A 72,089-nucleotide genomic window follows, 5' to 3' on the forward strand; every position below is an offset into this window, starting at 1 on the left:
TTCCGTCGCCGCCGCTCACCGTGGCGAGACCTAAACTGACCCCGCTCCACCGCACTTACTGCTCAGACGGGTTCGCCATCGCCCTCTCTCTCTCCCCGGCGCAGTCCCGATCACCCAGAACCCCGGAGCACCAAGATGCGCTGCGTGCCGGCGAAGCGCCGCCGCGGGGAGCGCGTCTCCGGCGACCCGTTGAACCGAGCCGGAGTGAGCCGCCTGCGGTCGTGAGTCGTGAGCCGAGCCGAGCTCGATTAGATCCGAGCCCGCCTCATCCTGACCTTTGATTTCTGATCCGGTGGCCCAGATGCATCCCACGCGCGAGTCAAAATGGAGGCGTACCGGTCAGCGGTGGTCTTTTTGCTAAAGAGACCCCGGTCTTCCCTGGAATCAACCCGCCGTCCAGCCTTAGTTAAAAAATATTTACAGAAGGGTCCTTTTATTTCCGTTTCACCCCCTGAGCTTCCTGGATTTTGAACCCGCAGTCCTTATCTTGAGTTTTTGTCGTGCTAACCCCTAGATCTACCCTTTAATTGCGTTTAGGTCCCTGGTTTTCGTCCAGAACCCCTGGAAGTTCTGTTTTTCTTACAAATAAGCCCCTGGATCTTGTTTTAAGCGTAGTTTTCGCGTTTTAGCTCCGTTTTAGGTGTTCTTTATATCCACGCGATCGTTGTAACGCGTAGATTAGTTCTAGGCTAGTTTTGTGTGCTGTTTTATTGTATTGGTGTACTGTTTTCTTATATTTTGCTATTGTTTGCATGTGTGTGCATGTGTGGCCCATGTATTGCTGTTACGATCGTGAATAGACGCGGAGCCTTTGGATCAGTACCAGGAGCAGCCGTCTTCCGAGCAGTTCGAGCAGCAGCTAGGAGAGTACGAGGAAGGCAAGTATAACATGAACCTCCCATCACTTTTTTAAATACAATTTCATACTGCATTTTAATACTGTACGCCTATAAGGACTTTCCTAGCCACTTATTTACCCTTTATATATATCCTATGGGTTGCATTTTTGTTAGTTCTGCTAGGTTGCTGCGCTATAACAAATCTTGGTCCTTTTTAATTAATTTGATTAATGGTCTTATGCAACTTAATTCTGGAGCTGACCCTCTGTGCTGTGTGCTTGAGTGGTTTGTGCGTCCTTAAAAGCTGTTTTTGTTAGAAACATGGTTTAGGGGGCCAGCACGGTGCTTAGTGCTTGGTTGGCCACTCTCCCTAAGGACCGGTTCATAGAGCGACAACCTGGGACAACCGCGCAACCACAAGACTGGAATGGGACGGTCTTGACTTACTAATTAGGTCATGTTGGTTCTGGAGTAACTTACCTGCGTGGGCAAGAGGGGTGGTAAGCTTCAATGGTCCCTGCTCCTCCGGCTTGGTCTGTGCTGTGTGTCTTGTACCCCCGGAGGTGGGCCCTATCGTCGCTGATCCAGAATACTTAGCGGTTACACCTTACCAACGTGATCCTTTGTAACGGTCTCGTAGTGTGCTTGCTAGCCATCTCACCTAAGGAAGTGTGATGAACAACTAGCGTAGCCCACGACTTGTGGGTAAAGTTGTGCAACCTCTCGAGAATGTAAAACTGATATATCAGCTGTGCTCACAGTCATGAGCGGCCCAGATCCTCCTTTTGATTAGTGGGGTTATCAACCTTTGACGAGGGCGATTCCCCGGGTGGTTGGTTTGGGTGGATCTCAGTAGTTCTTAATTAATATTGATTAATTTATTATGCAATTGGGTTTATGGTAATTCATTCACTTGTAGTAATTAGCTTTAATAAAATTTGCCAAGATTAAAAGCTAATGCAGTTGAGTCAGCTAACCTTAGAGCCTCATGCTCGTGTTATACTTGTTGAGTACTAGTTTGTACTCACACTTGCCACTCTACTCTTCTGTTCTATTTCGGATATCTTCGACTGCTGCTCAGTGCCCGGCAACGTGGAGGACTACGTCAGTGGCTTCGACGACTTCTAGGCGTTTGTCTCCCAGTCGACGTCCCTGTGGCGCCCAGCTCTTCATGTATTCATTTTACGCTTCCGCATTTCTTGAACCGATTCTTGATTCGGTTGTAATGAAATAATTCATTTATGATTCATTTATGATTTATATTAATGTTATTCGTGACATGTGTTGTGATATCTTGATGATCTGTTGTATATATGCGTGACTTGATCCTGGCGCATATATGATTGCTCGATTTATGTTCTTGTAAATCGGGTGTGACATCACCGCATTGAGAGGACGGTAATCGACACACAGCCTTAAGCTATTGTCTTTCTTTTTCACAAATAAGGCCGGACAACCCCAGGGTGATGCACTAGGACGAATGAAACCCTTGTCTAAGAGATCTTGGAGTTGGGTTTTTAACTCAGCCAACTCATTAGGAGGCATACGATATGGTCTCTTAGAGATAGGGGCTGTACCAGGTTGGAGTTCTATGATGAACTCGATATCCCTGTCCGGAGGCATTCCAGGTAAGTCATCTGGAAAAACATCTGGATATTCACAGACGACTGGAATATCTTCTAGCTTGACCCCAGATACGGCATAGATGTAAGAGTTGAACGACTTCGATGGTGGGAGATAGAGAAGAGTAGGTTCGTTCTCTAATGAACCTATCTCCACCATGCGGGAAGGGATATCTATGGATATATGGTATTGGGTCATCCAATTCATTCCTAAAAGAACATCCGTTCCTTTTAGGTCTAACAATAATAAATCTGCCCTCATCAGATGGTTGCCCATTTGAATTGGTACGCCTCTACAGACGTGATTGGCAGAGATATTACCACCAGGAGTCGTTATCATATATATCCCATTAACAGGACAAATTTCCAAGCCTATTTTAGTCCCACAATCCATACTGATAAAACTATGGGTGGCACCAGTATCAAAAAGAACAATAACGGGATGATAGTTGATAGAAAATGTACCCGTCATTATCGGTGCCCCTTCAGGGAGTTCGGAGAGTGTAGTGAGATTCACCCTCCCTTGTCGGACCTGCACCACTTGTCTCTTACCCTTGCCCTTGTAGTTTGGATCAGATGTTTGCCCTTGGAATGATTTCCTAGGTTGAGGGCAATCCTTAATGAAGTGGGACGGGCTTCCGCAATTGAAACAACGATTATTGTTGTTTCCTGGAGTAGCTGGCGGAAAGCTCGGCCGCAGACCTTGTTGGGGTTGTTGCTGATTTTGTGGCAGTGGTGGTCGGTTGAATTGTGCTCGTTGGGGAGGTCGAGCTACCCATCTGCCAGGTAAATTGCCTCGAGGCGGAGCTCGAGGGGCATTACTCGGGACCAACCGGTACCTTAGCGACTGTGAGGTTGCAGGCCCTGTGGGTGCTTTTCGTTTCTTTTCCGCTCTATGGGCGGCGATGCAATCTTCCTGAGTAATGGCCATGTTGACCAACTCATTGAAATCGTTGGCCTTCACTAAATTCAACCATTCTTTGAGCTTGGTGTTTAGGCCTCAACGGAAGCGATCACATTTGCGGGCATCAGTGTCCGCATGTGATCTCGCATACTGGCACAAGTGATTAAAAACTTGCGCATACTGGGTGACAGTGCGGGTACCCTGAGTCAAATTCAAAAATTCATTGAGCTTCCGCTCAATGAGTCCTGCTGGTATATGATGTGCTCGAAAGGCAGTCCGAAACTCATCCCAAATGACCACGTGTCCGGCGGGTTGCATTGCATGAAACTGATCCCACCAAAGACGTGCATGGCCTCGGAGTTGCTGGGCTGCGAAGAGCACCTTGTTCTCCTCTGAACATGGAGCTGACAGTAAAGCGAACTTAGACTCGATAGTCCGCAACCAGGCATCTGCGTCCAGAGGCTCATCGGCCTTATGGAATAAAGGAGGTTGGGTGCTGAGGAAGTCCTGTTAAGTGGCCGATAGAGGTTCTCCTCGGCCTCGAGGTTGCTGCTGGAAATGGCCCATCTGAGCTTGTACAAGTTGATTTAGAAGCTCGGTTTGCCGGGCCATAACCTCGGCCAGGTTTGGAGGTGGCGGTGGTGGTTGCTGAGAACTACCAGGTTGTCCTGCCCGGAATCCTTCCGGGGTTCCACGAGTAGCTCCAACCATCTGAAATGAAGGAGACATCCATTGTTAACTATAATCTTGCTCCAACTTCAGATAATATGCAATTATCAAACAGACTTGTAACGCATATGTCCCATTCAATCCACTTGTAACAGATGCAACGATATTGAATAGGATAACCAAAACTCAGGATTTGGATTGCTACATAGATATTAATATCCTTACATCTTACATCAACACACTCAAACTGTTACAAACTCTTACCTAAAAGTACATGCCACACATACCACAAGTGGCTTTATAACTAGGTAAACTACACACCACCTAAGTTACATCCAGAACAACGAGGAGAGCGACAGGCTAAAAGTCATCAAGATTTTCCCATTGACGATACTCTTCCAGAAGAAGAGTGGTTAGATTGGGGATTTTGGGGCAGGATCACCGTGTTCGGAGTCAAGACCCGATTCTCCTTCTATTTCTTCTGGCTCTTCTTCTTCTTCTTCCTCACTCTCACTTTCGTCCGACATTACAGGTGGTGCGGGTTGCTCATGGAGGTCGTTGATATGGTTGACAGCATCATCAAGCTCAATGGTGAGATCTTGAACCTGATCCTGGAGAAACTCAATAATGGTATTGCGCTGGGCAATAACTATCTCCCTCTCCTGGATTTGGTTCTCTTGGTTATTGATAATCATATCGCGCTGGGCCAACAGGTCAACTTGGGCATTTGTGACAGTGTGAAGCTCATTTAGCTCATTAAGCTGCTGAATAATAGTTCCATGGTGAGCTTGAGCTAAGTTAGACAACTGATTTATGCTCCGATGTTGCAGCAGCTGATATTGATGCTGCACGTTCATGAATCGGATTAGAGCTTGCAGTGTCTCATGAGACAGATCTCCCAATAGATGACTGTAATAAGAGATCCTGAAGGTCCACTCGGAGTCACGAGGATCTGTGGCTGGGAATAAACCAATCGGATAAGCAGCCACTTCTTCAGGGTGCTTGTCACAGAAAATGTGAATAGCTTCAAGTGCTGCAGACTCAAAGGTATCCACAAGGCGGTGGCCAGCCGTGCAAATTGTGACAGGTTGCCACAAGTAACGAGAAGGATGCTGCGGAATGGTCATCTTCACCCTACACCGAGGAACGCCTGCTTCAACAAACTCATATCCATCATAGAGTGGGGGTGCATCATAGCCAAAAATCTGAAGTGACTCCCACAAAAGACGGGGAAAGCCCTCCCAATGCAAGGCGTTGGTATGAGCGTGTCCTTCACGATCCCAATGAATATTTGGGTTCTCAGCCATCTGAAGCAAGATTTCGGATGGTAAGATACAGAGGTACAGCAACACAGAACAGGAGCCCAAAGGATTGAGGACACAATTGCATTGAATGGCTGAAATGCAATTATTTTACAGAAGACTCACAAGATAACTTTACTTGAGATAACCGATTCTGGTAACAGCAAAGGCTGGAAAACAGATGGAAAACTAAGATTTCACATAAGATACCCAACCTAAGGCTATCCTTAATACTTCATTAGCCCATTCCAAACAACATATCCTTTATATATGAAAATTCCTTTTGTTAACAAATGATGCATGCACGCACTACTCGTCCTCACAACCAAAACAACTGCCGAATATGTTAGGATTTACGTAGTTAGTTTCGGTGGCATAACCATACGGCACTCCCTATATATAACTAATCGATAAACCCTACGCATCCTAATAGCGTAAGCGTGGTCAGTGTACCTGCAGAAGAATACACAGATATATATATATATATCTCATGAACCTTTCATGGCAGCACGACATGAAAGCGTCCCCAAACATTACTGTTCACTATAGAAACAGCATCTGTACAATTACCGCCGTACAGACAACGTTAGCATACGTTATCGAAACAACGTATTCACGGGGGATACCGCAAAATACGGGGGTATGAACAGCGATCGCCATACCCTGCGCCGAACCATATACTCCCAATATAATCAACCTAAGTTGGTATATTGGCAGCATCTCAAGTAGGCCACTGCTTGAGAAACAGCGTTCGGTTCGCATCACCGACGGGAAGGCCAAGCTCCCTCAGTTGGCTGAGGATCCTTACCTTCTTACCTCCGTTCGTAGATGTCGTTACAGGAAGTAAGGTTGAATTGTGCAGGAATTTAAGTTTTGACGGAAAGTAGTGCTGCAAGTCAGAACTATCTATACATATATAGATACTATTAGCCACCTGATACTTTCCCATATAAACCCCTAGGGCTTTACGTTCTAATCACCAACCTTAACGGATCCAACGTACTTTATAAATTCATTTGTTGGCAAACTTTTATCCAGAAAACACTTTTTAAGAGCTATTCTAGATGTAAAGATAAACCTACAGCTCTGATACCAGCTGTGGCAGAACCGCTCGAATTATTCCGGCTCAAGTGCGCTATTGATCGCCGTACAACTGCAATCAGCTTAACGCACTTCAAACGGAACAATCCTTTGGTCTGTCGGGTCTCCGCCCGATTCAACCACGGTTCAGCAGGATCGAAGCAGGTTTACCTCGCACGAAGGCGAGTTTACATCACAGAATAGCTGATCAACTTTTAATTTACAGCCATACATACATTATTACAAACCGAGTTCAAAGATAAGTAAATTTTATACAAACCATGTTCAAACCGACAAGCATAACAGCTTGTCTAAACTCACAGCGGAAGAAAAAGTTTTACGCGACTACACACGTCGCGAAGGCAAACGCCAAGCTTAGCCCAGGGCTTGGTGTCACTCCGGAGGGTCAGTGCCGGCCGGGGACAGGTCCCACTCCACGGACCAGCCAAAAGGAACAGACGTTGGCCACACAAAGTTGTCCGTGGGATTCTCGTAGGTTGTACCTAGAAACAGATATTGGCAAGGCTGAGTATTCTAATACTTAGCAAGGCTTACCCGGGGCTGGGTATACTTAGCCCATAACTAGACTCATGAAGGCATTGTAAAGGCTCTGGGTTTATTTTCAGCTGAAAAGTAACAAAGAGTATGAACTATTTTCAAGTTTTAGCTTTCATTTTCTAGTTGAGTATTTATTCTAGATTAGCACCTACACTAAGCAAGCAAGGTAGTGATTATCATTCATCAAGATTATCCATCATTAGTTCCACTTTTTACTCAATGTGGTAAAAGGGATAAGCAATCTCAATCCTCGTGAGAGGCGGACGATTCGAATCGAATTTTAACCTTGCAAGGTAAACCTAACTCACACGCTTGGAATACCAACAGGGCGTTCCGAAGCAACCGTTTACCTTTCTTTCCGACTCGTGGACAGGCCACCACAAGCGACTTGCAGGACCGTACGCACACCCAATGTGTACAGGACATACGTCTGTAGCGCGACTACAAAACCCGTATTCCTGTCTGCCTTGCAGAACGTACTCCCACAGGTCGGTGCGTGTGAACATAACATAAAGATCGAGTGGTGGGAGGTATGTCCACTTACCGGGCCGATTGGTTACTAGGCTTACCGCTTTACCATATTTCGCGGCATGTGGCTAGTACTGTTCAAACGCTTAGCCACCACTACCACACATATCGACCTTAAAGCTTTTATCAACACAGACAGGGTAAACTTCCAGGCCATGATACAGCACATGACCCTGTCCATCATCCTTATAGTGGTTGCAGGAATGTAAACATGCAACTCCTATATCGCGCGAGTGACAGGAAATCACTCGACTTCTACCGGTCCAATTAGCGGAGCATCTATCCGATAAGGACTCGGGAGCATTACATTGGGTTCCTAGAATTCATGCATCTAGGGTTTCATTTCAACTCCTAGACTTAATGCAAGATATAATATAAATAAGCATAGATTGCAGTGTAAATAAAGTAATGGGATATGTCCGGGGCTTGCCTTCTGGAGTGGGGGTGGGGGCAGGAGAGTCAGAGGTTTCCGAACTCGGGTTCGGAGCTTCAGTTAGTCCTTCGACGACTTGCGCTGGATCTTCTGGAAAGCCTTGGTCTTGTCCTAAGACCAGTTCGTAATCCCAGTCGTCGAGTGTCGTTGATTCTATATGAGATGCAATAAATTAAATGAGATGAAATTTAAATTTAAAATTTCCCATTTCAAATATCATAATTCATCCAATTAGCACACAAACATGCATAAAATAAAGAGGTTTTAGATTTAAAACACTATTTATGAAGATATGGTAGAATTTATTGCAATAAGAATTAAAACATTTAAATTAAATTTGAAATGAACCAAAATTGGAATTAAAAACTTTTAAACAAAAGATTATAGAAATTTAATTATAAAATATCATATTAGAGACTAACAATAGTGTTAATTTAGAAGAGGTTATATAATAGGTTTATTTAATATTTCAAATTTGAAAGTTCAAATAAAAGAAGTTAAATTTAAATCAAGTTTAAGTTTGCAACTTAACACAAAGTTAACTAGAGTTCATAGAACATTCATACTACACTTTAAGAAAAACAAAAGAACATGAAATAACAAGGTTGAGTGTATTTTAACCCCTTAACTTTGGATTCGAAACACAGGTAGAAATATTTTATTTCAAACTAAACTCTATTAACAAAAGTCATAGAGTTTGAAATTTAGTTTCTAACAAAACTAGTTTTGCTATTTTTGGATTTTTCTGTGAATTGTTACGGATTTTACAAGACAGGAAAAGCTCTCACATGAAATAACAGGTATCCTTTACAAACTAGTCCTTACATTTAGCAGAATACCCCCTGGAAGAAAAACAATCAAAGCAATCAAGTCCAGGGGCTATGGCCGGCGGGGAGGAGGCACATGTCCGGCCAAATTCCGGCCGGGGATGTCGCCGGCGGTGAGGGGAAAAGGGAGGGGGAGCATGAGGAGATCCTGCGCTACCTGTGGGTAGTCTCGGGGAGGCTTGGGATGGCCGGAGGCGAGCTGCCCACGGAGGGCCGGACCGGCGGCCGGAGGCGCACGGCGGCGGGGTGATTCCGGCGAGCGAAGGAAGGAAGCGGCTGGGCTGGAGAGCTGCGGTGGAGCACGGGGAAGCTACTGGTATGGTCGATTTGGGAAAGTACTGAGCGGAGGGACGAGTCCCACAGTGACCGGAGCGGGCGGCGCTAATGGGGCGGCGGCGAGGTCTGTTCACGCGCGCGGGGAGGGTCCGGGACGTCTTTTTATAGGCAAATGGAGTGGCAAAAGGGGGCACGGCAAGCGGAGCTCGGGTTCGGGGATGCTAGCGGGGAGGATGAACCTCGGAGGCGCGGCGGCGGCAGGGAACACCGGCGTGCAATGCTGGCAGCCGGGGGAGAGTGTGGCGCTCGGGTGGGGCGCCAGCAGGGGGGTGGAGCGGTGGACGAGCAGAGGGGCGACGCGTGGACCAGGGGGCACAGGAGATGACCGGCGGTGGTCTGATTCAAAGCTCTGCGCCGGCGGCAGGATGAGCTAGAAGCAGAGCAGGGGAACAGAGGTGCCAGGAGGAAGAAAGGGGGAGGGATGCAGTTGAGGACTGATTTGCAAAATCAGAGAAAGGCAGGGACCTTACTGTAAAGGGCTTGCAACTTTTAAACCAATGCTCAAATGAAGATGGTCCAAAAAGCAAAAGTGCATGGTTTTTCAAACTCTACAACTTCTCTTTAAGGTTCATCTGCATTTGAGCAATAGTTTTGGAAATTAAATAGACTTAGTAAAATCTTCACATTTTATGTAAATCCATGGGTAAAATTACTTTTGCACATTTACCCAAGGGTAAATTCACATATTTTTGCTATTTAACCACAGATATCACTTTTTGCAAAATAACCCTCATGTTTTTAAACTTTTCCCTCTACTTCTATCTATTTTGCATAAAAGGACCTCTAGTTAAATTTAATTACATAAACATCATTTTTTTCCACAACATTGCACATATTAAACACACATTTTGTCATACTTTGGACATAAAAACATATCAAAAATCTAAGGTATGACCAAACTAATTACCTGAGTGTCACAGTTCGGCAAAATGGTAAAATGTGACGACTTCATCAACATTTTCCATAGGAAAAGGTTTGCGGAATGAGGGGCGCCAATTGACAAGATTCTTGTCTTGGAGCAACCTGTTAGAAACAAGTCTATTGAGTTCATTGAGGGAGCACTTACTGTGTGTCCACTCCCCGGTTGGCGGCTGCGCCTCCTTCTTCTTCCCATCCTTCTTCGATTTCTTGGGCGCCATCTCTGGATCCGCTCACCACGAGTTGCTCGGGGGCTGCGGGGAGAGGGGCGGGGAAATTTGGGAGGGTTAGGGTTCTTCAAGAGGATGAAGGCGGATCGCTATTCTGTTTTGGGGATTTGGCAAGCTCTTGGCGGATTGCAGATTGGAAGCACGGATTTTACCCCCAAGTTACCACGGGGTTAAATAACCGGTGGCTGGATTCAGATTTACTGTTCCAAAGGGGAACGAATCGTCAAAGGGAATATTCGGAAGCCGAGGGGTCGTTTGGTGGATTTTTGGATACATTATTCGATTAATCATTTTTTCTGGGTCTATTGTCCCGAAAAAAGGGGTTTTTCGAATTCTAGAAATCTAATTTCCATCATTTGTACCATCGCTCCAATTGTTTAACTTGGGCATATTTTTTCACTGCATGCCACGGCTTTTGGATCCTTATTTCCAAATTTGAGAGATTTGGATTCAAGGCTCGGGGGCTGCGGGATACGTGGCGTCGACTACTTATTTTTCAAATTTATTTGAAAAGTAAAGAGGATTTCAGATTAATGCGACCCTCAGTCTGATTCTCCGATTCAACCTAAGACTCGGGGGCTACTCCATATGGAGTGCGATTTTTCAATAGCACACCATATCAAGGATATAATTCGGGGCATGAGCACCTCATAGCTTCGATGCAGCCAAGTGAGTACTCGAATAAGGACTTCAAGACGGAGCTTCAGAAGAAGTCGAAGACTACTTCGAAAAGCACTCGATAAGCCTGCAGTACTCAGCTACGAAGAGCTCGAGGGCTTGTCAGACCCAGGGCCACAGGACTGTGTACACAACGTAGTTTAAAAAGGTTTAAGAGATTAAGTCCGTCTTATCTCTTATTTATCTCGTTTATCTCTTATTTATCCGGTTTAAATAGAAAATAAAGCTAACCGATACAGAAGGAATCTACTCGAGATAAGTTCTGGTACGATTCCTTGGCTAGCATCAGTTAGGATTCATGTAACCCTGACCTCCCGGATATATAAGGGAGGACAGGGACCCTCTCAAAAGAAGATCATCAGATCATTCCACATCCAAGGCAATACAAACCACCACACAGGACGTAGGGTATTACGCACCTTGCGGCCCGAACCTGTCTAAGTTTTATGTTCCTTGCACCTTCGAGTTTCTGATCTCGGCGTCTCCTCACTTAAAACTTACCACCTTAGGTATACCCCTTGGTGGGCAGCCGGTAAAACACCGACAGTTGCAACTCCCTAAATTCTAGAGTTGTAGCCAAACTACTTTATTCTAAAATGTGCACGCACGCAAACTACACTTAAGGTGCCCACCTCCTCCTCATGGGTTAGCGAGTGTGCCCCATCTTAATAGACGATAATCGCAACTAAAACTACTTGTCAATTAAAGCTAGCGCAACCACTTAGTTACAACCTCATTCATGTTAGGCACCAATTGCAACATTTTGCATTGTGCAGTTGCAATTGGTAGTACAAATCAGTTATAATTGGTATATATATCAGTTTCAATTGCAGTTGCAAGCATGGCTTACTACCCACTCTTTTTCATTGAGCGGATACAACCAAATTAGATGTTACAACTTATTTTATTTCATGATTGCAACCCTAATTACTAGTAGATAAACGGGTAAATTCCTTCCATAGCACTCCCTTAAATTCCAATCCCGTCGAAGCCACCGAAAAAGTCGATTCCTGTTGGTGCCATCGGCGCTAAAATCAGCTGCCGTCGGTGCCATCGCCATTCCTTTTCCCTGTTAGCGCGGGATGATGCTGACCGCACTGGACAGCACAAGCGGCCGTGTGACGATGCCGGCGGCCGTAGGACGACGCGGGTGTCCGTAGGCTGACGCGGGACGGTGTTCGCAGCCCGTGTGATGACACTGGCGGCGGGACCAGACAACGCGACGCATGGCAGGGCCGTGCTCATTGCGCGTAGGGCCGAGGCGCGAGCTTGCGGCTTGCCGGGACAAGGCGGCGCGCGGCTGAGCGGCCAGGGTATGCGCCATAGTCACCGGGAATGTGGAACGCCCCCGCGTTCCATGTTCCGGGAACGTCATTCCGGGGACAAGAATGGGGAATATTTTTGTTCCCGCAGTGTAAAAATCCGTCCCAAGTACCATTCCCCATTTCCCGTCGTTCCTCGATCCGTCATTACGAGAACTTCGGTGACTATGTACGCGCAAGATGGAGGAGGGAGCTTTGCTGAGTGGAAGATAACGGCGCCGGAGCTCCTGCGATGCGCGCGGCAGCGCTCAGCGGTGACAGAGCAGCGCTGCCGTAGTGGGTCTCCGTTGTTCGTCAGCGAGAAGAAGCTTCAGTAGTTACCCCTCCTCTTCTCTCTCTCCCCTCAATTTGCTCCCCACCGCCGCCGCACCTGTCTCTCTTCCCATTTCTCCTTGCCGCCGCCACCCTTCTGCTGTGCTTCTTCCCCACCGAAGCAACCTACAGCAGCTCAAGCTCTGTTCTTGTCCGTACTCCTCTCTCCACCGATGGAAGCACAGCTGCAGATCAATTCCTTCCCATGCAAGAAGCTGTTGGAATATTTGGGCTAGGCTAATTTATTTAATAATGAATTGAGAATTAAAAAACCCACGAGTTAATGCCAGGGAATTATGATATGTGAGTAATGATTTTTCTGTTGGAAAGTAATTGCTATTAAATGGTGTTGATTGTAGGGAATAATGGTACAAATTGATGGCCATTAGCGCAACCTGGGATCTGGGATATAGACACCTATATAAGGAGGCAGGCCCTTTCATTCAAAAACTCTCTCACACAATCAAGATAATCCTGCTAAGGAGATCTCTCACTTAGACGAGAATGTTACGGAGGTCTGCTCACGCAAGCTTCTATGCGCGTAGAGAGTTACATTGAGAATGAATGTGCAACAGCAGCAGAAGAACAATACATCTTTTTTGCTCCAACCCGACTAGTACGACTACTTCCTACTACAATGCATCTTTTTCGACTACTTCGTCTACAACACGACTACTTTGGCTACTTCCTCTGCTACATCAAGAAGGATGCTCGTGGGACTGCACTGCGTATATCTTCCTACAACAACTAAGTTCGACTACTTCAAGCAAGACCAACCAAGTAGTATGTCTACTCCAGTTGGTGATGGCGCATCCAACTGGAATTTGTCATGATTAAAATGCTGATTCTCGGAATTAAAATATATCGTAAGACGTCTATATTTCTAACAATCCAAAATGCTTATTATGTTGATAGGTTTTCGGTAGCTAATTTTGCTACGATAATCAGACCAAATGTATTTGATGGTTTCAACTACAAATGTATTTGATGGTTTCAACTACAAATGTGTGACATTCAGGTACTTAGGATTAAAACATACTAGATGCTAGTAGAAAGTATGTATGTTTGATCTCTTGTATGTGTGCTAAGACTTGAATGCAAAGGGAAAAGGGTAGTTGTGTAATTCTGGAAAATTTAGGTCCTTTAGTGTTAAATGGGTGAGAATGGGAGGTAAAATCAAAACATATGAAGGTTGTTTTGCCAAAAGTCAAGAACTTACTTTTAAACCGTAAATAGAGGTGAAACTACCCAAAGGATGCAAGTGTAGTGTAGATTTTAAATAGGATTTCTTCAAAGTTCAAAACTTTACCAAGTTTTAAGTTAAATTCAAATCCTTAGCTCTTTTGTAAATGAACCTTAAAGTAAAGTTGTAGATCTTACTAAACCCTACACTTTTGCTTTTGGGCACATTTCCATTTGAGCTATGGTTTGAAAGTTAACTAGGCTTTACAATGGAGTCCCTGCACTTTTGGGAAATTGCAACTAAGTCTCCTTCGTCTACCTCCAGCTCCCTCCTTTCTCTGTTTTCTCTGCGCCCGACCCCCGCCGCCTTCGACTGGCCATGTGCCGCGCACCTGCTGCCCCGCGCCACTCTCCTCTGTGCCAAGTGCCGCCCCAGCACCCGCGCCACCGCTCTCCACCCCGCGCTGGCCCTCTCCTCGCTGCTCCACGTCGCGCCGCACCTGCCTGAGCCGCCACGCGCACCGCCGGCTTGCCAGCAGCTGCTCCCACGCACCCATGGCTTCTTCTGGACCTTGAGCACGTCCTGGAGCTCCCCACAGACTCACTCTTGTGCTCACACACGTGCATTTCCACTGTCTTTCGCTTTCCCAAGCTCTCCACCTCACCGGAGCCTCGCCGCAGCCTCGGCTCGTCGTCGACAGCCGCCTCCGCTGCCTCCCATCCCCGATTCAGTGCTCCAGCAGCACCACCGTGACCCACTGAAGCTCACAAGCCCGCCCAATTTTATTCTCCTGCACCAGATCACCCGGACCACAGCGCCGGTGAGCTCGAGCTTCCGCCGCCGCTCGGCCTCGCCGTCGACCTGTCAATCCACCGCCTCTTAGCCCAGGCCAAGCACCCCACCAGCACCACATCATCGCGTAGAAGCTGTCTAGCCTCTTCTCTACCGCTCTCCTGCCATCCAGCCACCGGAACACCGACGCTGCCCCTCGGAGCTCCGCCGCCCGTCTCTGTTCGCCGTCGACCCGCCACCTCGGCCCTTCTCTTCCCCAACACCGGCCATCCCCGTGACCGCCGTGAGCTCCTAAACCTTTTCCCCCACTTGTCCCTTGCCGCCGGTGAGCCCCCTCACCGGAATTTGATCGGCACCGATCGGTTTTCCTGTGTAGCCCGGCCAAGGATCCAATTGCAAGGATTTGAATCTTTCCAGGGGCCTTTCTATAGGAAATCAATACCCCCTCTCTATTTCAAATCAGCCAAATTGTAAAATCCATAGGAAGTACTCCAGAAGTTTAGCTCTACAACTTTTGTTAGTGGAGTTCAGTTTGAAATCAAATATTATTAGAGTTATTTTAAAGTTTAACAAAAGGACATCTTGTGTGTAACTTTTGCATGTTGACTTTATTTCCTGTGAATTTTGGTGAGTAGCTTGTTTAGAGTATAAGTGATCTTGTGTGAAAAATTCACCTATAGTACTAAACCCTAGTTTGAATTAATTTAATCTTATGCAAATCAAGCTAGAAATAGTTTAAATTTATTCAAGCATGTTACTAAGGTTTTCATGCTTAGATATTTTTATCATGTGATGTTCTGTAATTAATTAGTTCATAATAAATATTTCAAGAATTTATGGCACTGTTTTGCCTAATATTTGAATTTAAACTTGACATTTGAGCTAAATTCAAATGCTTTAGTGTTTGTTTTCAGAAAATTATGAAAAATCCATAGTAGACTCCTATGTTAGAAACAAGTTTACCCAAAACAATTAAAGACCATAACCTTTATAAATTTCAAAATAAAAATCAATCTTGTTAATCTCATTCAATTAATTCCATGGGTTAGGATAATTGAATTGAGATACAATAGTAGGTTTGAATGCAAATTTCTTGTTTTGTGATGTGTGTTTATCAAATTGTTGGATTACATCTTTATTGTGAAATAAAACTCTTAACTCATGAACTATCTAAGTCAAATTATTGCATATCATGTAGAGTCAGCGACACTTGACGACGGAGACTACGAGCTAGTCCCGGAAACCGAGCAAAGGATTTATGAAGATCCTGCAAACGTCGCCGAGGTTTTAACTGAAGCCCCAAACCAAAGTTCAGATGACCTTGACATCCCTGACCCCAGCCCCGCTCAAGAAGGCAAGCCCCGATGCATAACCCAGTAATTTAAATTATTACACTTATATAGTTTTCTAATTATATATCTATATTATGCATTAAGTCTAGGAGTTGAAATGGATCCCTAGATGCATGAATCCTAGGAACCTTTGTATTGTGTCTGAGTCCATATCGAATAGATGCTTTGCTAATAGGACCGGCAGAAGTCGGGTGATTTCCTGTCACTCGCGCAATATAGAAGTTGAATGTTTACAATTCTGCAATCACAATAAGGATGACGAACGGGGTCATGTACAGTATCATGACCTAGAAGGTTACCCCATCTGTATTGATAAAAATTGCTAAGGTCGCAGTGTGTGGTAGTGGTGGTTAAGCGTTTGAAAGTACTAGCCACATGCCGCGAAATATGGTAAGCGGTAAGCCTAGTAACCAATCGGCCCGAGGAGTGGACATACCTCCCACCACTCGTAATTTGGTTTTTCACACGCACCGACGTGCGGAAGTACATTCCGTACAGCGAACAGGAGTATAATCATGTAGTCGCGCTACAGACGTACGTCCTGCACATTAGATGTGCGTATGGTCCTACAGTCGCTTGTGGTGGCCCTGATCCACGAGTCGGAATGAAAGGCAAATGGTTGCTTCGGAATGATCATTGAATATTCCAAGCGTGTGAGTTAGGTTTACCCTTGCAAGGTTTTGAAATTCAATTCAGAATCGTCCGTTTCTCGCGGAGATTGAGACTGCTTATTCCTTCTGCCACATAGAGTAAGAAGAGTAACTATTATTGGAATAATCTTGATGGATGCTAATCTCTATCTTGTTTATCTAGTATAGGTGCTTACCTAGAATGGTTAATGAAACTAGAATTTGAAAGCTAAAATATGAAAGTTAGATCATACTCTTTGTTGCTTTTCAGCAAAAGAAAACCAGAGCCTCTCAAATCCTCCATGGTCTAGTTATGGGCTAAGTATATCCGATTCCGGTTAAGTCTTGCTGAGTATTAGTATACTCAGTCTTGCTAGTCTACTTTTTAGGTATGACCTCTGAGAACCCCACGGATGATCCAGCATGGCCAATCTCTATTCCGTTTGGCTGGTCCGTGGAGTGGGATCCGTCCCCGGCTGGCAGTGATCCTCCGGAATGACACCAGGTTTCGGGCTGAACATGGTGTCAACCTTCGCGACGTGGTAGTCGCGTGTTAATTTCTTCCGCCGTGACTCTACCCAAGCTTGCATAGCTTGTGGTTTTTAAACAATGTTTGTATAAGTATACTTAAGTTTGAAATAGTTTGTAATAATGTTTAATATTCTGTGAGCTAAAGGTTGGTGAGCTGTTGTGCAATTGTAAACTCGCCTTCGTGCGAGGTAAACCTATTTCGATCCTGTTGAACCGTGGTTGTATCGGGCGGTGATCCGATAGACCAATGGGTTGTTTCGTTTGAAGTGCGTTGAGTTAGGATCACCTGTATAGCGATGACTTGCGCGCTTGAGCCGGAATAATTCAGGCGGTTCTGCCACAAAATGTTGGCGTGAGAAGCTTATATTGTGGATGAAGGAGATGAACTTGATGCATGTACAAAGGGGAAACCTGAACAGTTCACTCCAGAGGAAGGGAGTGCATTTGATGCTTCCAATAACCTTTTCCGAGGCTGCATCATAAGTATTCTTGTTGAAAACCTTGTGGATGCATATATCCGGCTCGTGAATGGCAAGAAAATGTGGGATGTTGTTGAGGCTCAATATGGAGTTGCTAATGCCAGCAGCGAGTTGTACATCATGGAACAGTTCCTTGACTACAGGATGGTTGAAGATTGTTCTATGGTAGAACAAGCCCATGAGATACATATGCTGGCAAAAGATCTCAGGAATTATAGCAGAGAGTCTCCGTGTGTGTTACCCGACAAATTTGTGGCCGGAGGTATTATCTCTAAGTTGCCACTTTCTTGGAGGGATTTTGCTACTTCGTTGAAACACAAGAGACAGGAGTTCGCCATTGTCACACCCGATTTTAGAAAGAAACCAGATGCATCTCATATGTACGGCAGGATCAAGTTCATACACACATGATAGACGTCATAAGTGAAAAATATCAAAGACAATGTTCGAAAAGTAAACAAGATAGAATAAATAACATTATTGCACTCTGAATAAAATAGACACAAAGGTCTTAAGCATTTCACTGATATCCTAAATGAGATTTGCAATGAAGCTTTTTCCACGGACGATTGACTGGTGAATGCACGTCTAGAATTCTTCGAAGTCGCGGTAGTGTTCAACTTTCACGGTTTCTTCTGAACAGTAGTTAGGCAAGGGTGAGTACTCTTATGATTGGTACTGTAATAACCTATTACTAATTGGGCCTTTTGTGCTTTGAGGAAAAAAAAAAGGCCCACCTAAAGCCCAGGATGTGGAGGAGAAAAGGGGAAACAGAAAAAAAACAAACAACCCTGACCAGCTATCGTGACTCCTCCCCAATCTTTTTCCCTTCCCGATTGCTTCCTCTTGGGCGCCGCCAGGGAGTCCTCCCTTCCCTACGCTGCCTCTCACTTTTCTTCTGATGATCTGAACGCTAGCTGTTGGAGATCCCCAATTCTCTGGTGACCAGCGTGTACAAGTAAGGTTTTCCCTTGATTTTGAATGAATCTTGTAGCTGTCGCTGCTACTGCTCTTGCCATCTATTTAGTTCGGGCTGGGGTAACCAAGGAATCCGTGAGAAGGAGAGAGATAGAGGTCCTCCATCCATTTAGGCACTGTATAATTTTGGTTATGTTGTTTACTGGCGGGATTACGTTGGATTAGGGATTGAAGTTGCCGCTGCCTGTTGTACTAATTCATGCTGTAGCATTAATCTATTGCCGGGGCCTTGTACGTGCAGATTCGTGAAGTGTGTCAATGGAATAAATTGTAGATCTTGTTACAAGCTTTCTATAGAGTAGTCATTTGCAATTTTTCGTTGAGATTGGAGGGAATTATGGCCTCCTGAAGTCTGGTGTATGGTTCTGTCAGTTTTTGATTTTTCAGTTGCAGTGCTTGATTTTCGGCGTCGTTATGAAGTGCCTTAGAGGCCGGATCAGCCCTGGCTTCTATAGAGTGTTTTCTAGTATGTTAGATTATCTTTCCAAGGATGGTTTATTTGCGCAGTTTGGATGAGTGGTTTAAGAGTTATAGGCTTCCGAAGTCAGGTGTCTCATCCTGTCAAATTACAGTTTCAGACGTATTTCAGTGCCACTTTCAGTTTTGCAATGCAAATTAAAATATGCTGCAGGCATAATCAAGCCCTATTTCTATGGAGTGTGATGTAGTGGGATAGTTTTTCTTTCCCCAGGTAGCTTAATCACCCAATTTGGATAATTGGTCTGAGAGTTATGATTTTTCCAAAACAGCAATGTTGCTGTCATGAACAGATTGACTCTGCAACTTTGTAGCGAGGATTAGACATAGAAGATGGTGGAATTTGGATTCGGTCTGAATACAAAAGTTGTAGCTTGTGAACTGTAGATGCTCATAGAGTCCTCATTACTGTTGTAGCTATTACAAAATTAAAGATACAAAAAGACAACTGCAGCTGCTGTTTTAGGGTTCCCTAGGGATTAATAGCCGGCTGTCGGAATGGACCGTAGGGACGATGCGCTGTTTACTTGTGCTTGATATTTGAAGTGTTTGTAATGAATTGTATTCTCCGAACAGGTGGTAGTGCTCCGGATCGGACTTGAGTCCCTCTTGCTTGCTTCGTCGGTTAAGGCAAGTGGATTTGTAGCTGTGGTTGGCTACGTTTTGCCTTGCTATTTTTATCATCCAAAGTTAATATTTGAAGTTCATATAATTCTATACATATTCTCAATCGTATTTATAATTCATCTATCTTGAGAAGTGAACCATGAAGACTTATAATTGAGTATGTTTTATGTGGAAAACCACATATTTGAAGTTGAAAGTATATTAATGTTGCAGCATTACATAAGCATCGCATTATGCATTTGCATTGAAGTATGTCGTGATCTTATGGTCCGACTTGTACCGGTACAGCATCTTCAGATGCAGCTTCATACCTTGTTGGGTATGCGGACAGAAGGAAGTGCATGGCATTCAATATGCATCCATATTATTGAAGTTGAATTGAAGTTTATCGTCTTGATTTTATATGTTGAATGCAAATCATTGCTAAGTAAACCTGTTTTTTTTTAAATAGCTTGTCGAAACAGTCCACTTGTGGAGATGTTTCATCTCACCCCTTGTATATTCACTCTTTTCAGGTGTTTGATGCTTATTCTTGTGGGAAGGGAGAGTAGCAGCACGTCTACACTTCATCTTTTAGAAATCCATTTATAGCAAATAGTTAGTGTAATAATCAGTTTGGTTAAGAACAACTTAAAGTTGTGGTCGCTGCCGGTTCCATTCTTTTAGATATTCATTTTCATTCAGGGGTGCTATCCATGCTAGCTTGTTCCTTATATTGATCTATTTGTGTTTGCTTCCGCGATAGCTCTAGTTTCAAAGGAGATGCTGCCAATTTTTCATCTCCTTTTAGTTGTCGCTTGTGTAGTTTAGTAGCACTTCGGGGTGTTACAGGTACTCAACAAGTGGGGGAAGAATGCAAGGCCAGCAAGAGAGGCTAAAAGGCTTATAGCGGTTAGCGTTTTTAGTTGGTAAATTTTTATTAGCAAGCACCTATTAACTAGATGTAAGTTTATACCAACCCACTTAAGCATAACGGAAACAACATTATTTCAAAGCCAAAGAACCACAATTTAATACATTCTGTTAAGTTAAATTATGTGAGGGTCTAAGCCGCTCTTAACCGTGAGCACGACTGATATATCAGTTTTAGACACTCTGTAGAGATTGTACACTTTCACCACAAATCGTGTTCCCCTGAGTTGCCCAGGTTTGCAAATCCCTTAAACACTTTCGAGGTGAGTGGTTTCACCACAAATCGTGTTCCCCTGAGTTGCCCAGGTTTGCAAATCCCTTAAACACTTCCGAGGTGAGTAGCGAGGGGTTTACTATGAAGCCTTTACAAAGACATATAGAAAACTAGATAGCCTGCTAGAGTTTCAGTAGTGGCATGAACCATAACCCTTCCTAATGGTCAGCACCTTAGTAAAGACTGCTACCCCAAGAGGACCGGGCTATACCCCAATCACCGACCCCTTCCTTGCCCTTTCGGTAAGACTACCCGTTAACTACACGTCTAATTAACCAGCTAAGGTCAGAGCCATGTGACAATGTGGTTGTACGGTTTTCTTGGATGGTTCTGCATGTTCCCTTTCAACAAAGTGATCTTGCCAATTATCCAATTATAACAACAAATAAAGCCATGTTTAATATTTCAAAGATTATAACATAACCATCCCAAGATAAAGCATCTAAGCATTTCTATCCAACAAAAAGGATTAAACTCGGTGTTCAAAGCTTGGGTGAAAAGACTAGGTAAATCCTCAATAGGTATCCCATCAAGTTTATGCAATTTAGATATAAAGCAAAGTGTATTATCATGCTATTATTGGGATAAAATAGAACATGTAGGGGGAGAAGTCCACTTGCCTTCCTCGTCAAACTGCTGGTTCTCTTCCTCGTACTGCTAGAAGGTCCCATCGGCAGCGCAAGGAGATCAGGACAAGGTCAGGTGGCGGTGTTGGCTTACCGGCGAGCTCTAAAGGAGGCGGCTTGGGGCAATGGTGAGGTGGAGCAGGTGAGACGATGCCGCACAGGACGCACGGCAACAACAGTGTCATCGTACGGGGTGCTGGCTCAATGAAGCACCTTGGCAACAACATCCTGGCGGCAACCCCTCCTTGGCTCAACGTTGTTCACGAGTGGCTTGGTGGTGTCGTTGGCTTCGGCGGTGGCGACGACGTCCTCTTCTTTGTGCTCCTCCACCTCAGCCTTTCCTCTTCTCCTTCTCCTCCTCTCGGGTTCAGCGTCGGCGGCGGATTGGGGAAAAGCCCATGGGGTAGCTAGGATTTCGCAATGACGGGGGCTAAGGGGTTCTATAGGGGTGCCCTAGGGCTGGGTTAGGGCACGAACACCGAGGATTGGCCGGCAGGGCTTGGCGCATGCACAGGGCTACGTGGCTACATCCTACAGCTCGGTGGCTAGGGTTTTGGGGCACGGAGCGGTCAAGGCGAGCCACGGGGTGGTCACGGCTGACACGTGCAGAGGGTGATGTGGTCGTTGTGCCCCTTTGTCGCGATGCAGGGGCGGAGCGGCGTGGGTGCGGTGCGGAGTAGAGGCGAGGTGTGGGCGGCATCAGGGGGTAGAAGGGAAATCTAACAAGCGGGTTCCACTTGTCAGTGACCCTGTGCAAAGAAAGAGTGGGCCGGAGGTGTGTGCGGCGCAGAGCAGAGGCACTGGTTGGGCTGGCACGTGAGGCTAGACCGGTGCAGGCTATGCTCGCGCGGGTGCGCGGGTCGCTAGCAGGCCGAGCTTGGACTGTGGCCACTCGGCTAGCTGGGCTGGCTTGGGTTGGTTTGGGTAGAGGTTAGGTTGGTTTCTGGGCTGGGTTAGGGTAAGGTAGCGGGTTAGGGTTAGAGTTACTTAGCTTTTGAATTTAAATTGAAGGGCCCACTTCAATTTAAATTCCACAAAATTTAAACCAATAAAATCCAAACAAAATCAATCCAAGTAAACAAGCTCAATTAAATCCAATTAAACCAAATAACTCACACTAACATAATAATACCTTACTTCATAATTGGAGTTATTTACTAGGAGTTTAGCGTGGAAAAGAATTTATTCTTACGTTGGCACTATCTACAAGCACATTGCATGAAAATTTTTTGAAATCCATAATTTTCAACATATAACATTCCGTACGGAAATACGGGATGCTACAACGGCGGTTGTTGCGGCTACTTTGGGGAGCCAGCGGGCGCTGTCTTCGCCATGGTGAGTTCCGCAAGAAGCAATCGTTCCTAGCCTGCAGGAAGGAGGGGAAGGGGCGCCCACGCCAAAGGTGCATGTCGATGTCCTTGAAGTGATCGTTGAGGCCGCGGATCACGTTGAGGACGAGTGTTTTCGCTGAGCTCGCAAAGGGAGTCAGTCATGTTCTTGAAGCGGCGGCAGTAGTCAGTGATGGAGAGATTCCCTTGGGTGAAGCTGCGGAACTTGGCATCGAGGAAGAGAACCCTCATTTCTCGATTGTCGAGAAACTGAGACTCAATGGCGAGCCAGCAAACTCTGGCGGTGGCGTCGCGCTCCATGACGGTGTCGGCGGGGTCAAAGGACAGGGTGTCCATGAGCCATGAGCGCACAACGCAGTTCATACGGATCCAGTCCTGAGACTCGGATGTGGCCGTGTTCGTGAGAACATGACCTTGCAGCGAGTACTTGCCAAGGACCAGGAGGAAGGACTCGCACCAGTGGCTGTAGAATGTGGAGGTGACGTCGAGGACAAGCGGCTCAAGAGCACGGTCGTTCTGCACGAGCGGTCGCGTTCCAGGGCGGCGCACACGCGCGCATCGGCCGCGTCGCGCCCCCTGGCTGCGTCCACGGCCGTGCATTTAGCATCCACGGCGCAGAGAAGGACAGCGTCCCAGGTGGCCTGAGCCTCCTGGATGTGTTGTTCCTCGGCGAGGCGGGCTTCTTAGGAGCGCTGAGCAGTGGCGGGGTCGAGAGGAGCCGGGTCGACGAGGGTGGCGCCAGTGGCGGCCGATCTAGGAGGGGCGGACGTGGATCCGCCATTGGTGCGGCTGCATGCTGCAAGTCACGCGTGCACCAGGAAGAGGCGGCACGCTGCAAGTTGCGTGCGCACAAGGAAGAGGCGGCGCGCAAGGAGTAGTGCTGGGACGACGGCGCTCTAGGGTTGCGGAAGCTGAATCAGGGTTTAACCTGGACTCGTGATACCATGAAAGCAATGGAGATTGCGTGGAATATTGGATTGATTGATTGAGAGATAGATGTACAATTATATAGGGGTAAGAAGCTCGGGGTTTATAGAAACAGAACCCAACACGATCTCCTCCTATCTCTAACCACGTCAAGCTAGGGCCGGCCGGCTATACAAGCCAGGGCGCGGGCCCACACATACACGCATATACATCTGTCTAACATTTTTAAGTTGTAATAACTCCACACCTCTGATTAATTATGTAAAAAGATGTGTAACGTCTGTTGTGCCATTATGCAAGAGATCGTGACTACATGGTTGATGAGACAGATGATGAGTGGAATATTCAGGAATCACCCGACGGACTGACGGATTTATAATTTTTCAAGAGTGTTGGCCTGATTATCCAAATAAGCGACGATCGAGCGCTCTTGATCTGGTTTAAATTAGACGATTCTGCCACAAGGACTTCCCCACAATTTGTCCGAGCAATCTTGCAACCAACTCCAGTACCCTCCCTATTTTGTTCTTTTTTTCAGAAACACAGGCAAAGGTTTCAAAAAATGATATGCTTGGGAAATATCGAAACAGGGTCTTAAGAGATTTTTTTAAAAACGTGATGCATTTCAAGTTTTCCCAAAGAGTCCAAAAGGTTGCCACAACTCCTACTGTCCTACCAGGCTACCACTACCAGCATTTTGGTTGCCCAATGAAAATTCTTAATCCAGTCATCAAAAAGCTGTGAGGAAGGTATCGGTTTCCGAGGCAATCCAAAAAGCAACAGAAATCACATTCCAAACGAATCTTACCTATGGATAATGAAAATAAAAATGGTCTAGTGACTCCTTGTCATCACAAGTGACATGTATCATCACATTTCCACCTTCTGGACAAAATTATCTTTGGTTAAAATGCAGTTTCTATGAAAAAATAACATAAGAACACCTATCACACCCTAAAATATTTAATTTTAGAACGTGAATGTCTTTTAGAATGTGTTCATCCATCTTTAGGGTTTTCCGAGAATTTTACAGATTTTTCTAGCAATTATTCTCATTTATCCTAGAGCTAGATCCTTTTTTTAGAAGGCTCTAAAATCTTTTTCATGAGTCCAAAATATTTTATTTGGATTCCTTGTGTCCCTAATTGCCTCCCGAATTTTCCTTGGAATTTTTGGGATTCTTCTGGATATATTTTTCGTGATTTAAAATCTAGATTTATTTTGAGCTTGAAAATATGTTCTAGAAAGTCAATTCCTTTTCTTTTCATCTCGAGCTAGATTCAACTCGTTTTGGGTCTATTCTGCCCTAAATCCTAGAATCGTGCCGCGTGCAAGCTTGAGCTCGACCACTGCCATAATCTTATCGTCTGTTGCGTTTTGTCGGTAAAAAGTAAATCAAAATCTTCTCCTTGAGGTACCGAAGCGAACACCTATATTTTCATCTTTTGCCTTTCCTTTCCAAAACTTAATAGCTCATCAAAGCTACCTGACCGACACTCACCATCGATCGCCTTCCTTCACCAAGTTGGAGTTATCTAGAAGCTTTCCCACTCCCTTTCTTTCTTTCTTTCTTTCTTTCTTTATCTCCTCGTAGTCGGACCGAGTCATTTCTTTGTTGTCCGTCCTTTTAATTCCGTCCTCTCCGACTTTGTAAGATGCCCCATTGAGTTTCTTGTTCTCTAATCTGTCCTTGATCAAATCACGCTCGAAAAGGAGCCATAGCTCGATTTCGACGTTTTCCGACGATGCTCCGGTGTCGTAAATGCTAGCTACGGCAACCTATGTCGTCGCTACATGACTTTGACCTCTGGCTCGCCAACACCTAAACCTGATCTGACCTAGTTCGGCCACCAGCATCCCCATCCTCTCTTTTCCTTCCTCGACACGGCAGCTATGTCAAGCCAAACTCAGCTTTCCTATGCGTGAGTGCGTGCTAGGACTCGTTGATCGAGTCCGATCTGGCCACACATGCTCGACCTCATCGTATTCTTGTATGTCACCTACAGGCCAAGCTAGATGTTTGCCATGTGCCATTTTGGTTTCATTCGAGACTGGATGGCCCACGTTGCTGTCCTTTGTGTGTGCGTCACGCAAGCTTTGCCACCCGCATCCTATAAAAAGATTTCCGTCTTCCAGATCATCTCTCGTTCCTTCTCCTTATCTTCAATTCCTGCTCTCAAGTAGCCCTTTCATCTTTGGTCAGCACATTTTCTTTTCGCCCAAGACCAAACCTACTTCGGCCACACGAATCTATCTGTCTCGGCCTGACCCAACCCGATCAGCCCCTCATGCCCTTCACTGCTGCATCATTGACCTTGGGCTTCGTTGCCCAGTCCTGCTGCAGCACGGGGCGCCGTTTTGGTGTGCTCTGCATGAACGCCTGGATGCATATCGCCCCTATAAATCGCACGGCCAGGCCTCCCCGCGCCCTTGCTAGCAAAACCCTCGACATCGCACCCTAGCCTCCACCCCCATGCCCGTCCCTGCCTCTCGCGCAGCGCCGCCACCAGGAGCCGAGCAGAGGCCATCGTCGCCCCATTCTGCCTCATGTTTTCCTCCTGCGCGTCCTCCCCCCATCACCCCTGCAGCGCAGTCGCACCCTGCCTCTCCATCGGGCGCCTAGGCTTTCCCCATCCTCCTACCTCACGGGCCTCCCTGCGCCTGTGCGCCACCACCAGACGCGCCCTGCCCAGCGCCGCCGCCAGGGCTGCTCGCCTATTTCGAGCAGTGAGCCGCCGCTGTCGGTTCCCTTGCTCCCTGCCTCGCCACGCACCCCTACAACGAGCCCTGCGCTCCTCTACAACAAGCCGTGTGTGCCACACCTTCGCCCCCTGCGCGCATCCCCTGGTGCCCAACACCACCAAGGTCTTCTCGGCGAGGAACCAGACCGCCGCCGCCCACTTATTCCGGCTTCGATTCCCACCGCCACGATGCATCTCCACCGCAAGAAAGGTATAAAAATCGAATCCCCTCGTCATCCTCTTTCTTTTCCCCCGCTCCCGCGCTTCCCCATGCCCAGAATCTCAGGAATCCGGCCAACAGTGGGCGCCGGCCACCATGGGAGCTATTCCCGAGCTTTTGCAGATTAGTTCCTGAAGAAACATGCAATTTTCTGCTGTTTTCTTGTATCTTCCAAAATCTGCTGAAAACCCCCTTGTAGATTAGATTTTTTAGTCCAGCCCCACCGTGATCTTTTTCAGATCTAATCCTAACCTTTTCTGCATTTGCGAGCTCAGTTTTCTGAGTGTTGTAAAAATCAGCAGCTAGTCCTTCGCATCTATAGTTAATCGCGACTAGGTCCTTGCAACCTTGTTTCATGTGTAGTTTCCTCGTTTAAGATCCGTTTCAATCCGTTCTTTTTGCGTTAGTCTTCTAAAATCCTAAGCTATCATTTAGTAGTATTGTTGTACCATAGTTCCTATTTTTAAAATTAAATATAGATTTAATTTGATTAATATTCTCTCATCTAGTTTTCCTAAATAAAATCCAATTAAATCTTTACTCCGATTTTCTTAATTAATGTTAATTTGATTAATACATTTATGTTTGTAATTTAATTTGTTTAGTTCAACACGAACCATAAAGTTCGATGTTTAGATGCTCTCACCAATTTATTTTCTAATTAATTGTTTAATTAGTATAAATTATACATAGACAATTATAAATAAAATTGGACTAAGTTCTACTTCGCCTTTACAAACATAAATATAATATGAGTTAATGATAATCAAGGATATTTTCTTTCAAATATCCTTTACATTTGTTTTCTAAATTAAAATAAATGAAGCTTATAGTTCTGTTGTTCTCTTTTTAATATAAATCTTGCTATAGTTGTTTCTTTTCAACCGTAGCTCCGTTTTCCCCATCTCTTGCGCTCTCGTGACCGTAGCAGTGAGCCCTCTCCTTTTGTACACTCTTTTAAAGTTTTCCTTTTGTTTGGTGTATCTGTTCTTAGTTGTTATTGTTTGTTTGTTTGTTGTGTTTTGGTCCAATGCTCGTTTGACGTTAGAGGGAGCGCAATCCAAGAGCTTTAAAGATTAAGAGTTGCAAGAACAATAATTGAAGACTCTGAGCAGCATTTTTTGTAAGAAAGGCAAGTGTTTTCTTGATCATGCTTTTATCCTAACAATCGCAATAAATATAACTTTTCTTTATGCATGTATGTGTCCTAATTTTGATGGATCCTAATTAAGGATATGCCTAGTCTTTATGATCATTTCTTGTCAACCTGAGTTTTATCCTCTTGTTGGGTAGTTTCTGCTTAGTTGCTATAACTGGTTCTGATTTGAGAATAATATATAATCATGATGACAACAATGATGATGCTACACCTGTTTTATCCATGTTCATGGATAATTTGTGTTGTTAATTACAAGATCATATATTTTAATCGGAATATGGAGAACCACCTAGGAAAATAGTACAATAACAATACTATATGGCTCTGGTCTTGGCTAATTAATTAGAAACACTAGCTTATGACAATCTTACCGAAAGGGCAAGAGGGGCTGCATCGACGGGGTATAGCTCGGTCCTCTTGAGGCTTTGATATGTGGTCCTTAGCTAAGGCACTTCCTCAATAGAGAGAGTTATGGCCGCTTTGACTTGAAATCTTAACGGATTGTCACAAGTTAGGGAATCTTTGTAAAGATCTCGTAGTGAATCACTTGCCACTCACCTCGGAAGTGTTTAAGAGGCTAGCTACCTCGGGCAAATCGGGAGACATGAATTGTGGGTAAAGTGTACAACCTCTACTGAGTGAAAACTGATATATCAGCCGTGCTCACGGTTAAGAGCGGCTTGGACCCTCACATGATTAATAAACTTGAAGATAAAATAAATCATGGACCATGTTTATAGTTATCATTATGCTTCTGCTATATCTCTTCTGTTTCTTTTAACGTGGGTTGGTATATAATCAGGTGTTAATAAAATTTGACCAACTAAAATTGCTTATCGCAGTAAGCCAGACGGCATTTCCTTACTTTTGGCCTTCATGCCCAACACTTGCTGACTACCAACCATAAGTGTGTTATAATTGCTGCTCAGAAAAGAAAATTGATGTGAAGTCTGTTGAAGATGATGCCGAGTTCTAGGCATACGCAACCCCCGGTCGATTGCCTGTGAAGTTTGAAGCCTTCGTTTTCAGAATAAGCTATATAACTCTGATAATTTTTATAGTCTTTTAGTTCACTTTTTGTGATACTGTTGCTAATTATTCACTGATGAAGTCACTGAACTTGATCCTTATGCATTAAAACTGGGTGTGACAACACCTTGGTTTTCCCACCTTGGTTTTTCCTGGAATTTGTTGTTGGAGCGAACGTGTGCGGAAAAGCTATATAGATGGAACTTTTAGTGCTATATGGAAGAATCTGAAACAAAACTTCCCACTACTGGTTAAAATCCTAATTAATTCGTATTCAATCTTCACTCAATGACACCCTTGAGCAGACATCTTGCAACTTTTTCCTAGCCTCTAAATTTTCTCCAGTCAGACTACATCTGCATTCGATACCATCCCAGTGTTTGTCAGATAACTAAGCAACATTCAGTTGTTTCCAAAAAGAAATATTACAAAGTATGGGATATTTCTAACCTGAAGATTATTTTCCTACTCATATATCATCCCAGAAACTGGTATTTGTTCCTACCAAAGTGTAATCTGGGATGTTTACGAATTTAAATATAGAAAGTTAAACAATAGAAATATAAGGTTCGAAAGTGCTAAGAAACTTAAATCAAATTTACATTTTAAATCTCTTGGACAATAACATGATCGAGGCAACTGGTGCAGGCACGCAATATCTTCAAAACGTTTTGAACCCTTTCAACAATTGTTGGACATTTAACCTCAACTATCTTAAGTTGTCTCAGTGTAAGTGAATATTCCATTAGATTGCTGCCTTCCGTTTCCACAGCAGCTTTGGGTTTCTGCAGAAAATATAACACTTTGAAAGATGAATCCTGCGTCCTGGTTCTAAAAAGGCAACACCAATCATATTTAGAAGACATATGCACCTTACAGAGTTGGAGAATGACTTTCTCAAGAATTGGTGTATGTTGGAGAAAGCAAAGTAGTGCATGCATGTCAGCAACCAAACACCAGTCATTGAGTAGCAAAGTTTTTAGATTAATAAATGTAGGGCAACATCTCAGATCCCTTTTAAATGTAATCTGTGAAAGAGCAATGCAATAGTTGCAGTGAAAGATTTAATTCAACGTGAATTTGAGTAAGCAAGCTGTAATGAAGTGTATGTGTACCATTTCAGAGGAAGCTTCCAATTCCAAATATGCCGCACTTGACAAACCTCCAAGAAGAATACTGACACTACTCCTGCTACGTTAGCATTATAATCTATGAAACACATGTCACAAGTACATTCTCCAGAGCCACCATTATCACAGTAGTCACAGTAATCCTCATTGTTTTGGCCCAGCTTGACAGAGGCTTTTTCCAGTGATGGCATGCTTTCAAGAATAGGAGTTACTCCGACATAATCGTCTAGTTGCAGTGAAATAAGACTCCGAGCAGAAATGTGAGTTGGGAGAAATAGCCAAATGAGTTCACAGCCTGTAATTTTAAGAAGTTTCAACGATCCAGACAAGATCTTATCAGCAGCGAGTAGGCAATTGGTAATCTCCAGATCCTCCAACACCGGGCAGCTTGAAAAATCCAGAAAGCTTTCTCTCAAAGCGATACCGTGAAGCTCTAATCTGACCAGGCGTCTGGAGAAGAGAGGCCAGTCCGCCAGTACAACACGCTCTTCAGCATAGAAGCGCACTTGCAGCACCTGTACATGGCACCTGGAACCATGGCGTATCCAGAGGTCGGCGCATGTACCGTCCACTCGCGAGAACCCACGGAGATCGATCTCGCACTCTGCTAGAGTTGCGCCGGGTTCGCGGCCGAGCAGCACTTGTCTGACGAACCTGTTGAGGATGCCGACGTCGCCCAGCGCCTGGATGTCGGCCATGCGCAGGCCCATGGATCTCCAGAGTGGGCGCCAGCGCCGGTGAGCACGGAGGTCCGCACAGCGTCCAGTGCCGGCAGGAAACGTGCTGCACGACGGCGTCCGGGAGCGCGCGGAACGGGTCTTCGCCGCACTCCGCCGGCGCCTTGTTCCTCAAGCGCCGATCAGGCATTCCGTCGAGCAGCTGGTGTGCGGAGTGCTGAGGGGACCCGTAACGAACGGCAAAGGCGCAATTAGATTAGGTGAAATCGCTATATCAACCGATCACTCTATTTTTAATATTTCTTGATTGATTCCCTGGACTAGTCGATTACGACCAAAGCCTTCGCAATATGCACAATGCACTTTTCTTGTTCAACTTGAGCTCCCATCCGTCATGTACAGGTCACGAGATACAAGAAAAAAAATATAGCGTGAATCAGCTATACACAGAGAGCACCAAAGATAAACATTTTGTCGAAACCTTAATGGCCAGTCAAAACAACTACCGAGAATATTCCAGGAAAGCTCCGCAGAAAAGGAATAGCCCCTCCAGCCTCCAGAAACAAGATGAAGCAAAATAATTAGTGCAAACATAGAGGGGTACAGCATAAAGCTGGTAGAACCGGAGCCACTAAACAGTCCGATATAGCATATCATGTAAAGGCTCCCGAATATTGTTGTTGCCACATAATTCACACCACTCTGCCCTCGTCAATGAGGCGAAAGCTATCGATATGCATAAGGTTTCATAATCCACGACACTCTGCACTCGTCAATGAGGTGAAAACTATCGACATATCCAATCTAACAGCTCCATCAAAACCAACTATCGACATATCCAATCTAACAGCTCCATCAAAACCCTATATGACCAGACGTAACCAAAATCTGGTTTGACCCTCCCTGGATAACAACCTTAACATATCAACAGCTCCAATCAAACAGAATAGCCCATATTTGATCATCATCCATCAATGGATCCATTCCTCCAAAATGTCATCCTGGCCTGCTTCGAATGGTCCAAGTGTCCAATATGTTCTCAAGTAATAATCCTTAGCTACCTGACTTAAATCATCGTCTCTTCTGTTTGGCCGGTTGAGTCAGTCTGATTAGTGGTTCTCGCTTCTTCGATTTCTTCTTCGCTCTGGAACTGACTTTCAAGAACATCATTTATGTTATCAGGTGGGCACCGGTCCGCGTGGTTCCTAGCGTTCGTCTGGCAGAAGCACTCTGGCCATGAGTTTTTGTAGAAAGACTCTGGATGGATTCGCTTGTGGGGGGCGCCGAAATGTGTGTTGAATATAACTTGCCTGATCCTCTGCTCAAAGCCAGTGGTACGGCCTTGTGCCCTGTCGATGAATATGGGGGCAAGGGCCTTCCTGTTTGGTGTGATTGTGGTCCGGAAACCGTAGTACATGCGGTGGCCCATGAGGTTGTTTGCAAAATTGCTTGGGCCATCATATGTGGGTATAAAAATGTCTGACAGCAGGCAGACCATGTAATCAACTGCCGATCCCGCTAGCCCTTGGGTATTTTCTTCCAGTTTTCCAGGTCCAACCGTGCTGTGGTTCTCTAGGCGTGGAAACATAGCCTTGAATGGCTTCATGAAGCGTTTCCCACCAAAAAGCTCACCAGAAGCAAGGTAAATGCGTGTTGTATTGTCAAATCTCATAGCACGTAGAATAAGACCTACCTGCACAACAATATAAATAGAACATTGAATTACTTCAGTTATTTATGCAATATCAGCTACACTAATGATGTTTCACTGCCTTTTCCTTATTTTTCTGTTTTAATAAGAAACAATATTCACCTATATATGTTTCAACTTTGCTCCATATAATCAATTTGTAATAATCAAAATGATTCATTTAATGCTAAGAGTACAGAATGGTACGTGATGTTCAACCAATCATGGAAATTAGAACAGCACTAATACACACAAACCATCAATGGGGAAAACAAAATGATGTAGATCACAGATTGCCTAGGTAGAAGTAGAACGGCAAACTGTTCACAATACATGAAGGGAAGGTACAAAGAAACTACATGCAATAAGCATATGTATTCATGTCAGCTAATTTTAGAATATAACCCATTGTTAATTGTTTAAAATGGAAATGTAATGTAAATACTAAATTATACAAATTTACCCATGAGCTCTGCTACAAAACTGAACTAGGATGCATCTGAGGGCACATGTAAATGAAAAAAGAAGCTCTTGGGAAACACCCGGAGGTGTTCCAAACTGTACTCAGGTACGATAACGTAAGCGTCAAAATCACTACGTTTACCTGAAATGGTAATGAGCTTAAGTTTGCACCCCATTCAAAGCAAATAACTTTTCATTTGAACACACAACTAGTTATTAGCTCTTAAGGAACATCTGGAACAATGTCTATAAGAAGATTCAGTACCTCTTCTGGAGTTAAAGGGCACTTTCCAATGAGCCTTCTCTCCCTGGGGACAAGTAACTTTTCTGCAAAATGTTCTTTCCTGTACTTCAACAGAATTTTCTGTTCATGAGGTGTGAATATGTCAATGCACCTGCAATTTTCATTTTGGTGTAAGGTAAAAAAAAATGGCACAGCAAGTAATGACGACTGCGGTTATCAAAAGTAGTCAAAATCAATGAACTAAACATGCATAATGATAATGGGTTTTGATTGGCGTATGACTTTATACTAATAGTTTGATATATATATGAATGAATGTTGTGATTTATACACAAGGATTAGCTCTTGTGAAGTCTTTCTTAAGCCTAGATTAAAGAATTCAGGGATGGACTTCTCCAATGGATACAAAATAAGCAGGATGTGATTCATTCAAAGTGATGACTTTATGATAACTTATTCAAATTCATACCCAGCAAATGCAAGCATATCCAACTCAAAACGAAGATGAATTGACATGAAATGGCCTTCTGAGCGGAGCTTGTTCACTATCTCACTGCTTGTTTTCATGATATGTGGCTTGAATCGTAGTGCATGATAATTCACCCTGCATCTCAATCTCTGAAGCTCTGGATCATCAATATCTTCTGCCAAACGGTGTGAAAATGGAGTTAAATATACAGCCCCATATTTCTTCATCTTCTCCAAAGCAACTGTTGCATACCAAGATACTGGTGCATCTCTAGGTGGTCGAATCTGTTATGATAAAGAGTTTCCCATGACTATAGTATGCTCCTAAAATATTGACTCTTTAAAGATAGGGAAACGATATTAGTACAGCTGAATTTAGTGTCCTTCAAATTTATTCACCTGATGTGCCTTGAGCTTCTTGGTCTTTCCATTTGCAGTGATTTCTGGAATGCTCATAACAATTCTAACATCATATTTCAATGTCTTGAGGAAGTGGGGAACATCATAAATGCCTACGAAACCACTGGGTGCATACATAAATGCAGAAATAAGTAAACACCAACCAAGGATGATCATGCAGATCATTCAGCATAAATAAAGTCAACCAAGAAGATAATTACAAAGCCACAGAAAATGTGAACTGAATGTAAGTCTAGAAACTGGAACCTTGTCATAATTACCAAATAAAACATCATGTAAAGAATGAGAGCATACTACTTGTAAATCATATACAATGCATAATCACCTTATCATTTGGAAATCAATTACCCAAAACTTAATAATTCAACTTTCAATGATGGATTAGTCCAACTCTGAATAGTTGTAATCTTGGCACAGTAACATCTTCATGATGGCATTACCCAAAAAGAAAATAATGATTTCTAAGCAACTACAAGTAAATGCATCACATGCTTCTCCTACAAGATATCAGTACATGCTTTCAATCAGAAATATATTAAGTTTTTATTAACATATTGATCAAATTTTCAGGCCAGATACTGAAGCGACATCAGTCTGAAGTTTCTCATGAAATCCTACACAAATAAGGATTCTTTCCTACACAATGTTGGACGAGGACCAAAAAAGGCGTTGACTCTTCTATCATTTTAACATCGTGGATCACTTGGAAAGAGCACAACAGCTGGGTATTCCAGGGTTCAACGTCCCCAACTGCCCAGTTCATGAACATGGTCAAGCAAAAGATGGAACTCTGGATTGCTGGCAGAGCAAAAGATCATGGTCATTTACTGTTGCGAGAACAAGACTTAGATCAACAGTGTTTCTAGTGCTTCTAATTGATTGTTTTCTCTCTGTGTAACTCCTAGAACGTAGACAGAATTTGCACGCATTCTGTACATGTTTTCTTCTTTCCTACACTAGCTTTTAACAGCAAAAGTTCACCCTAGACTCCTGGTACACAGAGATAACCTTTCCAAACAACACTGCAACGCACTAAATTATATCCAATCACCTGGCAACAGATATGGAAATTAGTCAGCATGCCTGCCGACTGGAGGATTAGGTCAAATATCTAATGGAACTCCCACATATATTACGCATAAAAAAGCCTTAAGAAACTACGTGAATCAATTAATCCAACTGTGCAATATTTGGTAAGAAAAACAAAACAGAGATGTGGTTCAACACAAAGGTCAATAGGATTACTTCTGTTTGTTGTAAAACTACTCAGTGAACTTTGTCGGGAACTAATTATATTTCATTTGAAAACAAAACTAGTGGCTATACAGAAGAATTCACTAAGAACACAAGGTCTATGGTAAGCTATACATGCAATAATCTTCCTGCATGATAAAACATTTCAGACAAATTACATACCTCTCATCATGCCAGAACGAATTAGTGTCTAACTCCGGTAGGACTAGTGTAGCATTCATGATTCGTGCAGCAACAACAGCATTACATATCTACAAAATCATGATAACATGGACCTCAAATTTCTTAGCTATGTTACCATGAATTATGAACATAAAATTTATGCAGTGAATCGTGCTGCTTTTAGAGACTAAGTTCATTGTATGAATCATACTGCACTACGTTGTTGGTTCAAGCCACCGTTGCACCGGACGCGCAAGTACCCACTACTCTCAGATTCAGTTGGTGGGGCTGCAAGTAAAGATATTAAATTTCAGTATAACCATTGACCCTCGCTCAGAATGGCATGTGACTGGACCAGTAACTGCCGCAAGGGTATAGAGGGAAGCTTACGAGGCCAATAGGTGCGTGGTGCGGAAGATGCTCTCCAACCATTTGAATCTGCAGTTCTCCACAACTTATTTACATCAACATCCTTGAGTAGTAGCATTGATGTCAGTACAAGAAATAATATGGTAGAAAATTCAAATAAGCATTGTATGTGTATTATCATTCTAGTACTATCGTCCAATTACATGCATATACGGCAAATTAATCGGAACTGAAAAGATAAGTGACACGCCAAAAAATCTATATGTAAGAAAATTGTGCTGTTTCTTTTTAACATTACTCCTAATCTGTTGAGTATAGTACTATAGTAGTTCCAAATGCAACACTATCTAGGGTGCCACATGGCATTACGTTCTGGTAAAAGTGTTAGTAACTAATTCCACAGAAAAGATTGTGGTGCTCCCTTGCCAAATAAAATACATATGTTTTATGCCCAACTTCATCATCCCAGACCACAATAAAGTACTAAATGCATTGCAACTTTCATTCTCACACCTTATTTTTGTGGTGAGAAATGTAATCCATGTAAACTACAAGCTGGAATATCATCATGGATCTAGCTACGCAGATGTGCCACAACGTGACAGATAGGATCGAACTTGTGCTGATTTGATCTTAATTAATGATTAGATAGTGATGCAAATGTTTCGAGTCCCAAGTGCGCATCTTGATAAGGCGTATCTACATTCATTAATGGGGGATTCAAGCAGCTACCAAACACAACATAGCATGCACCCAGGGTGGAATTACTTCAAAGGAGCTCCAAGTTCTAACTCATGTAAAGAGCACCCAAATTGCTAGAATGAGCAGGAACAGCACAACCGTGCCAATGCCATCAATCATTACTCCATATAGGCCAGCAGAATAGACCGCACACCGAAAACGAGAACCGCACGCTAAGAAAGCTGGCGGCGGCCGTGGCGAGCGCACCTGGACCCTGTACGAGGCGCCGAGCAGGCCGACGGAGGAGGAGGAGCAGAGCCAGATAGTGCCGGCCACCAGCGCCGCCACGGCCACCCAGAGCCGCGCCGGCCCGCGGCGCCGGCGGAGCGACGCCTCGCCGCCGGGGCCCCTGCGCGGTCCACCGGAACCAACCGAGATCAGCAGCAGAAACCAAACCACCGGAACAAAAATCGGAGGGGGAAAATCACGGGGCTGCCAGGATCGCCGCCGGAAGCGGACGGTGGCTCACCTGCGCATTGAGATCGCGCGGGGTTAGGGTTTGCCCGCACGGATTGGGGGAGACGGGGCGCGATCGGGAGGGGGCTCAGATCTGGGGAGCGAGCGGGAGCGGTGAGGGGAGTGTGCGTGGGCCGGTGCAGTGCAGTGCAGGTGTTCGGCGCGACGCGGCTGCGCGTAGCTCGAAGAGGATGTTTGTGGCTTGAGGTGTCAGATTCTGGTTGGACAGGCTATAAATGCTCTTCCGATGAAAACCGTGAAATTTGTTGGTTTGGGTTTGCAACAGATCGACCAAAATCATAAAAGAGAAATTCCATGGCTACTGCCACCAAAATTTCAATGGAGCACATCAAAAGCAAAAGCAAAGGAGGTCCGGCTTTCGTGTGTGCTTTGACCTAAGAATGATTCCAAATTCCTAAAACTAGTTTGTTTTTATCCGGATTTGTCCTGCACTCGTTTATTGAACGGCAAACCATCTATAGTTATTTGATCTATTTCTTATTTTACATCATTATTAGTCTCCATTTAGCCCTCCATTATGACGTGGACTTATCTCTTAGCTATATCGCATAGGGATCTTTAAATGTGATTCCATTGGCTTCATACCAAAGGACAAACGCTAGCGTTTCTGCACATACCAAGTTTAGGATTTAATTCATTCAAAAAGAATTTATAGGACCCGATTCATGTTTTAATGAGTAATAGTAATACTAAAATTTGCAAGGCAAAGTCACTCTAACAAATAAAAAATAATGATCCAAAGCTAGCTAACCCTGATTTGCTCAATTTGAATTAAAACAAAGTTTAATGACTTCATTCTACACAAATAGAGATAGTGTTTTAACATTTATGGCTATACCAAACATCATATTCCAAAAGACTAGACCACCGAGGTATGAACGTAATTGGTTGGTGCCCTAGATGATGGGACATGATATTTCTTGGTTGGGCTGGTTAAACTAACTAAACAATCACATTTTGGTATCAAACTATCCATGCCAAATGTGATTGTGATATTTCATTGATTTCAACAAACAACCTTTTTGTCTAGTAGCTTCAGTGTTCCATGAGATGTATCCATGACCGGTTTGTTAGCAAAATTTCATAAACCGAAAATTTATTGTCCATTTCACAAAAAACCCCAAAATTTGTGGTTTTCTCCTCACAAAACTAGAAAGACAGATGTGTTCTCCATTTCCAACACGATTGGCCACGTGGTAGCTAAACATAACAACTGTTATGGCCATGCCACCTTATGGAGGTAGGGGGGTCTAGAGAATGTGAGAGCAATCATTCATTACATCAATGCCATGTTTTAGTTCCGTAGAGAGCCTTCTTTATGAAGGCGGACAAACAATGAAGCATGGCTCGATTGTCAAGCTCCTCAGCAACACTATAGAGGCAGAGGGTTGCTGCTCCCAATCGATCCTCTACTACTGGCAGCCCTAGGGCGAGAGTGGCTAGAGAGGCCTACATTGTAAATGCGGCATTATACTGATGCGAGTCCATCACTAGCGGGAAATCGAGGATTCTGGTGGCTATGTAGGACTTGAAGAAGATAGCTCTACTACTAGGGAGTGCTTGAGCTGCGGTAGTGAGACTAGAGGGTAGGATGAGGTGGGTTGGAGGCTGTTAGTCACGTATGTTCCACTATGTGTACAAGAAGGATATCAAGCTGCCATGGATGGACAAGTACTACTCTATCTCAACACGTGCGACATGAATGTAGCGTGTTTCTCAAGTTTACTCCTTTTACTTTAATCTTTGAATTTGGAGTTAAAAGTTGGATTTGTCAGCTTAAAGTTATAGACTATAATAGGCTATTATTGTACAAGGTCACTGTCGGAGGATTTTTCCAGCCGGGTGACGGAGTGCACCCGTCTAATCCTAGTTTAGGATGAGTTTGGGGAAGTCAAGGAATGCTAGATTAAGATGCGTATGAACATGGAAAGCACACAAGGGTTTAGAGTGGTTCAGGCCGCCGGAGCGTAAAACCTTATGTCCACTAAGTATTGTATTGCTTGTGAGCTTGAGCATTGAGAGCTTGAGAGCTTGTGAACTTGTGAGCCGTGAGCTTCTGGGACTTGTGTTCTAACGTGCGCGCTCTCCCTTTTATAGGCTCAAGGGGAGTGCGTATACTGAGCGAGGTTCCGACAGGTGGACCTGGCGACTTATTAAATAATGTACACATCAGAGCCTTAAGTGCCACAGATTCGAAAATCTTCCTCTTCGGCTCCTCCCTATAGTCCTCGATCGGGAAGTTGATGTGCGTATCCTCTACCAGGGTATGGTCATGTGCCGTCTCGCTGGCACAGGGTCTGCTGTTTGTGACATGCGCAGTCGGAGACGTGCTGTCACTATAGGGTCAATTCCCGCTGACAGGCGAAGGGGCTATGTTGACCCGCCGTGCTGTAGCCTCCGCGCACTGTAGCAGCACACGCCGCGGCCCTCCTGCAGCAGGTCATTATGACCCTTCGCTCACGCGCGCGGTGCTATGATGTGACTACACGCCGCTCGCCCACGCACGCCGACGCGCCGCTTCGGTAACTGGCGGGCTTACCGTTGTGTCAGTATACCTGCCCAACGTGTCAGTGGACAGCCCATGCCCTGTCACGGGCACGCGCACCCGAACCACCCACATTTAATGCGGTGGTTGGGCTAGCTTCCCGCAGAAGGCTAGCTACCACCAGACACGTGGCGGTGCTGGTTTTAGCGGCCGCTTCCCCAAGGGCACGTGGCGGCACTGGACGTCCTCCCCGGACGGAAGGGAGGTCCAGGCCACCCTGGCTGGCACAGGCGCACAGGTCCCCTGGGGGTCCGGCCTCCACACGTAGGGGCCCAAGACCACCCGCGGTGGTCCGGGCCCGCAGTAGCTATTCTTGAGGACCTTGTCCTTGTGGGCACGTGGAGGCGCTGGACCTGCTAGAGCGTGGGGGAGGTCCGGAGACCGTGTCCTCAGCTATCAGGCCCGAGCCATACGCCCCGTCACCCAAAGGCTTAGTGCGAGGTTATGGATAACCTCGCACCCCTCGGGTTGGACACACTAGCAGGAGGTACCCCTGTCTGTATGTACCGACAGAGGCCCCCGGGCCCACCTCGAGTGAGGGACGCCGCAGGTGGGGCCATAATCTTGTGTTGCGCCGGGTGGACAGCTTGCGCCCACAGCGAAGGGGCAAGAGGGATTTTCCCATCCGGCGAGATCTCCGAGGGGTCGTCCTCTGCCCACGTTCTACGCGCCTGACGGTTCAGCTTCCTGTCTTATTCGTGCACATACCGCCATACTGGCAGTTCAGATTCCACCTTTTCCTCCTGCCTCCAATGACCACTCCTTTGACCGGCGGGCCCGGGCCCACCGATCATAGGAGGTGAGAGGCGGGCGCTTGGTGCGAACGACTTTGAATTCTCCTCAGTTGCCGTGGAGTCCAAAGGGGGAACAACTTTACTTAGAGGCATGCGCTGCAGGGATCGGCTACTTTTTCGCCCTTGCCTTCTCCAGATGCTGCAGCGCCCTTTCGTCTTCACTCGCAATTTTGCGATTTGCTTTTTACGCCCGGCACTTTCTTCCCTTTCTACATCCTTGCAATCCTTCCCCCGCATCCGCGGCGATCTCCACCATGTCTCCTCTTAGACATCCCCGCCGCTTCCAGCGCCAGGAACAGCTCGACGTGGTGCGCCGCCTCTTGGGGTGGACCACGCCAGAGCTTGCCAGCAAGATCCGGGCAGGCTCGAGCTCCCTCAACGACCTGGTCGTGGGGGAGTTCATCCTCTTCAATGCATACATCACCTGCGGGTTAGCCCCTCCGATCTCCTCCTTCTTTGTTCTGCTCCTAGAGGAGTTCGGTCTTCAGCTCCAGCACCTGACCCCCCACTCCATCCTCCTTGTGTCTGTCTTCGTCTACTTCATGGAGATGTTCATGGGGGTGTGGCCCTGCGTTCCCATCTTCAGGCACTTCTACGCCCTGGTCGGGTCTGGGAGGAGCAAGTGCACCATCGGCGCCTACTACTTCCAGCTTCGGCACGGGATGTCCAGTTCCTACATCAACGCTTTCTCCAGCGCCAAGTGGGAGGACTAGCGCAATGATTGGGTCATCGCCATGACCGATGCCAACGACCACCTCGAGCTGCCGACCGAAGCGCCCCTCCTCGACCACAGCTACTGAAAGGCCAGGCCATCTCTACCAGCGGAGCTCGACCCAGTGCTGGACCAGGTCAAGACTTCGGCGAGGGGCGGCCTGATGTCCATGATGGTGTTGGGTGGCTTCTTGAGGTGCCACATCGCTCCCCTGCAGCAGCGATCCAGGATGGCCTGCATGTTCACCGGGGTGAACGACTGTAGCAGGATCGTGCGCGGGGCTGGCTCAGATCTGTCCGGCGCGGAGCTGGAGGTCCTGATTCGGGCGATGACCGGCAAGGCGTACGCCCCAGAGTCGTTGGCGCTCCCGAGAAGGGTCAAGGCCCTGTGCGAGGACAAGGCGATGCGGACGGCAGTCCTGGCGTCGCTGCCGACCCTTGACAAGGGCGGCCTGGCGGTCCGGCAGGTGGTGGGCGACCCTAATCGCGGGATCCGGATCCTCGGCACCTCGCCCGACGGCCACCAGCGCGCCGATCGAAGCCCCGACGGGTCCTGCCATGGAGGCCCGGCTCCCGCTGGGCAGTAGAAGGTGCCAGAGGCGGCCACCTCGCGGAGCAGCCGGGGCCGCAAGGAGGACAGGTCACGGAGGCTCCACTGCAGCGACGGATCCTTCATGGGGGAGCTGGCCCCCAAGCGCCAGAAGACGACGGAGTCAGGGGGGCAGAGTAGCTCCCAGGCTCCGCCGTCACCGCCGCAACTCCAGCAGCCGTAGGGGAGGCCAGAGGAGACGCGGCGGTCTCTGCCGTAGCATGGATCACCACCGCTGCCACCACCTCCACAGTAGCGCCAGGAGCCACCACCGCCACCATCCCAGCGGCAGTAGCAGGTCCCACCGCCACCGCCACCGCCACCACCACCACAGCAGCAGCAAGCAGGCCCCACCACCGCCGCCTGAGACACCTTCGGCAGAGAGGCCCCGCCAGTCGCCCGGGGCGTCATCCTCGGGAAGGAGGGAATCCCTGGTCACGCAGGCAGGATGGGGGGTGCGAAGCTCCACGTGAGTGGTTAACTCCTCATTTTTTTCTTTGTTTCGTTTATTTTCTGGATCCTTATCTTGATAATGTTCGCCAGAATTGCTCACCCTGCCACAACCTGTGCATCCTCCGGTGACACTCCGGCCGGGAGGTCCGGCCCCCAGCTGGCTTCTTCCACCACCGCTGGGGGGCTGGCGGCGACGTCGGCAGCACCACCGTCTCTGCCCACGGCCACGGAGGCCCGGGCCGGAGCTCCGGTGGCTGAGGCCACTCCCCAGACGGAGGCAACCCCTCCAATTGTGGTAGGCGGAGAGGCAACCGCGGCAACCGCATCGGGAGCCACGGCGGAGGCTCCCTCTGCAGAGCCAGCTGCGGAGGAGGCTGCGGCGACGGCGGGGGCAGCCGCAGAAGTCACAGGGGCTCCCAGCACCAGTCCCCAGCCCGTGCAGGAGGACATGCCAGAGGTGGTGTACGGGAGGCACCTTCTCCCGAACCCGGTGGAGGTCCCTCTTCCCCGCCTCTTGGTCAAGGCCCACCGGGCGATGGAGGAGGCTGAAGCGGGCTTCCGATGGGAGTGGGAGAGGCTGGAGGCAGAGCGCCTTCGGCTCTCCAACTAGGAGCGCCGCCTGGGGGACCGCATACAGGTGGTGGCCTCCCGCGCCGCCAAGGAATGGGCCCAGCTCGAGCGGGAGCGCGAGGTCCAGCGTGAGAAGATGCGCAGGGTCATCGATCGGGAGATGGCTGTCGCTATCGGGGAGAAGGCGATGACCCGGAAGGAGGCGGAGGTGGAGTTCAAGGAGCGGTCCGCTCGTCTCACAATCGACACCTCCAAGGCCACGGCGAAGACGATTGATGATGAGTGGGCTACCCTCGACCTTCAGGAGGTGGTCGTCCAAGAGGAGGAGGCCCGCCTCGCCGCCCTCCAGTCAGAAATGGAGGCCTGGACCTGGGACCTCAAGGAGCGGGAGGCCAAGGTGGAGGGATTCCTGGCGGAGCAACATGCTGGGGTCGAGCGGATTGTGAAGTGGATCGGTGAAGCAAGGACCACCCTGGAACCCCTTGGGCTGAGTCCCATCCAGGTTGTAGAGACCCCTTCTTCACTCGGCGCCGTCCTTCCAGCCCTGGACTCCGCCTTCAAGCGTCTGCAATGCCTGGAGTCCACCCTTGTTGCGCGCCTGGAGGCCGAGGGACGGGAGCTTGCTCGGGTGGTGGTCGACTATGTCCTCACCTGCTTCCGGAGCCACGATCCTGCCATCTCCTTGACTCCAGTCCTGGAGGGCCCCGTACCAGAAGCGGAGGCCACCGCCCGGGAAGGAGTTCAAGAAATGGTGGAGATTGTGGCCGCCCGCTCTGAGCGCCGCAAGGGGCCGGACCTGTAGAAGGAGAAAGCCCCTTTGGACCGCCAATAGAATAGGAGTAGTCGTTTTGTTGTTTTTGTACATATTGTAAGCTATACAAAGTTTTGTATACGATTGAAGCGTCCCCTCATCAGAGGTGACTAAATGTGATACAAATATCAGTCCCAGGAGGTTGATAACACATTTATTACATCAGATAGTTCATTACCGTACAAACCGTCAAGGTAGCGGGCACTGAAGCGCTACTATCAAGAGGGACAACATAAGGACTACAAGCCAAACTAAAGTGCCAACGAAATTATAACATCAGAGTCTTGCGCCATGGTAAGCTTCCTGTGGAGACCCTGAACCACAGGCAAGGTTGGGTGCAGGACAGCGGCCTACTCAACGTCTTCAGGAACGAAGTTTGGATCCTCCTCTATAAAAACTAGGCAAGAGTGAGTACATACGTACTCAACAAGTCCAACCACACCCACGGAGTGGAATAATAAAGATCATGCACAGGATATATCAAGGATAAGGCTAGGGTTCGTTTGCGATAAAGCGAGGTTTTACACATGCAAGGGTTCCTTTAATAAAAGAGTTCTCTCAAAACATTTCAATAGTGATCGATTAATAAGTGGGTTTGATCCTACACAAAGGATCCAAGTTTTAATGCTACCAGACTCCACATCCACAGTAGCTCATGGCACAACCACCGGACACTTTCAAAACAACTCACGCCACAAAACCAAGCATCCCAAAATGTCTATTGAAGTGACCATGCCGTAACTTGTCCAATACCGTGGACACAGCTATTCGAATAGATTTTACACTCTGTAGAGGTTGTACACTTTACCCACAAGTAGGGTACCGCACTACGAACACCTTAGTATTGCTGCGGATCCTAACAAAGCCATTACCCACCTTAGCTGAATCTAACTAGCTAACACGGAAGCAACCATTGGGTTAATGACCTATCAACAAAGTCATAACCGGGACATAACTCACACAGATTGTATTCTTTCTCCATGATCTCCCATTGCTCACCAGCTCTCCTTTTGGCTAGCAGAACAACTAGTGGGGTTTGTGCTAAGCCGTTGCCCACACAATGGTCGAGTGGTTGTACGATAAGTGGGTTAGGCAAGATGACACCTCAGTTCATCCTTACATTGACAAGACGGACATCTCCCAACCATGCTCAACCACAAAGGTACAAGCTCACCAGTGGCATTTCACACAGGAAACACCGTCCATCTCGTCAAGTTATATCTTTCTTTTATTTTCCCGAAATCCCGTTTTATCTTTTAAAACACTCACACCTTTATTTTCAATAAAGCGTGTTGTGGCCATGGTTAAAATATAATAAAGGGAATAAAAGGTCCTAAGCATCTCTAGCTGTAGTTAACGTCCAACAGAACAAATCCTATATAGGCATTAACCTAGGTCATCATGGAATAGTCATAGCAATCAAGGGGTGGCTATCCAACCATGTCTTGCAATAAAACAATGCATTTTATAAAACAGGCTAATAGGTTGTGTTTATAAAACTGGGATAAATATGCATCAAAGGATGGGATTGGACTTGCCATCCTGAAAGCCTTCCGGAAGCTCCTCCTCGAGGTACGGGTCTTCGGGCTCCGGCTCGCGGTCCTGCTCCTCCTCGGTCACACCGTCGGCTACGACACACAAACAATCACATAATAAAAACAAAGTTCGCCGACGAGCTAAAAAAAGAGAGGGAAATAGAGAGCTTCGATAAAAAAAATAGAGAAGACTATTATATTTGTCGGATGTGGATCTTGAGACTTGGAGAAAATATTTGATGCGTGGTGGCGTTTGGAATTGATTCGGAATAAAATGTCGCATGAACTGATGAGTTAAAGGTTATTTAGGGAGTAGTTTAAAAGGATGAGGACCTATTTGTAATGAAATAAAGAGATAGAAGGAGCTCTAGTTAGATATTTGGGAGAGGGAGGTGGAGGGTTGCAGACTGCATAAGGAGGAAAAGTGGAGGGGGTTATGCACAAGTCTGTCTTTCTTCTTCCTCGAGATAGAATAGGAGGGGGAGGGGAACGGTAGAATGGGGGGGGCGGCCAGGCCATGGGCGCCGGTCCCCTGGTGCATGGCAACGCCCGAGGAGGAGGGGTAAATGGAGAGAAGGCGAGGGGGTTCGATTCCGGCCATCACCTCGTGCAGAGACGGTCTACGGAGGGCTGTCCACGGGGATGGGTGGTGGTTGGCCATGGTGAGCGGCGGCGGCGAGCTGCAGCACGAGGTAGAGGAGGGGAGGTGCTGGGGTGGTGTGGGTGGAGTGAGGGGCAGCTTGGGGTCTGATTTATAGGCCGAGAGGAAGAGGGGAGATGGCCAGCATGGGAGGGTCACGGGCAGTACAGGAACCTCGCCATTTATGGCGGCCGGGATGCTTAGGGACAAGGCGCAAGCTGTGAGGACGAGGGCACGGGATGGAGACGGGCCGTCACAGCAGCGGGCTGCACGCCGGCTTGGCGTGCACGGGCAGCAAGCACGCAGCGGCACAGCAAGTAGCAGCGGCCGCGGCGGCCGTGGCGTGATGCGGGCAGCGTGATGCGAGCGCGCGTGCACAGCTAGCAACGGGGGCAGCGGCGGGTCGTGCGCTGGCCCGCGCATGTGGCGCAAGGAACGGGCTACAGCTCGAGCAGGTAGCAGGTAGCACAGGGTAGAAAAAGAAAGAGGAAGCCAGCGCAAAAAAAAAAAGAGTCTGGGAAAAAAGTTAGAAGAGATAAATAAAATGGATTTGAACAAAATATGAGAAAAGAAAAGAGGGGACACGCGCGTGGCACCGACGATCGCGGCTGGGCAGGCGCACGCGGCCGACCGCGACACGATGGTGATGCAACGGGATGGCGGGGCCAGTGGAAAAGGAAAAGGGATAGGCGGCTCCACGGAAAAAGAGGAAGAGACTGCGCGATGTCAGAACGGCGGAAAATCAGGAGGTGGGCTTCGGGAGCTCAAGCGGCGGAAAGGTTTAAAAGATTTTTAAGCGAGTGATTGGTAGTGCAATTTAAATAAGATAAAAACACGGGCGTTATAAACCTACCCCACTTAAAATGAATCTCGTCCTCGAGATCCGGCTGGCTCCTAAATAGATGGGGAAACTCTTTCTTCAGGGCATCTTCATGTTCCCATGTAGCTTCTTCCACTCCATGTCTGCTCCACTGAACTCTGCAAATCCATACTTCGAAGTTTCATGTCCTTTTTGTGACAGTGTCCAAAATCTTGACAGGTACTTCCTGGTACCGAAGATCTGTCTGTAAATCTATATCTTCTTCCGGCACACGCTCTTTCTCGGGTACCCTCAGACATTTTCTCAGTTGGGATACATGGAATACTGGGTGTATGTCAGCCATTCTTTCTGGTAGCTCTAGACGGTATGCTACGGCTCCAATTTTCTTCTGTACTCGGTACGGTCCAGTGTACCGAGGGGCTAGTTTTCCATGTACTTGAAATCTTCGAGTCCCTCGAATAGGTGAAACCTTGAGATAGACGAAGTCTCGTGGATTGAAGCTTACTTCTCGTCTCTTCTTGTCTGAGTAACTCTTCTATCGAGATTGGGCAGCCTTCAATTTTTCTCTAATTTTGGCCACTCTTTCTTCCGCTTCCTTTATGAGTGCGGGTCCAACTAGGGCACGCTCTCCAACTTCTGACCACATCAGGGGGGTTCTGCACTTTCTCCCATAGAGAGCTTCAAATGGTGACATGCCCAAGCTTGCTTGATAACCGTTGTTGTATGAAAACTTAGCATAGGGTAAACTTTGTTCCCAATCCTTGGCATAAGTAAGGACACATGCTCTTAGCATATCTTCCATAATCTGGTTCACCCTTTCTATTTGACCATTGGTCTGTGGGTGATAAGCCGAACTGAAATCCAACTTGGTGCCCATGGCCTTATGCAAACTTTTCCAAAACCTAGAGGTGAATTGGGTTCCTCTATCCGAAACAATTCTGCTAGGCACACCATGCAGCTTCACTATGTTGTCCACATAGAGCCGGGCTAGCTTTTCTCCACCATAATTGGTCCGTACGGGTAGGAAGTGAGCAAGTTTTGTGAGCCGGTCCACTATCACCCATATGGAGTCATGTCCTTTCTGTGTCTTGGGTAAATCCACTACAAAATCCATTCCTATCTCATCCTATTTCCAAACCGGGATGGGTAAGGGTTGCAGCAATCCTGCTGGCTTCTGATGTTCGGCCTTGATTCTTTGACAAGTATCACAATGGGCGACGAACCGTGCAATGTCCGCCTTCATTCCACTCCACCAATACTTTGGTCTTATATCCACATACATCTTGGTGGATCCTGGGTGGATGGAATATGCCGAGTTGTGGGCCTCATCCATAATAGTCTGCCGGAAGTCTCCTTCCTTGGGTACGCAAATTCTATCTTTGTACCATAAGATTCCTTTGTCATCCACTTTAAAATCCGGTGCCTTGTTTTCTCCAGTATGCATGCGGATTTTCATCAAGTCCTTGTCTGAACCTTGGGCCTTTCTGATCTTATCCTCCAAAGTGGGTTGAACACTCAACTTGCAACTGGAAGCATAGGGGGCGATGTGCACATTTAATCGTGCCATTTCTTCTTGTAGGTAGGCATCCTTAGGTCCATAAGATTTCCGGCTTAAGGCATCTGATACCACGTTTGCTTCACCAGGATGGTAATGAATTACCACATTATAATCCTTAACTAGTTCTAACCACCTTCTTTGCCTTAAGTTCAAATCTGGCTGGGTGAAGATGTACTTCAAGCTCTTATGGTCTGTGTAGATCTCACACTTATTTCCAATCAGATAGTGTCTCCAAATCTTGAGGGCATGTACTACGGCTGCAAACTCCAAATCATGGGTTGGGTAATTCTGCTCATGAGGCTTGAGTTGTCGGGAAGCATATGCCACTACTTTCCCATCTTGCATAAGGACACATCCTAATCCTTGACGGGATGCATCACAATAAATGACAAAGTCCCGTTGAATATCCGGCAAGGTTAATACCGGGGCGATTGTTAGTCTTCTCTTTAACTCCTGGAAGCTTCTCTCACATGACTCGGTCCAGGTGAACTTCTTCTCTTTCTTGAGTAGTTCTGTCATGGGTCGGGCTATCTCGGAGAATCCTTCAATAAATCTCTGATAATATCCGGCTAAACCGAGAAAGCTCCTGATTTCACTGACATTGGTTGGTTGCTGCCAATTGGAGACTGCTTCGACTTTTTCGGGGTCCACTACTACTCCTTCTACGGTCAAGATATGACCAAGGAATGCTACTTCCTCAAGCCAAAATTCACACTTGCTGAACTTGGCGTAGAGCTTGTGCGCTCTCAACTTTTCCAAAACCACTCGTAGGTGCTGCTCATGTTCTTCGACACTCTTAGAGTAAATAAGTATGTCGTCAATGAAAACTACGAAAAACTTATCTAACTCTTCCATAAACACCTTATTCATGAGGTTCATGAAATAAGCAGGTGCATTGGTGAGTCCAAAGGACATCACCGTAAACTCATATTGCCCATAGTGGGTGACGAAGGCCGTCTTCGGAATATCACTTTCCTTAATCTTGAGCTGATGATATCCTGACCTTAAGTCTATCTTGGAGAAATACTTGGCTCCCTTCAGCTGATCAAAGAGGTCATCAATTCTGGGAAGAGGGTATTTGTTCTTGATGGTGACTTCATTTAGTGCACGGTAATCCACGCACATCCTCATGCTTCCGTCCTTCTTCTTGACGAACAAGACCGGAGCTCCCCATGGTGATGAGCTTGGTCTAATGAAACCACTTTGTTATAACTCTTCTAGTTGTTTCTTTAGTTCTGCCAATTTGGAGGCTGCCATCCTATAGGGTCTCTTAGCTATAAGGGAGGTTCTAGGGACAAGGTCAATGACAAACTCTATATCCCTATCTGGCAGCATTCCCGGGAGTTCTTCAGGGAAAACATCTAGGTATTCATTTACTACTGGAACTTCTTCCAAGGATTTAGCTTCCATACTAAAAACCATTGGGTTCGGTCCACTTCCCCGAGTATGGCGGGTTACTTGTACTCCTTCTGGGTTGGTTAGGTGTACCATCTTGTCAGCACAACTTATAAGGCCATTGTGCAGGCTTAGCCAATCCATTCCAAGAATCACATCTATACCTTTAGACTTAAGTACTACTAGATCTGCTAGGAACTCTACCCCACTTAAAATGATCCTTACCCGAGAACAACCCAGTCAGCACTTAATGTCACCTCCAGGCGTTCGGGTTAATAGGGGTGTTTTTAGTAGTACTGTAGGTATATTGTGCTTTTTCACAAAACTTGAGGATACGAATGAATGGGATGCTCCAGAATCAAATAATATTGTTGCCAAAACTGAGCTGACTAGAAACTCACCGAGCACTACGCCCTGAGCATCCTGAGCCTCTTGCGCATTGATGTGGTTGACGCGGGCTCGTCCGAAGGATTGCTGGGGCGGCCCCATCTGCTGGTTGTTGTTGCCGGTGTTGTTGCTGCGGATGGGTACACGATTGGCTCCTGATAGAGCTGGCCTTGGTCCATTCACCGAGTTGGAGAAGGCTGATGCTGCCGGCTTGTTGTTGGCATATGGACAGTTGGCAATGAAGTGCCTTGTCTCATGGCAGTTGAAGCATGCTCTGGCATTGTTGCTGGTAGTAACTTGGCTTGCATTGCTCTGTGGGGCCTTCACGGTGTTCTGGCTCTTGAACTGTCTAAACTGGGTGTTGGGGGCCTGAGAGCCAGTAGCTTGTGACTGGGTCCTGTACTGCATATGGGCTTGGGACCTAGGCACTGGAGGGCCGAAGTGCCTCGGCTTCTAGAAACGGTCCTGCTGGTGAGCCTTGGTTTCCAGGAACTTACGCTTATGGTCTCTCTTTTTCTCTCCATGGCTCTCTCGGTGATGATAGCCATGTTCATCAGTGTGTTGAAGTCTGGGTAGATGCATGGGGAAAGCAGCTTCTTAAGTTCTGCATTCAAACCCTTTCTGAACATGTCCTGCTTCTTTTCGTCCTTGTCTACTTCCTCCGGTGCATAGCGAGCTAGTTGTATGAACTGATATGTGTACTCCTCAACGGACTTGTTGCCTTGTTGCAGTTCATGGAACTCATGTGCCTTGCGCTTCATGGTGGCTGCTGGGATGTGATAGCGATGGAACTCATCCATAAATTCCTTCCAAGTGATAGTGGAGGCATCCTGAGCAGCTACACAGTAGTTCTCCCACCAAGCCAAAGCAGTTCCAGTAAGCTGGTGAGCAGCCAAACGGACCTTGCCACGGTCTCCATGCTATAATGGTACGAGTTTTCTCTTGATAACACGCAGCTAGTCATCTGCATCCAAGGGGTTGTGGGATCCTGCAAAGGTGGGTGGCTTGATCCTCAGAAAAGCTGTCAGTTTGTCATTTGTACTCTGCTCACGGGGCCTTGGGTTGGTGATGACATTGGTCAAAGCTTCTAGTAGGAGGTTCTGGTTGTTCAACACTTGCACTAGGTCAATGGCCGGTGGGGGTGGGGCCTAACATGCTCCTACTTGGCTTTCTCCTCCCTGCTAGCTTACTTCTTGATCTTCCTGATCTTCATGGCCGGGGGCTTGTCCTTTCACACCCTGCTGCCTCTCCGCACTTGAAGTGGTATTTGCCTGACTTTGGAAGGTCCTGGTGTTACGCCTGGGGGCCATCTGTGGATTGGGTAAAACTTTTATGAGACTTAGATTTGGAATTAGGTGATGTTTAAGTTATTTATTTTTGTATTTTTGAAAAGGCAGAATCCACCTCCTGCCGACAAGCACACAGACTAACAAGCATCAAGCACAAATAGTTTTATTTATTAAGCTGGGGGTACAACACTTGGGAGGGTACAGCCAAAACACGCACTACACGGTCGGGTACAAAGGGCACAACAGATGGGAGGGGCACAACTCTAAACTTGGGGCCGGGACGGCTTCATTCTTGGGGGCATCTCTGAGGCATGCTACTCGCGGGGCGAGCTGTCTTCCGGGGCGGAGTGCACTTCCAGTGGAATGAGTAGCTCTTCCTCGTCATCCTCGAGGATCCCATTTTCTCGGGGCTGTTCGAGAGCTCCTTCTTCTGCGGCTGCAGCTGACCTTTCGGCACCTTCGGGTGGAGCTTGCGGGGTCCCAAAAAGTCCTCCCCATCCTATGATGGGTGTTCCAATTAGGACTTGGGTCTCCCCAATTGCCGGGATGGGCGTTCCACTGCTGGTCCATTCCTGCATGCACCGATCCTGGATCTGCCTGAGGTTCTCATGAGCGACGGCTTCACTACTTATAGCGCCCGTGGTCCTTGCTTTGGCTTGAGCCACCCGGATTTGGTGCATCCTCACTGCTAGCTCAGCTTGCTCGGCCCGGTGGGTTTGCTCCCTTAGGAATCGGGCTTGCTCGTCGAAGAGCTTGTCCAAGGAGACGAGGTAGGCGACCACATGGTACAAAAGGTCTTCTTGATGGCAATGCTATTCCAAGTTCCTCATGCGGGCCTGCCAGACTTTCGTCTGGATGGCCGGGGGAAAAAGCCTCATCGATGTGGGAATGAGGTGTTCCTCGAAGATCCGGCACAGATAGCGAAGAGTGCCAGGTGTTCATACTCTCTGCTGTAGTACCTTGGGCGCTCAGTAACACCGAGGCGCTCCAGGGAGTTGATCAAAAGGTGGGGGAAACCATTCTCTTCTTGGCAAACGCCCTAGGTCCAACCATTCTCAGCCATCTGAAAACAAAGGTAGAGTGAAAAAGCCTTGCACACATGGTAGGGTACAAGAAGGATAGACGGTCTTTATTTTTCAACAGGGTCGGGTACATCTCCCAAGGATTCATTATTACTAGGATGATTGCTCTAGCTTAGGTACTCTACCCTTCCCAAGGGGATTCTTCCTCAATCCGGTTAGGGCGCTTCTTTGGTGGAAGACATTGCTCCAATACCTCATCTTCGGTCTGAGTGCCCTTATCCCAATGGGTTTCTTCGGGTTCTCCTTCCAGTAATCCAGCTTCTCTTCTACCTGCCATGATACATTCCCTCTCTCGAGCGTTGCTTCACCATATGTCTTGGAGAGAGGCTAGGGAACTCTCAGCTTGTGCCTCAGCTTCTATTGTTCTCCTCCATTGTATTTCCAACTCTTGTTCTGCCTTTTCTGCCCTACGGATTTGGTGCTTCAGTTGTTTTGCCTGTTCGCGGTAAAGTCGGTCTAGGCCGGTGAGGTAAATGGACAAGTGGGAAACCGTATCTTCTAGTTCTTCTTCCCTTCCCAATCCTCTCATCTGGGCAATTCATGAGCGTCCTCTTCCTCCAGCAGGTGGGAAAAATTCCATAGGAGTTCGCTGAAGATGATGCTTATAGACCACGCGTAGGCGTCGCAGGGCTTTTCGGGCAGCCTTTCGGTAGGTGTCTGGGAACCCAAAGCTAGTGGTGGAGATGAACCAGGGGTCCACATCGGGGTAGAGTGTGTTTTTTCCCACAAAGATCATCAGGTCACACCGAAGGGTGCCTCTGAAGTTGTACTCCCGGTAGGTGTACTCCGGTGGGTCCACAACTTCGACGCGTTCTAGGCTGAGTAGCAATAACTTCGGGAGGCCAGGCTCTGCGGGGCAGATTCCGTCACTCCATTGTGACATTCAAGTATTAGGATTATAACCACACTAAATTCTAGTATAAAGTGTGCATGTTTGATCTTGTGTATGTATGTTCAAATTTGAATGCAAAAGGGAAAAGGGCATTTATGTAATTTTGAAAAATGTAGGTCTTTTAGTGTTAAATGGGCGAGAATGGGAGGTAAAATCAAAACATATGAAGGTTGATTTACAAAAGTCAAGAACTTGCTTTTAAACCGTAAAAATAGGTGAAACTACCCATAGGATGTAAGTGTAGTGTAGATTTTTAGATGGGATTTACTTAAAGTTTAAAATTTAGCCAAGTTTCAAAATATATTCAAATCCTTATCTCTTTTGCAACTTAACCTTAAAGCAAAGTTGTAGATCTTGTTGAATCCTACACTTTTGCTTTTGGGCATATTTTCATTTGAGCTATGGTTTGAAAGTTATCTAGGTTTTACAGTGCAGTCCCTGTACTTTTGGAGATTTACACTTTAGTCCCCTTCGTCTACCTCGAGTCCCCTCCTCCTCTGTTTCTTTGCGCCCGACGCGCCGCCGCCCTCACCGGCCATGTGCCGCGCACCTGCCGCCCCCGCGCCGCTCTGAGCCGTGCCACGTGCCCTCCTACGCCTTGCCCGCCGCCTTCCAGGCCTCGCGCTGGCCTGCTCCTGCCTCCCCACGTCGCGCCGCCGCCGCCCGAGCCGCCACGCGTGCCGCCGGCATCGCTAGCTCCTGCTCGCGCGTGCAGTGCCTTTCCCGGCCTTAAAACATGCTCAGCAGCTGCCCCATGACCTTCTTTACTCACTCAAGCACTTCTTTTCCCCGGCATTTCTCTTCCCCGCACGCAGCTCCTCGCTGGACCTCCGCCGCAGCGCCTGCTTCCTGTTGACAGCCGCCTCCGCCGCTTCCCATCCCCGATCCAGTGCTCCTAGAGCACCGCCGCGACCCACTGGTGCTCCCCAGCCTGCCCAATTTTGCTCTCATGCACCGGAACGACCGGACCACTACGCCGGTGAGCTCGAGCTTCTGCCGCCGCTCGGCCTCGCCGTCGTCCCGTCGATCCACCGCCTCTTAGCCCCGGCCAAGCACACCGTCAGCACCACATCATCGCGTGGAAGCTCGCTGACCACTTCCCCGCCACCCTCGTGTGGCAGAACCAACCTGAATTATACCGGCTCAAGTACGTGAGTCCATTCATGAGGGCTCCAACGTGCTCCAAACGGTATAATCCCTTGGCCTGTCGGGTAACGTCCCGATAAACCACCGAACACAGGATCAAATAAGGTTACCTCACACGAAGGTGAGTCCAAAGATACAGTCACCATCATATTTTACATCACAGAGAATTACATTACAAGAGTTTCCTAAAGCAGTACGAAGTTCCAAGTTTAGAGAAAACATTACAAACTATTAAAGTTATGGTTTTTGGCAGCGGAAAATATACGCGATGATTTACAATACGTCGTCAAGACGGATGTCATGCTAAGCCCGGGCACGACATCACTCGGTATCATCAATGTTGGCTGGGGACGGATCCCACTCCGCGGACCAACCTTCTGGAAGAGCATAGGGCCAAGACAGGGGAAGAGTAGGGTCTTCAGGACTTTACCTGAAAAACATAAAACTAGCAAGGCTGAGTATACTAATACTCAGCAAGGCTTACCCGTTTCATGGTATACTTAGCCATATAATTAGACTTATGAAGGCTTATAAGGGTTCTGGGTTTAGTTTCAGCTGAAAAGCAACAAAAGTAGATCCTTAATTTCAACTTTTAGCTTTCAGGTTCTAGTTGATTATCCATTCTAGACAAGCACCTATATCTACTCAAGCAAGGTAGAGCTCTTTATATCAATCATCAGCATTACTCATCATATAATTGCTCTTGTTACTCTGTGTGATAAAGGGATCAAGCAGTCTCAATCTTTGTGAGAAGCGGACGATTCTGAATCGAATTTAACCTTGCAAGGTAAACCTAACTCACACGCTTGGAACATCCAATGATATTCTGAAGCAACCGTTTGCCTTTCATTCCGACTCATGGACAGGTCCACCACAAGCGACTGCAGGACCATACGCACTTCCAAAGTGCAGGGCTTACGTCTGTAGCGCGACTACAAAACCCGTATTCCTGGTTGCCCTTGCAACACGTATTCCCACACGTCGAACTAAGTAACTAGAAGAAGCAAGACGAGTGGTGTGAGGTATGTCCACTCCTCGGGCCGATTGGTTACTAGGCTTGCCGCTTACCCAAAACTCACGGCATGTGGTTAGTACTTTCAAACGCTTAACCCCGATCGGCACACACCGCGACCTTAACCAATTTAACAACACATACAGGGTATCATTCCTTTCCATGATACTGCACATAACCCCGTCCGTCATCCTTATAGTGACGACAGAATTGTAAACAACCAATTCCTATATCACGCGAGTGACAGGAAATCACCCGACTTCTACCGGTCCTATTAGCAGAGCATTTATTCGATATGGACTCAGGTGCAATACATTGGTTCCTAGGGTTCATGCATCTAGGGTTTCATTTCATCTCCTAGACTTAGTGCAAGATGTAATATATAAATATAAGATTGCATAATGTAGTAATTTGAAATACTGGGTTATGCACCAGGGCTTGCCTTCTTGCGTAGAGTTGGGGCAGAAGTGTCAGGGTTTGCCGAACCTTGGTTCAGAGCTTCAGTTAGACTTTCGACGGCGCTCTCGGGGTCTTCGGAAACTTCTATGGCTTGATTCGAGATTAGCTCGTAGTCACCGTCGGCGAGAGAAAACGGTTCTACATGATATGCAAAAATATAAAATTAAGGAATGTACACTCTTTCATTTATTTCATCGCAAAATTGCACTTTAACAGGTTAACACTCAAGAACTGGTGAAACAAAAGAAGTTTTTACCTTAAATTATCATTTATATTTAACTTATGACTATATCATTGAATGTACTGAAAACAGGAATTGAAACATTTTAAGTTAATCTTCAAACCTCAATTTGAATTCATACTTCAGGTAAGAAAAATTATGAAGTCTTGAAAGTTTAATCATTGATTAATCATATACTTATTATGACAAAAGATCTAATTAATTAAGCTTTAGCAGACATACTTAACTAATCCTAGTATGAAATAAATTGAAATGCCCAAATTTTAAAAGAACTCAAGTTACAAATAAGAATAGGCTTGAAAATTCTATACTAGTTTATACATAATCTATAAAATTTGTATACCAAAAATCATTATTAACAAAGCTAATATGTAGGAGCTATGCATATTAAACCCCCTGATCTTAGATTTAAAATAGATTCAAAAATATTTAGTTTCATACTAAACTTACTTAATAGAAGTTGTAGAGTTTAAAATCTAGTTTCTAACAAAATTGGTTTGACAATTTTTGGAATTTCCTACAATTTATAAAGAGTTTAAACATGTTTCAGCCCTTTAAAAGAATCCTAACCAAACTTATTTGCAGAAAACCCCCTGAACTTCCCTGTCTTTTACACTCCTACTCCTTCCTCTCTGTTCTCTTCTAACCAGTGGGACCCTCCTCTGTTTTTCCTTTCCTCTTTGCTCACGGCCACGGCCGAGGAACATGGGCGGCGGCGCCGCTAGCCTCGCCGGCGGCGAGGTCGTCCGGCTCCCGGCCCTGGCCTACAGCCTCCCTGGCCGCACAGCGCAACTCCCTGCCCTCCACTTTCCCCCTCGCGTTGCAGCTCCTTGACGCAGAACACGGCCGCCCGCGGTTACAGCCGCTCGGCTACGGCGGCGACACTGTTCCGGCGACACCAGAGCCTCACAGACGTCGGAATCAGCTCAGGGAGTATCCACACCCCTTCAAGAACACTCCACTGCGAGAAGCTAACCTTCGCAGTGACCGGACCCAAGGTCCCCGCTGCGGCGCCATGGCGCTGCGGTGCACGGCATCGCGAGCGACGTTCCGGCCCAAATTGTAGCGCCCCAAACCAATACACGGGTGCCAAAGCACCACAAGCTCACGCACAACTTGGAACATAGCATATTCAGTGCTAAAATCGCTCCTAAGGTAGGGCTCACCGGAGGGAACTGACGGCGGCGCAAAAAAGGGAGAAGGAAGAGCGGCCGCGTGGTACAGGAAGACCAGGATGCAGACGAGCGCGGCGAGGCAGACCGCGATGCGGCCCTGTGGCGCGAGAGCAGCGCCTTAACGCCAGTCCAGGTGACGGCATCAGAGGAGGGAGCGTGGGCGAGGAGTGTTAGTTTTGATTTCAACCCGGATCGGTCCAACGACCGATCCGGAATTGGTTACGCGCCCCGATCGGGGGCGCACCGCCAGCCCAATGGCGGGTGGGCCCCCGTCGCGCAGCGCCACAATAAAAGAAGGGTGGGGGCCGGGGCACGGACGACGAAGTTCACCGTGTGCCTACGAACCCACCTAAAACCTTAATTGATCCGATCCCGAAGGGGTGGGCGCTGAAGCGACGGGAAGCACCATCGCCGCTGCCTCTACACCCACGCCGGCTCCTCTGCATCATCTCCGCCGGCACTGTTCGACTACACCGCCGCCCGCTCACCCTCGTCCACGACTCCGTTCGGCTTCCTCCTCGACGTCATGGCCAACAACGGCGAAGCCAGGGCTTCAACCGGTGGTATGGATCTAATCCGCCTTTCCCTATCTCTCTGTTTCTTTCTCGTTTTGCCCTAAGTACTATCCTGTTTAGTTAATTACCGAGCTAATACACGATTAGTAGATCCTAAAGTCTCTATCAATGGTATCAGTTAGCCTCTCTAATCGGAATTAGTTTCGGGTAAGAGAGAAAGAGCAAGTAGAAGGAGGGGAATTGCATCAACACGCAAGAAAGCAAAACAAATGAATCAAACCCCTCGGGGTGAAAGAACCCGAACGCACCGTGCATTCCCCGAACCCTAACCCTAACCCTAACCCTCGATCTAGCCCCAAATCGAGAAAAGTAGAGGGCTTACCTCGCCACCGGGAGTTACCTGCTCCACGGGATAGCACCGCCGCCCGCTCAGGGGCTCCGGCACCCCACCGCCGTCGACTGGACCGAGATCCCGAGCCGTCGAGCTTGTGGATATCCACCGTGCCGTGGTGCGCGGGCTAGCTGGCCGCCTCGAGCCCACTCGACGGCGGCGCGCTCACGCACAGGCGAGCGCGCGCGCCGGCGAGGAGGCCCGCGGCGGCGCCGTCGTCTCCGTCGTCGTCGCGAGGAGGAGGCAAGGGGGAGCGGCCGGGGGAGGAGCGAGTGGAGGAACACGCAAAATGGTCCTAAGGTTTGAGGGGAGCGGCTGCGACGCGGGGTTTTACCCGCCCGCGACGGCCGGACGGCCGTCGGATTTGATCCGACGACTGCAGAGAGAGGACGGGCGCGCGGGCCACTCTCGGCCCAGGCGGGAAGCCGCTTTCCCGGCCCAGGCCCAGGTTGCGGCCTGGTGCGCGGGGAAGCGTCTCGCGCGGGAGTTTTGCCGCGCTGGGCCGGGCCGCGATGGGCCGTTTTGGGCTCGATTTTGGACTGGTGCACAGTCAGATTTTGTGATTTTCTCAGAAACTATTTTAACCACTTAATGCATGATTTAATCTCTATTTTAACTTCACCAACGTGATAATTTCTATAGAGAGAAAGAAGTAAGCATGGTTCTGAAAGTTAGAAATATTTTTTTTCCGCTGCAAATTTAATTAAGTTATATCCTTTAATTATTTTAGACCCAACGAGATATTATAATTAAAGGAGTCAGTTTTCAGATTTTTCTATAGTTATAATATTGTTATTTTCTGACCAACGTTGATAATAGCAATATTACAATTTTTCAAGTCAGTTTTCAGTTTTCTACAGTTATAATATTGTTATTTTTTGACCAACGTTGATAATAGCAGTATTATAATTTTTTAAGTAAGTTTTCCATGCATTTGCTCTAATTCTGCCCAACGGTGTTTTAGAATTAATGCAGCTAGTTAATTGTATATCTTAATATTGACCAACGTTAAATTGAGATATGCAATTATTGTTTTATAAAAGCAATTCTCACCTTTCTTGATTTAAATTTCAGGATCTAATGCCATGACCTTCATTAATGCTATACCGCCGTTGGATGGTTCCAACTACGGGATGTGGGCACAGAAGCTAGAAGTGGCTCTCGCATTGTCAGATATCGATTTCGCTATCACCTCACCGTTTCCAGTTTGTCCTGAGGAACTGGTGATGGATCCGGAAGAGACCTCTGCCGCTTGGCAAGCTCGTCAGAGAGAACATGCAAATGTTCAAATGAAGTATGATCTTGAGAAAGCAAAATGGATCTCTTCCAACAGAAAGTGTTTGATGGTTATCAAAAGTTCCATCATCGACAGTATAAGGGGAGCAATCCCAGATTGCCCCACCGCAGTTGAGTACTTAAAGAAAGTGGAGAGTCAATTTGTTGGCTCTTCAAAAGCTTATGCTCAGACTCTGATTCAGAGGTTAGTTAATGATAAGTACACTGGCGGTGGTGTGAGAGAGCACATACTAAAAATGAGCAATATGGCATCTAAGCTAAAACCTATGGACATGGAGCTTCCTCATGCTTTTGTTGTCCATTTGGTTCTGGCTTCTCTGCTGAAAGAGTTTGAGACTTTTGTTGTTAACTACAACATCAGCCCAGACACATGGGACTTAGAGAAGCTCATTGCGATGTGTGTGCAAGAAGAGGAAAGACTCAAAGCCTCGCATGGTGACACGCTCAACTATGTTAGGCACAATAAAAGAAACAACTCTTCCGATAAAAACACGAGGCCACAAGGGAAACCTCAGTTCAAACGAGGTTCCACTTCTTCTTCTTCTTCGACTCACCCAGGCAAGGGTGGAAAGAAAGATCAACCACATATTGATAAAGATCAATGCATGTGGTGTCACAAGACGGGACACTACAAGAAAGATTGCCCAGATTTTCTACGGCATTTAATTAAGAAAGGTGAGGATGTTATCACATTTATCGATGAGACCCTGTACGTAAGTTATTCTAAATCTACTTGGTGGATTGACTCAGGTGCAACTGTTCATGTTGCTAATTCTTTGCAGGGTATAAGTACAAAGAAGATGCTACAAAGAGGGGATAGATGGCTGAAAGTCGCCAATGGAGTTAGAGCCGACGTTGAAGCAGTTTGTCAACTCACGCTAGAATTAGAGAACGGCTTTAAACTCCAGTTACATAATGTTCTTTATGTACACTCTTTGTCTAGGAATTTAATTTCAGTATCATGTTTGGCAGATGATGGTTATAAGTGCCATTTTGGCAAAGAACAATGTGAGATTTTATTTGAAAGTCAGTGTGTTGGTCTTGCCATCCGACAAGACAAACTTTATATGTTGCCTATGCATGAGACTGTAAATTCTGTAAGCAATACCACAAGTATTGAACGCACGTCTAACGACGCAAGTCATAAGCGCAAACGATGCGACAACGAAAATTCAGCGAAATTATGGCACTGTCGTTTAGGCCATATTTCGAGGGGGAGAATTGAGAGATTAATTAAAGAAAATATTCTCCATCCGTTAGATTTTTCAAATGAAGAATATTGCATCGATTGCGTTAAAGGAAAATACGTTAAGAAAATAAAGAAAGGAGCTAAACGCAGTTCAGGGGTTTTGGAGATAGTGCACACAGATATCTGTGGTCCATTTCCCATAAAGTCCGTGGACGGTTATGATTCGTTCATAACGTTTACGGATGACTATTCGCATTATGGATATATTTATCCAATCAAAGAAAGATCGGAAGCGTTAGATAAATTTAAGATTTTTAAGGCTGAAGTAGAGAATCAGCAAAATCTTAAAATAAAAATAGTAAGATCTGACCGTGGAGGTGAGTACTACGGTCGTCACACCCTGTATGGCCAAGTTCCTGGACCTTTTGCAACGTTTCTACAGGAAAATGGAATAGTAGCCCAGTACTCTACACCGGGCGAGCCTAGAAAGGGTACTAAAGAAGTACGGTATGCATGCGAGTAAGCCAACACCTGCTCCTATAGTCAAGGGCGATAGTTATGGGAAATTTTAGTGTCCCAGAAATCAGTACGAAATCGATCAGATGAAAGCGGTACCATATGCTTCAGCTGTCGGAAGCCTACAGTATGCTCAAGTATGTACGCGCCCTGACTTAGCTTTTGTCACCGGGATACTTGGCAGATTCCAAAGCAATCCAGGGATAGAACACTGGAAAATGGTTAAGAAAGCCTTGCGTTATGTGCAAGGAACGAAAGACCTCATGCTAACGTACAGGAGATCTGAATCTCTAGTGATAGAGGGTTATTCAGACTCAGACTTTGCGGGGGACAAGGATGATAGAAAATCCACGTCAGGCTATGTGTTTACTCTCGCAGGTGGAGCTATATCGTGGAAAAGCTCCAAACAGACAGTAACTGCATCATCTACGATGTATGCAGAATTTATAGCTTGTTATGAGGCATCGGGGCAGGTTAAATGGCTAAAGAAATTTATACCCGGATTAAGAGTGGTTGACAGCATAGAAAAACCACTAAAGATGTACTGTGACAATGAGCCTGCAGTATTTTACGCTCACAACAACAAGTCGAGTGGAGCTGCCAAACACATCAACATAAAGTTTTATGTTGTTAAAGAGCAAATCCAGGATCATACAATCAGTCTTGAGTATTTGAGCACAAAGAAAATGTTAGCGGATCCGCTCACAAAAGGCTTACCACCCAATGTGTTCAGAGAACACTTAGCCGGCATGGGTTTACGGGAAAGCCTATGATTCCTGGACAGTAAGGGCCCAAAAGTACGGTTCTGTTTCAAACAGAAAAGTGTGTTGTGGCTGTTAATCCAGCGGTAATAACTGTTGAGACGAGGCATGCTCGATGCACTAATCTGAATGAAATCGGACGTAAGAAGTAAGTAAGTAAGTTGAAATCAAAGAGGAGAATGTTAGTTTTGATTTCAACCCGGATCGGTCCAACGACCGATCCGGAATTGGTTACGCGCCCCGATCGGGGGCGCACCGCCAGCCCAATGGCGGGTGGGCCCCTGTCGCGCAGCGCCACAATAAAAGAAGGGTGGGGGCCGGGGCACGGACGACGAAGTTCACCGTGTGCCTACGAACCCACCTAAAACCCTAATTGATCCGATCCCGAAGGGGTGGGCGCTGAAGCGACGGGAAGCACCATCGCCGCTGCCTCTGCACCCACGCCGGCTCCTCTGCATCATCTCCGCCGGCACTGTTCGACTACACCGCCGCCCGCTCACCCTCGTCCACGACTCCGTTCGGCTTCCTCCTCGACGTCATGGCCAACAACGGCGAAGCCGGGGCTTCAACCGGTGGTATGGATCTAATCCGCCTTTCCCTATCTCTCTGTTTCTTTCTCGTTTTGCCCTAAGTACTATCCTGTTTAGTTAATTACCGAGCTAATACACGATTAGTAGATCCTAAAGTCTCTATCAAAGAGGAGGCGCACGGGGAGGAGGTGGAGGAGATCCCATCGGGTGGAACAGAGGGGGAGGAGAGGGCAAGGACTGGTGGGTTGTGGAGTTGTGGAGGCCGCGGCGGCAGAGCAAGGAAAAAAAGGGAGCGAGCAAGGCGACGGCGCGTGGAAACTTGCAGCAGGAGGTGGCGAGGGTGGCCAGAGCAGCGGTGCACCGCAGTGCAGAGAAGTAGAGCAGCACCAGAGGAGGAAGAGAAAGGGGATTTTCCTAGGGATCTGTTTGTAAAACTGAAGAATTACAGGGACCCTACAGTAAACTAATTTTTCCCACTGATATAGAGATCTAATGAGAAGGTGCCCAAAACGAAAGTTGTAGAACTTTTCAAGCCCTACAACATTGTTTTAGGGCTCAAGCTTAAAACTCAAAACTTGCAGCATTTCATGTTGAATTTTGAACAAAGGTAAAATTTGAATTACCTTGGTTCTTTCAAAAGGGGTTTGGTCAAAAATTTGGACCTAAACATAAGTTTTCATGACTGTCATGATGACTGGCATTCTTGCAGGTTAGTCCTAAGTAAACTTTAGAAGTCACTTTTATACCCTGCTTAACTTGCACAAAAGGACCCATATTTTTGCACTAATTACATTTAGGTCCTTGTTTTCCACACAAAAACCCATTTTTCATGTGATCTAGCATATCTATTACACTTTCTTTCTTATGATAATATATTATATAAACTTAACACCTAGTGTTATATTTATCCTAGGTTTTAAAGCTATCTTCCATTCTACTTAATCAACACTCAAGGACCTATATTCTATAGAAATTACAAATATACTCTTAATTATTTGTACTATACATAAATACCATAGCAAGCACATACTCTTTACACTAAGTCTAGTATCTATATATCTAATTACCTGGTTGTCACACTCCGGCACTCCGGCCACCGGAACGCCGTCGACGTCTCTCGGACCTCCGCCGCCCGCCCCTGTTCGTCGTCGTTACGCCGCCTCGGCCCCTCTCTTCCCCGACACCGGCCACCCTCGTGACCGCCGTGAGTCCCTGAACCTTTTCCCCCATATGCCCCTCGGCGCCGATGAGCCCCCTCACCGGAATTTGATCGGCACCGATCGAGTTCCCCGTGTAGCCCGGCCAAGGACCCAATTGCAACGACTCAAATCTTTCCAAGGGCCTATCTGTGAGAAAGCAGTACCCCTCTCTAAATTCAAATCAGCCAACTTGTAAAATCCATAGAAATTCGTAGAAAAATCCAAAAATTTCCAAACTACTTTTGTTGGAATCCAGAAGTCTAATTCTACAACTTTTATTAATAGAGTCTGCTTTGAAACTAAATACTTTTTGATTTATTTTAAACTTTAGCAAAAGGTTATCTTGTGCATAACTTTTGCATGCTAGCTCTTTTTATTGTGATTTTTGGTGTGTTGTCTGTTTAAGGTGAGTACAAGCTTGTGTAAAAATTTCAACACCAGTATTGCACCCTAGCTCCAGCTACTTTAATTTTGTGCAAATCAAGCTTGAAAGGATTTGAATTTATTCAAACATGCTCCTAAGCTTTTCATACTTAGATCTTTTTACCATATGTTGATATATTGATAATTAGTTCATAATTAATTGTTCAAGAATTTATAGCACTGTTTTACCTAAGATTTGAATTTAAACCTAACATTTGAACTAAATTCAAATACCCTATTGTCTATTTTTAGAAAATTATGAAACATTCATAATAAGCCTATCCACTAGGAATAAGCTTATCCACAAAAATTCAAGGCCATAGCCTTTATGAATTTCAAATTAAAAATCAAACTTGTTAATCTAATTCAATTAATTCAACTAATTAAGATAATTGGATTAGAGAACCAATAATAAGTTTATATTTAACCCTCTTGCTTTATGAGTTTGAGTGTATTAACCTGTTGGATTGCAACTTTATTGTGAAATAAAACTCTTAACTTGAGAACCAATTAATTCAAATCATTGCATATCATGTAGAGTCAACGACACTCGACGACGGAGACTACGAGCTAGTCCCGGAACAAGAGCAAGGGTTTTCTGAAGACCTAGTGAACGTCGTCGAGACTCTAACTGAAGCTCCGAACCAAAGTTCGGAAATCTTTGACACTCCTGCCCCTAGCCCCGCTCAAGAAGGCAAGCCCCGGGGCATAACCCAGTATTTCAAATTACTACATTATGCAATTCTATACTTATATATTATGTCTTGCAATAAGTCTAGGAGTTGAAATGAAACCCTAAATGCATGAATCCTAGGAACCTATGTATTGCGCCTGAGTCCTTATCGCATAGATGCTTTGCTAATAGGACTAGTAGAAGTCGGATGATTTCCTGTCACTCGCGCGATATAGGAGTTGAATATTTACTATTCTGCAACCACTATAAGGATAACAGATGGAGTCATGTGCAGTATCATGACTCGGAAGGTTACCCCATCTGTTTTGATAAAAGTTGATAAGGTCGCAGTGTGTGGTAGTGGTGGCTAAGCGTTTGAAAGTACTAGCCACATGCCGCGAAATATGGTAAAGCGGCAAGCCTAGTACCTGATTGGCCCGGCAAATGGACATGTCTGCACCACTCGATTATTTGGTTTCTGTTGTACACATGCACCGACGTGAAGGAGTATGTTCTGCGTAGCAGACAGGAGTACGATCATGTAGTTGCGCTACAGACGTACGTCCTGCACATTGGATGTGAGTACGGTCCTGCAGTCGCTTGTGGTGGCCCTGATCCATAACCCGGAATATGAGGGAAATGGTTGCTTCGGAACGATCTTTGGATGTTCCAAGCGTGTGAGTTAGGTTTACCCTTGCAAGGTTTGGAAATTCGATTCAGAATCATCCGTTTCTTGCGGAGATTGAGACTGCTTATTCCCTCTGCCACATAGAGTAATAAAGTAACTATTGTTGGAATGATCTTGATGATGATAATCTCTACCTTGTTTGTCTAGAATAGGTGCTTACCTAGAATGGTTAATGAGACTAGAATCTGAGAGCTAAAATATGAAAGTAGATCATATTCTTTGTTGCTTTTCAACTAAAATTAAACCCAGAACCATTTCAAGCCTTCATGAGTCTAGTTACATAGCTAAGTATACCATGAAACGGTTAAGCCTTGCTGAGTATTAGTATACTCAGTCTTGCTAGTAAATTTTTCAGGTATGACCTTTGAGAACCCCACGGATAGTCTAGCATGGCCAACCTTTGTTCCGTTTGACTAGTCCGTGGAATGGGATCCGTCCCTGGCTAGCAGTGACCCTCCTGAATGATGCCATGCTTCGGGCTGAGTATGGTGTCAACCTCCGCGACGTGTGTAGTCGTGTGTTAATTTTCTTCCGCTGTGAATCTGGACAAGCTGTTTAGCTTGTCGTTTTAAACAATGTTTGTATAAGTTTACATTAAGTATGAAATGGTTTGTAATAATGTTTAATATGTTGTGGGATAAAAGTTGGTGAGCTATTGTGTGATTGTAAACTCGCCTTCGTGCAAGGTAAACCTGCTTTGATCCTATTGAACCGTGGTTGCATCGGGCGGAGACCCAACAGACCAAAGAGTTGTTCTGTTTGAAGTGCGTTGAGTTAGTATCGGCTGTATAGCGATGACTAGCGCACTTGAGCCGGAATAATTCAGGCGGTTCTGCCACATCCATCCATTGTCAGCCATCTGGAACCAGACAAGGGCCAAAGGTAAGTGCCGTGTGGAAAGGTGAGTTAAGTTGGGAAAGATCTAGGGGAAACGGCTTAGAAAATATCCTCGGTCCTAAGGGTCGCGTCCTACGGCCAACCTACGGCTCTGATACCACCTGAAGCGTCCCCTCATCAGAGATGACTAAATGTGATACAAATATCATCTCAGGAGGCTGATAACACATGGTTCATTACCGTACAAACCGTCGAGGTAGCGGGTACTGAAGCGCCACTATTAAGAGGGACAACATAAGGACTACAAGCCAAACTAAAGTGCCAATAAAATTTAAGATAACATCAGAGTCTTGCGCCATGGTAAGCTTCCTGTGGAGACCCTGAACCACAGGCAAGGTTGGGTGCAGGATGGCGACCTACTCGACGTCTTCAGTAATGAAGTTCGGATCCTCCTCTGTAAAAACTAGGCAAGAGTGAGTACATACATACTCAACAAGTCCAACCACACCCACGGAGGGGAATAATAAAGATCATGCACAGGATATATCAAGGATATGGCTAGGGTTCGTTTGCAATAAAGCGAGGTTTTACACATGCAAGGGTTCCTTTAATAAAAGAGTTCTTTCAAAACATTTCTGTAGTAATCGATTAATAAGTGGGTTTGATCCTACACAAAGGATCCAAGTTTTAATGCTACCAGACTCCACATCCACAGTAGCTCATAGCACAACCACCGTACACTTTCAAAACAACTCACGCCACAAAACCAAGCATTCTAAAATGTCTATTGAAGTGACCATGCCGTAACTCATCCAATACCATAGACACAGCTATTCGAATAGATTTTACACTCTGCAGAGGTTGTACACTTTACCCACAAGTAGAGTACCTCACTACGAACACCTTAGTATCGCTGCGGTTCCTAACAAAGCCATTACCCACCTTAGCTGAATCTATCTAGCCAACACGGAAGCAACCATGGGGTTAATTACCTATCAACAAAGTCATAACCGGGACATAACTCACACAGATCGTATTCCTTCTCCATGATCTCCCATTGCTCATAAGCTCTCCTTTTGGCTAGCAGAACAACTAGTGGGGTTTATGCTAAGCCGTTGCCCACACAACGGTCGAGTGGTTGTACGATAAGTGGGTTAGGCAAGATGACACCTCAGTTCATCCTTACATTGACAAGACGGACATCTCCCAACCATGCTCAACCACAAAGGTACAAGCTCACCAGTGGCATTTCACACAGAAAACTCCGTCCATCTCGTCAAGTTATATCTTTCTTTTATTTTCCCGAAATCCCGTTTTATCTTTTAAAACACTCACACCTTTATTTTCGATAAAGCGTGTTGTGGTCATGGTTAAAATATAATAAAGGGAATAAAAGGTCCTAAGCATCTCTAGCTGTAGTTAACGTCCAACAGAGCAAATCCTATATAGACATTAACCTAGGTCATCATGGAATAGTCATAGCAATCAAGGGGTGGCTATCCAACCATGTCTTGAAATAAAACAATGCATTTTATAAAACAGGTCAATAGGTTATGTTTATAAAACTAGGATAAATATGCATCAAAGGATGGGATTGGACTTGCTATCCTCAAAGTCTTCTGGAAGCTCCTCCTCAAGGTACGGGTCTTCAGGCTCCGGCTCGCGGTCCTGCTCCTCCTCGATCACACCGTCGGCTACGACACACAAACAATCATACAATAAAAACAAAGTTCACCGATGAGCTAAAAAAAGAGAGGGAAATAGAGAGCTTCGATAAAAAAATAGAGAAGACTATTATATTTGTCGGATGTGGATCCTGAGACTTGGAGAAAATATTTGATGCATGGTGGAGTTTGGAATCGATTCGGAACAAAATGTCGCATGAACTGATGAGTTAAAGATTATTTAGGGAGTAGTTTAAAAGGATGAGGACCTATTTGTAATGAAATAAAGAGATAGAAGGATCTCTAGTTAAATATTTGGGAGAGGGAGGTGGAGGGTTGTGGACTGCATAAGGAGGTAAAGTGGAGGGGGTTATGCACAAGTCTGCCTTTCTTCTTCCTCGAGACAGAACATGAGGGGGAGGGGAACGGTAGAATGGGGGGGGGCGGCCAGGCCATGGGCGCCGGTCCCCTGGTGCATGGCAACGCCCGGGGAGGAGGGGAAAATGGAGAGGAGGCCGAGGGGGTCCGATTCCGGCCATCACCTCATGCAGAGATGGTCTACGGAGGGCTATGCACGGGGATGGGTGGTGGCTGGCAATGGTGAGCGGCGGCGGCGAGCTGCAGCGTGAGGTAGAGGAGGGGAGTTGCTGGGGCGGTGTGGGCGGAGGGAGGGGCGGCTTGGGGTCTGATTTATAGGCCGAGAGGAAGAGGGGAGATGGCCGGCATGGGAGGGTCACGGGCAGTACAGGAACCTCGCCATTAATGGCGGCCGGGATGCTCGGGGACAAGGCGCAAGCTGCGATGGCGAGGGGATGGGACGGAGACGGGCCGGCGCAGCAGCGGGCCGCACGCCGGCTTGGCGTGCACGGGAAGCAAGCACGCAGCGGCACAGCGAGTAGCAGCGGCCGCGGCGGCCGTGCGTGATGCTGGCGGTGTGATAAGAGCGCGCGTGCACAGCCAGCAACGGGGGCAGCGGCGGGTCGTGCTCTAGCCCGTGCGTGTGCGCAAGGAGCGGGCTACAGCTTGAGCAGGCAACAGGCAGCACATGGGAGAAAAGGAAAGAGGAAGCCAACGCAAAAAAAAGAGTCTGGGAAAAAAGTTAGAAGAGAGAAATAAAATGGATTTGAACAAAATATGAGAAAAGAAAAGAGAGGACACGCGCGCGGCACCGACGATCGCGGCCGGGCAGGCGCACGCGGCCGACCGCGACACGATGGTGATGCAACGGGACAACGGTGCTAGTGGAAAAGGAAAAGGGACAGGTGGCTCCGCGGAAAAAGAGGAAGAGACTACGTGGTGTCGGAACGGCGAAAAATCGGGAGGTGGGCTTCGGGAGCTCAAGCGGTGGAAAGGTTTAAAAGATTTTTAAGCGAGTGATTGGTAGTGCAATTTAAATAAGATAAAAACGCGGGCATTACAATGATATGTAATACAAATTGTTTTTGTATTCATTGTAAGTAATGTAATATTCTGTATATGACAAGCAATAAAGACTTAGCTGTTTTGCAAGAAAAACTTAGCTATTTTTCCAGTTGCTTTTTCTATCATGTGCTTACTAGACTTCCGAGGTCCCTAGGCCCCCTGGGAGGTAGTCGCAAGGGACTGGGACTAGATTCCACAAAAATGAGGTTTAGTCCTACACATGACTTAGGATTGACGCTTAGTAATCGCTCCCACGGGGTCACGGACCTTGCCGGCGAGAGTCCTTTGAGATGCTTAGTGAATCAAAGCACCAGGGCCTAGGCTTTAAGGACTGAAGGGGTCCGGACTTTCGGATCCGCGGTTCTAGGTACTATGGTACTTATCTTAGGGAGGTAGAGCGTGTTGGCTTAGGGTACGGAACCAGGCTAAGAGGCTACACAACTCTGGACCCCGCTGAGGACAAGTGCGCTTCCCCGAAGCCGGTCCCCAGAAGACCGGACCCTTTCTTCCCGTGAAGGAGAGGTCCAGGGTGGAGACACAACCCAGCAACTCAATTCGGGCCTCAAGCATGGCACAAGGATAAAGGACCACGTGGGGGTTAGGGTAAGCAGAAGACAAGAAAAGAAATTGAATTGCATAAACCTCAAAAGCAAGCGAAGACTAAATTTTTCCTTGATAAGTTGGTACAGATAGAACGTGCGATGAGAGCCAGGGGCCGGGTTTACGAGGATGGACCTCCACCACTCTGGTCCGCACAGGGGTGCTACCATTTACAAACAAAAAATTTACTCTCGGCTAAGCCCCTAAGGATAAAACTTACGGAGGTGCTCAATGTTCCATGGGTTGGGTAGTTGCACGCCTTCCTCCATAGCCAAGCGAATAGATCCGGGTCGGCACACATTTGACACCTTGAAGGGGCCCTCCCAGCTGGGGGAGAGCTTGTGGAGCCCCTCTCGGTTCAGGATTCGCCGTAGGACTAGGTCCCCGACCTGGAGCTCCCTACTATGCATGAACCGTTGATGGTAACGCCGGAGCGCTTGGTTGTATCGTGCATTTTGGACTACTGCTCTCCATCTTCGCTCGTTGATGAGGTCTACATCTTGGTGATGCTGCCGCTCCTGCAATTCCTCATCGAAGGCTTGGACTCGTAGTGAGCCCATGGTGTATCCGAGGGAAGGCATGCTTCGGCCTTGTAGACCAGGAAGAAAGGGGTCTCCCCGGTCGCCCGGCTGGGTGTGGTCCGGTTCCCCCATAGTACGCTTGGAAGCTGGTCAACCCACTTCGCACCATGCTTTTCAAGATCGTTGTAGGTGCGAATCTTGAGCCCCCTGAGTATCTCAGCATTAGCCCGCTCCACTTGGCCATTGCTTCTAGGATGTGCCACAGAAGCAAAGCAGAGCTGGATGCCGATGTCCTCACAGTACTCTTGAAAGTGCTGGTTTTGAACTGGGTCCCGTTGTCAGTGATGATTCTGTTCGGGACCCCGAACCTACACACAATTGACTTGAGGAATGCGATTGCCGATGCCTTGGTGATGTTGACCATAGGGGTTGCTTCCGGCCACTTGGTGACCTTGTTGATGGCAACGTAGAGGTACTGGTAGCCGCTGATGGCCCTGGGGAAAGGTCCCAAGATATCCACCCCCATACAGTGAAAGTCCAAGAGGGTGGAATCATTTGCAGAGCCTGAGCTCGAGTGTGTATCTGTTTTGCATGGAACTGGCATGCTTTGCGGGACCTTACCAGCTCAGCTGCTTCCTGGAGTGCTATTGGCCTGTAAAAGCCATGCCGGAAGGCCTTACCGACCAGCGTGCGGGATGAAGAATGACTTCCACACTCGCCTCCATGGATCTCTACGAACAAGTCGCAGCCCTCTTCCCGGGTGATGCACCGCATGAGGATGCCATTGGCGCCACGGCGGTAGAGATCCCCTTCTACAACCGCATATCGCTTAGCCAATCACACTATGAGCTCAGCAGATGCTTGGTCTTCAGGAAGGAAGTTATCTTTGTGGCATAACCAACCTGAATTACACCGGCTCAAGTATGCAAGTCCTCTCTCTCCAGGGCTCCAATCGTACTTCAAATGGTATAACCCCTTGGCCTGTCGGGTAATGTCCCGATAAACCACCGAAAGCAAGATCCAACAAGGTACCTCGCATAAAGGCGAGTCATTATTACAAACCAGTTTAAATGTTCAAGTTCACGGCAGCGGAATTTCAAAGTACGACAAATGTATACATCGCCAATACGGACATCATGCTAAGCCATGGCATGGCATCACTCGTTATGATTAGTGTTGGTCGGGGACTGGTCCCACTCCACGGACCAACCATCAGGCAAAGCATAGGGCCAAGGTATGGGAAGGGTAGGGTCTTCAGGGGCATTACCTGAAATAAAATCATATTGCAAGGCTGAGTACTCTAATACTCAGCAAGGCTTACCCGGAATTAGGGTATACTTAGCCCATAACTAGACCATGAAGGCTTTGCAAAGGTTCTGGGTTTAGCTTTTGCTGAAGAGCAACAAAGAGTAGGTCATTAATTTCATATTTTAGCTTTCAGTTTCTAGTTCCTTTAACCATTCAAGGTAGAGCCTTTCTAAAGCATACTTCAGTATTACTCATCATAAGATTGCTCTTGTTACTCTATGTGGCAGAAGAATTAAGCAGTCTCAATCTCCGCGAGAAATAGAAGATTCTAAATCGAATTTCAACCCTTGCAAGGTAAACCTAACTCACACGCTTGGAACACCAACAGGTCGTTCCGAAGCAACCGTTTGCCTTTCATTCCGGGTCGTGAAACAAAGCCACCACAAGCAACTGCAGGACCATACGCACATCCAATGTGCAGGACATACGTCTGTAGCGTGACTACATGACCGTATTCCCGTCTGCTCTGCAGAACGTACTCCCACACGTCGGTGCGTGTAAACATAAATTAAA

At 46.6% G+C, this 72,089-nt stretch overlaps 2 protein-coding genes and 1 long non-coding RNA gene across 3 annotated transcripts; 1 reads left to right on the forward strand and 2 right to left on the reverse strand.

Annotated features, from left to right (window-relative positions):
- Window positions 1–28,474: 28,474 nt before the first annotated feature.
- Window positions 28,475–31,000, reverse strand: LOC112903703. The gene is made up of 2 exons (XM_025972930.1): window positions 29,930–31,000; window positions 28,475–29,894 (listed from the first exon to the last, which is right to left on the reverse strand). Exons 1-2 carry the CDS (start codon window positions 30,683–30,685, stop codon window positions 29,451–29,453), a joined length of 1,200 nt encoding a protein of 399 aa, XP_025828715.1. The 5' UTR covers window positions 30,686–31,000; the 3' UTR covers window positions 28,475–29,450.
- Window positions 31,001–31,266: 266 nt separating this feature from the next.
- On the reverse strand, window positions 31,267–37,091 carry LOC112902473 (O-fucosyltransferase 1-like). The gene is made up of 9 exons (XM_025971573.1): window positions 36,932–37,091; window positions 36,670–36,811; window positions 35,743–35,824; window positions 35,564–35,640; window positions 35,353–35,441; window positions 33,916–34,039; window positions 33,518–33,801; window positions 33,070–33,199; window positions 31,267–32,345 (listed from the first exon to the last, which is right to left on the reverse strand). Exons 1-9 carry the CDS (start codon window positions 36,937–36,939, stop codon window positions 31,719–31,721), a joined length of 1,563 nt encoding a protein of 520 aa, XP_025827358.1. The 5' UTR covers window positions 36,940–37,091; the 3' UTR covers window positions 31,267–31,718.
- LOC112902474 lies at window positions 32,160–34,916 on the forward strand. The gene is made up of 2 exons (XR_003230588.1): window positions 32,160–32,294; window positions 34,507–34,916. It is a non-coding gene; the product is annotated as an uncharacterized LOC112902474 (long non-coding RNA).
- Window positions 37,092–72,089: the final 34,998 nt, after the last annotated feature.

Source organism: Panicum hallii, chromosome 8 (assembly GCF_002211085.1).
Source record: "Panicum hallii strain FIL2 chromosome 8, PHallii_v3.1, whole genome shotgun sequence".
Lineage (NCBI taxonomy): Eukaryota > Viridiplantae > Streptophyta > Magnoliopsida > Poales > Poaceae > Panicum > Panicum hallii.

Bases quoted from the DNA above. Each gene is read 5' to 3' on its own strand.
- LOC112903703 (XM_025972930.1), bottom strand. From the start codon at position 30,685: ATGGGCCTGCGCATGGCCGACATCCAGGCGCTGGGCGACGTCGGCATC. The intron at 29,895-29,929 runs TCAAATTCACGT...TTTCACTGCAAC, and splicing joins CTTCATTACAGCTTGCTTAC to TATTGCATTGCTCTTTCACA.
- LOC112902473 (XM_025971573.1), bottom strand. The intron at 35,641-35,742 runs GTAAGCTTCCCT...CTTTACTTGCAG, and splicing joins ACCACGCACCTATTGGCCTC to CCCCACCAACTGAATCTGAG. The intron at 35,442-35,563 runs GTATGATTCATA...ATGATTTTGTAG, and splicing joins TGAACCAACAACGTAGTGCA to ATATGTAATGCTGTTGTTGC.